Source organism: Abrus precatorius, unplaced genomic scaffold, assembly GCF_003935025.1.
Source record: "Abrus precatorius isolate BTA unplaced genomic scaffold, Abrus_2018 Scaffold6, whole genome shotgun sequence".
NCBI lineage: Eukaryota > Viridiplantae > Streptophyta > Magnoliopsida > Fabales > Fabaceae > Abrus > Abrus precatorius.
The window spans coordinates 22,019,091-22,091,179 of NW_020874406.1; the positions used below are offsets into that span (position 1 = coordinate 22,019,091).

The 72,089-nt window shown below is 30.2% G+C and overlaps 4 protein-coding genes and 1 pseudogene across 5 annotated transcripts; all 5 read left to right on the forward strand.

Moving 5' to 3' along the window:
* Positions 1–15,034: 15,034 nt before the first annotated feature.
* LOC113869775 (transcription factor PRE6) lies at positions 15,035–15,693 on the forward strand. The gene is made up of 2 exons (XM_027506245.1): positions 15,035–15,163; positions 15,541–15,693. Exons 1-2 carry the CDS (start codon positions 15,035–15,037, stop codon positions 15,691–15,693), a joined length of 282 nt encoding a protein of 93 aa, XP_027362046.1.
* A 5,467-nt stretch (positions 15,694–21,160) lies between these two features.
* LOC113869669 (binding partner of ACD11 1-like) lies at positions 21,161–23,771 on the forward strand. Of its 2 annotated transcripts, none has more exons than XM_027506114.1 (5): positions 21,161–21,249; positions 21,416–21,549; positions 22,629–22,704; positions 22,846–22,959; positions 23,060–23,743. In XM_027506114.1, exons 2-5 carry the CDS (start codon positions 21,434–21,436, stop codon positions 23,486–23,488), a joined length of 735 nt encoding a protein of 244 aa, XP_027361915.1. In that variant the 5' UTR covers positions 21,161–21,249; positions 21,416–21,433; the 3' UTR covers positions 23,489–23,743. The 2 variants fall into 2 exon arrangements, with proteins under 2 accessions (XP_027361915.1, XP_027361916.1); XM_027506115.1 differs by having other exon boundaries at positions 21,167–21,249; positions 21,408–21,549; positions 23,060–23,771.
* An 11,111-nt stretch (positions 23,772–34,882) lies between these two features.
* On the forward strand, positions 34,883–36,832 carry LOC113869158 (homeobox-leucine zipper protein ATHB-13-like). The gene is made up of 3 exons (XM_027505337.1): positions 34,883–35,282; positions 35,366–35,745; positions 36,295–36,832. The coding sequence occupies exons 1-3, from the start codon at positions 35,171–35,173 to the stop codon at positions 36,640–36,642; spliced, it is 840 nt and encodes a 279-aa protein (XP_027361138.1). The 5' UTR covers positions 34,883–35,170; the 3' UTR covers positions 36,643–36,832.
* Positions 36,833–46,732: 9,900 nt separating this feature from the next.
* Positions 46,733–54,160, forward strand: LOC113870393 (annotated as a pseudogene).
* A 6,075-nt stretch (positions 54,161–60,235) lies between these two features.
* Positions 60,236–67,152, forward strand: LOC113869660. Its single transcript, XM_027506104.1, has 3 exons — positions 60,236–61,000; positions 63,520–63,524; positions 67,139–67,152. Exon 1 carries the CDS (start codon positions 60,304–60,306, stop codon positions 60,892–60,894), a length of 591 nt encoding a protein of 196 aa, XP_027361905.1. The 5' UTR covers positions 60,236–60,303; the 3' UTR covers positions 60,895–61,000; positions 63,520–63,524; positions 67,139–67,152.
* Positions 67,153–72,089: the final 4,937 nt, after the last annotated feature.

Here is a 72,089-nt window from a genome sequence, read left to right on the forward strand (position 1 = left end):
TAGAATGAAGATTGAGGAGAGACAAAGGTGAACTTGACATGTCACGAGGCAGATCAAATCATGAGCAACGGGCACATGATCAATGAGCAATTGCCAGCATCTGCCGTCCCAATTTTTTGTTTTGGGGCCTCCATTCACTGCGAGTCTTGTCATCAGTGGAAATGCGCCATGTCTGAGACCAAGACTCAGCTGACTTTTTTATGCTTTCACTCATTAATACTCTAAATTGTCCTAAATTTCAGCACAAGGGAAACACACCCACATGGCCCAAAATGCCAACTACCCTTGTTGGCTGTAGCAAAATTTAGTAAAAATTGGTCAATTTTTAACCAGGGGTTCTTGTTTTCCACTACATGGGTTGTTGCCCTCAATTTTGGTCTAATTGATGGACTTGACTACGACCTTCGACCTTGTATCATACCCAACCATATCTTCACATGTCAAATGAAACAAAAGTCCTCCAACCTATCTGTGTTGTTTCAATGTCAAACCCAATTCACCCAAGCTTCAAACTTCAAATGAAAAAGAACTTGTTAAAGAAAACCCCAGATAGCAAAAACTACATATTCATTGAAAACTACAAATTCAACATAGCTGCAACTGTTCTTAGGGTCAAGTTTGAAAATTTGTCGCTACATAAAGCACCGATCAGCTATTGTGCAACACAATTCATATAATAGCAAATGGGTTTTCCTATTTTTGGTTACATTAGTTAGTATTACATATTAAAAATTACAGTTGAGTTTGTGAAGACCAAGCATGTGTCAGTATATTATGAAAATTTATGAAATGCAAGTTCAGAGAACCACATTGTGAGAGGTGGGCATTGACATTGGAAGGATAAGGACAGGAACATTTAGCGGCGAATTGTCGGGATTGTATGGCAAAAGAGCCATTGGTCCGTAGTTGCTGGGGTTATGATGCCATTGCTAGTCTACATCCTTGTGTTATGCAATTTGACGACATTGACTATGTCAATTGAATTGTCCCGTTACAAGATTTTTGGCATTTTTCTATCTTCTATGCATAATATATGGTATTTAGGTGGGTTGATGGATTTTCAGGATAAAGTAAGGTCACAAGGGTCATGAGATAGTGTTTGATATGTACTGTGAAAGAAACCTTGACCGGTTTTTTTGCCGGCGAAAGGTGACAATTTGGTGACAAAGACTAAGTTGGTGAATGAAACATTTTTGTTTCGGTGGCATTTGAGACAGTTATTTTAAGTTGGTGACGCCACAAGAGGCCGTTAGACACCACCCTTCTACCACGTTAAACTTTGCAAAACACACTGATGGAGTTTTGCAAAGCTCTCTTGGCTGTTTTTGAACAATTATCTTGCTGTTTTTAAAGTTTTAAAATGAAATTCATTGGAGTGAGTTTGCACTTATGATGGGTTAGGAAGAAGGTAAATAAGAGAGAAAAGGAAATGATGAAGAAAATTGAAAATAAATATTACATTTTTATTATTTATAGACGAAATATTAGGGGAATGAAAATCGCGAGTAGCCCACCACAAAATACAAGGTTGACTTTTATTTTTTTTATTTAATTGTATAAAAATAAATTTAATTTTTATAACATGAAAATATATAATTTAATATTATAATAAAGTTTTATATTCCTTCAGTTAAATTTGTTTTTTCTAATTAGTTTAAATATTTTTTTATATCATCTATTTTTTATTCATTGTTAATTAATATATGTTATTTCTTTCTTATTTATATCTATCCAAATAACATAATTTTTATTTTATTTTTATTTACATATCTTTTATTTTTAATTATTTTTTCTTCAAATAAGTAAATAGTATTTAAAAATATTTTTTTTATAATTAGTTCTTATACAAATTTTGGTTAATTTTAGTTTTGAATTTGTTTTTAAAAATAATAATCTTTATTATATTAACTAAAAATCGTTAAGTAACAACTAAATAAACATAATTAATTTTAAAAAATATATTTATTAATTTTTATTATTTAAGAGCTGTAAAATTTTAAATAAATTTATTATTATTATTATATTTAAACTAAAGTATTTTATTATTTAGAATCTATTAATATCTAAAGTTTCAGAGTTGTTTTTTTAATTCTTTTACTTTTATTATTATAGTGAAAAGAGTATATTTATAAGAGTAAATATTCTTACCTAATGTATAATAAAAAACTTCTAAATTATCTCAATTAATAAAAAATATAAATTTAAAGAAACATAATAGAGTAAGCTTTTTTATCTTATATAATATAACTTTTTTATTTTATTTTTTTAAATAATATTTTAACCTCAGAAGATACTACTTATTTAAATCATATTATGTCTAATACTAGTATTCTATATAGCAAGTGTTATATAGAACATTAATTTTTTTTAATTATTACTTAATAGCTCTTAGTTAATGGTAGAAAATATTTAAAATAAAATAAAATTTTATACCATTAAAATTGACCAAAAAAAATTATAGAAACTAATGTCAAAAAGAAGCATATTGTTAAGAACTAATTAGTTATTTAAACATTAAATATATTTTAAATAGTAATCACTTTTAAACTCAAATTTTACATAAAAGCGACGTTTTAAAAAAAATGTTACAAGAAAATAAAATAAATTTTTTTACCAAATAATTTTGATCAAACATAAGTCGGACAAATAAACTAACTTCTAACTTATTTGTCTTGTAAAACATACTGATAATTTATAACTTTTGATCTTTTAAGATAATTATTTTTAATAATATGTAAGTTGCATTACGTGAATCAATGGTTAATAACGTATTATCTTTTGAAGAGTATTTTATATTACTGTATCTAGATTAATAACTTTGTATCTTGAGTAATAAGAGGAATAAATTAGAAAACATTTGAAATCTATCAGAAAAACAAAATTCTAGGTAAACATATGAGCGTTTGTTGGTTATACTACAAGCTAAAAAAAAGAAGCAAGAAACAAAATTATGAATGACAGTGCTTATACAATATTTCCAACAAACTTATCCTTTTCTCTATCTAAAATTGTGTTCACCAAAAAAATGTGGATCTTCTTCTATTAGTTGTTGTTTAAAGTAACTTATACAATACACCACTAAAGAAATTAATGCAAGAAACATAATAATTTTGCCTCATACAATAACTTTGTGTGGTGATATCTGTTTTATGACTTGCATCTAGAAACAGTTTAGGAGAAAAAGATGCATTTGTCAGGAATATTCTCATTTGCATGGTAAGAGTTCAACACTAGTTGATAATTTATTAGAATAAATGGTCCCGTCAAATAACCCTTTATTAGTTTCAACTAGCAAATTATAGTACCTTTCAACTTCTTCATTTTGTTGATCTTCTATGTGCCATGTGTTGATAATTCTATTAGTTGTTAAACTGCTGGCTAGTAGTACAAATATTTAGTTAGTTAATATTGTTTGTGTGTTAATCAGCATGCTTAATAAAGTTCTTTCTCATTTTATAAATAACACGATGTACTTCTACATTAATAATCTTTTCATTCAACCAGTAATAATGACATTATTTTATGAAAGCTCACTTTTTTATTTAAAAAACTCTATAACATTTGGTCTCACTATGCCAGGGTCACATTTATCTCTTCTCACAGTTATTATAATATTTATCAACTCATTCGCACCAAATTGATCATGCATTCTAAAGCCATCATAAATCATCTATTAGTTAGCACAAATTGTTCTTGATCACCTGTTATTACATTGCCATTTGAAACACCAAGATACTTGTCACCAAAACAGAAGCCAATAGGTGGTTCCACTTCACCATACACATTCTAAACGTAGTAATTCAACATAAAAGTGAATCTTAACTTCATCATAAGCATGAAATATCATACATTCAATTATAATTTGAGGGATATAAACCTATTTTTCTATGCAAATAGCAATGTCACTACACATATATAGTTAAATAACATAGAAATTTGAAAAACTGGGCCACATATCTTAAATAACATCCTTTACAAAAATATTTATTAAATAAACAAACACAACATTCAATTTTATCAACAAACATAACAAGTTCTTTCTAATTAAATGTAATAATTCAACATATAACTTGTGTCGATATAAGTGAATTTTATCTTCCACGTGTGTGTGTGTATATATATATATATATATATAAATTCTTTTTTTTTCCAGTAAACAGCAATGTTACCTGCACATTGCTAATTAAAACACCTAGAAATTTCGAAAAATTGGGCAACATATCTTTAATAATACGCTTTACAAAAAATATTTATTAAACTAACAAATACAACATGTGATTTTATCAACAAACACAATAATGCACAAAAATTATTTAATCAAACATAACAAGAAGAGCATTTTGATGCATACAAATATTTCACATTCCTTCACACTATAACAGGCATAAACTTGCACCATTTCACACAAACAATGAAAAGGAACACTCATTCCTCACCTTCCTAAATCGTATTCTACATATTTGCTCTTCATATCCTAATATCTTTATTACCTAATTAAATATTTTATTTTATTTTTTCTGAACAATATTTCATTTAATTGCCATTATTTTTATTAATGAATTCATATTATAGTGTGAAAATATTTTTTTAATGTAACAAAAGTAATAAAAATGGTGAAAATAGGGAAAGTTGTGTGAATAAAGTAAGGGTAAGTATCACAACAAATAACATCGTAACATGTAAAACTACTAACCCATCTAAAACAACAATTAACACAATCTAATAATTAAAAGTGAAAAAATTTTCTTAAAAAATATATGTTTGAGTGCATTAAAAATCATAGAAATAGTTTATTAATTATTTTTAGACAATTTTTAAATTTTTTAACCAATACTTTAAAGCACCGTTTACCATTTGACCTTAATTCATACTTGAAAGAACAATAAAATGGACCTTACAAATGGAAATAATCAACACATCTAGAGGAACTACTAGCAACCAAGAAAAATGAGTTGAGAAAGCATGCACTAAAATTTGAATTGTAAAAAGTGGGAGAAAGAAGGCTAATGAAAAGATGCTGTCACCTTGAGACGGGATAAATTGGTAGAATTTTGGAACTCAGAAAATTTTGATCAAGCAAAAATTAAGAGTTAGAGAAGCTATTCTCACCACTTATTATTTTTCATATATGTTTTTCTAAAATAAAAAAGTAAGAAAGATTAGAAGTGACAAATTTATTGATTAAAATTTACTAAAGGTATAAAAAATATTTTAAGTATAAAAAAAGTAAAACTGACGTATTTTTTTTATAGTTTTTAATAGATTTTAATTAAAAACTAAAAATATATTAAATAATGTATTAGAAACATTTCTTTGACGAGGGAATTGATCATTTTAAATATAATCCTCTGAAACCGGTCAAGTTCATTTATTCATTAGAAGAAAATATGTAAACTGAACAAAAAGTTAGGTAGAAGCAATAGTCATAACTTTTACGAAGACATGTGACTAGGTTATAGTAGCCTTAAGGAGCTATTTCTTAGATTTTTCAAGATATTGTTGTGGATAAGAAAAAAAAGGTGATTTCATATTTGGAGAAATAGACAAAACGTTGGTCACAACTCACAATCTCTAAAATTGACGAGAAAATGATTTTAGATGAGAAAAAGGGTATGATTGAATTTGTAATTTTATTGTAGTGAGTTAATTTGGACAAGGAGGAGGAAGAGAATGATATTTAGTTTGGATTCTTGATAGGTTTGGTGTTTATTCCTCTGGATTAGCTTATATTTGGCTGCAAAATCAGTTTTAAACTTCACAAAGAAGAAGATTATATTCAAATTTTGAAATATCCTTGAACTTTCAGATGTCTAGCTCTTTTCAAAGTTTAAACTTATGGTAGGTTTTGTTGGATAAAATTCCTACACAGAGGAATTTAATTAAAAAAAGTGTATTAGTTGCTAAACTAGATTTGAGGTGTTCTCTTTGTGATAATCAGTTAGAAGACTCAAAATCTACTGTTAACTTAACTTGCGTGTTGATACACCAAGTTTAGACCAGCTAATATGCTTGGATTGGCATTTATATAATTCTTCCTGGTGATGTTAGGAACCATCCACTATCTGTCGCACCAAGTCCTGTTGAAGGACAGAAGGCTAAACAATCAACGCTTATCTCTTCTCACGTGGTAACTTGGTCTCTTTGGATGATTATTCGTAAGGGTATTGTCTTTTAATTCAGCACAGTTGCTAAATTTTATTAAAGTGACGTTTTGATTGTGGTTTTTAGCCAAAATCAATATTTATTCTCCTTTTTTAAAATTAATGTACAAGCCCAATAAATTGTGTCAGTAAATCATATAATCTTGCAAGAAGCAGAACAATGCAAACATATTTATTAACAGTTTACTTCTATTAATAGAGTTTTTTTAATAACGAATATTAATAAGATGTCATTTAACGTGAATTTATACTACTACTATAATATGTTATACTAAAAAACAGTTCCATCAATGCAGAACTTTATTATATGCTACGGATAGATGAAATATTACTATAATACTTTTATTTATAGTATATACCCTCAATATTTATAATAACTATTTAGTTTTTGTTATATAAAAATTACGCTAACGCATATAATTTTAATACTATTTGTTAATAAATAATTTTTTTATAGCAGTTAGAATACCTTTGTATTTTGTTTAATATATTCAATTGGCTTATAAAGAAGTAAAAAAGCAAGTCATGGCCATTAATCCCCCGTCTAACCGTTGAGTTGAAGAATTCTTCACTTTAGTCATCAATCGCATGCTCTTAAAGGAAAATCAAGTGTGTGTGTGTATATATATATATATCATCCCCAAATTAAATGGCTAAGCTGGGAATCTACAGCGAATCCACAAATTTGCTGAGCAATTTAATTTCATGGTGTTCCAATATATCATAACGTACCTAAGAAATTCTAAAATATTTATAACATGAGAACTAAAATATGAAAAGAATATCTTGAGAGCTTAATTAATTTCAGACGCTATATATGTAATAGTCTAACATTAAATTCTTTGCACAACCAGTTGAATATAATGTCCTTTCTTTTGTAAGATTCTATGAAATCACGTGGATGTACTATACTTGCAAGTGCATGTAGCTCATCTCCAGCTATCCATGTATAGCCTTACTGAATTTTGAAAGTGTGCAATTCTATATTTGCAAGTTGGCCAAACTTTTAGGTATTAAGATGACCCACTAGATGGAGGTTCTTAATTTTCTCTGACAATTAATTAATGACTGAACCCCTGATGTTTACCGTAGAATTTTTTTTCATATATATATTATTTTTATTTTTTATTTTTAAATCATATTTTTATATAGTATCGAATTTTTTTATGAAGAATTTTATATTACATTTATTAATCTCGCTTTGCACAAGGATGTGTATGCTCAACTATCATTTATTTTATAAGTGTGCACATCAGTTTTATTTTCAAGGTAGAAAAACAAATACTTGGGGGTGCATTGCTTAAACGGTAAATTGTGAATTCTCATTAACTACTATAATCTATATGGAATTTGGTTGCTGTAGAGCTAAAACTGTAATTATTCTGTTTAATTAATCCTGTTACGTTCTTAAAAGATTTTTTTAATGATCGAAAACTGTTTTCACGTTAATTTAGTAAATAAATAAATAATTACTACCAACACTCTTCGACAATATTTTTTTAGAACTCTTATTAAGTGGAATTTATATTGGTCCAATCAATAAAGAACTTGAATCTTTTTTTTTTTATTAAGCACAAAAAATTCTATTGATATTGAGTACAAAGAATACTTATCCCAAAATTACAATTGAAGCAACTATCAGGATTACAATTGAATCTACCCTTTCTATATATGAGATTAACAAAAGAATACACCTAAAAATATAAGAATTATAAGAAAAACAGAATATTGTTAGCCATTTTATTTTTAGGATAAATTAACTTTTTTGTCTTATTTTTTTTTTAGATTACACTTACTTCATTTTGCAATGATCATTTTTTTTGTTATTTTTTATTTTTTCAAATATCATTTAATTATTTTAGTTTTAAATTTATATTGATTTAAATTTTTTATATCAATACAAATATATCTTTATTTTGAAGATAAATTAAATTTTAAAATTATTATAATTTTAATAAATTTATATTTTAAATTTTAATACAACATATTAAAAAATATGAAAAAAAATTCTTAATGAATTTGTTCCTTCAAATTTTGCTCTTATTATGTAATTTTTTTGAAAGAACAACCTTATATATATTGTAATTAACTTTGAATTTGAGTTCCTACCGTAATTTGTATATGGATTGAAATGCTATTTTCACTTTAAATTATATATTTTTATTACAAAAATTAATCTTAATTTTATTTTTTCTATGTTTTCTTAATTTTAAAAATCTTATATTTTTTATTTAATATTATTTAATATAATAAATATTCATTATTAATAATACAAATATAGATATTTTTAATTAAAAAATAATCCTATAACGTACCTTTATTTTGTATTTAAAATATTTATTTTAATTTAACAATCCTCATATAGTCTAAGAAAAAGACACTAACTAGTAGGAATTAATTTACTATTACTAATAATAAGTAATTTATTTATTTATTTATTGTGCAATTCCTTGAATTGAATGTGGCAATTTCTGTAAACAAGCACACGCAAATATGAAATCGAGTGTTAACATTTTGGTTTTTGGGGTATCCTTATAAATATAATTCTTCACAGTCTCAAACTTGCTCAACATATGGTTAAAAAGGGCAGCATATATGTGGTGGGGTAGGTAACCGGGATGTACTCATATTTATACAGCAAGGCTTTAAGGGAAAAGGAAAAAGGGCAAAGGCTGCAGTATGATGAAAGTGCAAGAAAGTACAATCCCTTCTGCATCTGCTTGCCAAATTTGATAAGAACAAATATATCTTAAGTTCCAGCGGGTGGTAATCTTAATTAAGCAATAAAAGATTATATGAAAAGTTAATGGCGCCTATAAACTAGGTGCATGGCTTTGGTAAGATGACCTCTCATGATGAGGGACAATCATACGTGCACCGTGGTTTTCAGGTGATGTAAGTGTTTGAAAATCATGTTGAATAAACAATATGGTCTTGTTCCTCAAGGGTAGGGGTTTTTGTCCCTTTTGCTTTGAGGGTATGAACTGAACTCCTTAGGTCCCATACGTATTCGATAAAATGGGTACAATGCTTGTGACATGCATGTGATGAAGCATGACCGATATTTGGTTTCTTTCATTGTTCGTTTATTTAATGACCTAGATTTGGTCAAACCTTAAAGGAAGTGATTTCGATTTCAAGTGGAGAATAGTTAGGGATATCACACACCTTGCCCCCCAATTGAATCAACAATTAATTACATTCTTTATAATTTGGATATTTTGCAAATTTAATCATTTTTGTTTCTAGCTACCACTGGCCATGTTGATTGTTCAGGTATCATAGACTCAGCCAAATTGTAATTATATATATATATATATATATATATATATATATATATATATTAGGGCCACCAATTTCAAATATTATATTTAGAGCTTAATTGAGCGGAATGAAATTATAATGTCCAGTAAAATTCTCTCTTCAAATTTTTATATTATTTTTATTAATTAACTTTGTGTAATAACATTCTCTCTTTTATTTTTAAAAAAGTTTATTGTAATAAAATTTATTAGGTATAATCATTTATGAGATATTTTAAGGGACTGAGAAAATGATGATTTAAACATAGACATATAGGTAGAGATCAAGTTATTTTGCTTTATAAATATTAAATTTAGTTAATTTAATTTTTTAATTCAATAATTTTATTTAGTAGATTAAGTATACAAAAATTATATAAATTAAAAATTAATTAACACTTTATCAAGTTAATTTTATTTTTATAATTAGTACATTTAGTAATTATAAATAAATATTAAATTTAAAATTAGATATTTATGATAATTTAATTTATATAAAACTGATATGCATTAGCGCTAGCAAAAGGGACAACCAGTTCACTAGAACAAAGTCAAAAAATCTACATCCAATACTTATAAAATTGGTGTTCAAATCTAGTAAAGTCCATTTTTTTTTTAGTTTTTATAAGTTTGGTTTATGTTAGAATAAAAAATATATAAATTTAATTCAATCTAAAAAATTAAAATTCAAACTCTATATTTTATTGAAAAAAGATTCAAGCTAGACAGACTCATATATATATATATATATATATATATATATATATATAATTATCACGTTGATATCATATTATTTTATAATTAAATTTATAAAATTTAAATTTGAGTTATTAAAAAATTATTAATATTTTGATAACACACATGTGTGTTAACAAATTTATTATGTAAATTACACACATTGTTTTTAAAAAATCACAAGAATATGCATTAACATATACATATTAATATAATAATTTATAACAAAGAAGTACCTAAGTAAATTATAACTTTAGAGGTATTTTGTTATTTAAAACGGTAATTGATTAAATATTTAATTAAAAAAATGTATAAAATATAAATCGCATTAATATTTATATAGAACCCTTATCCACAGTTGGCAACATATCTATGATGTGAATGACTTTCAAATCCATTCAAAGATAAAGGTGTAAAAAGTAGCCCTCCATATGGCTAAAATTGTAGGCGTTTATATAGTTTAATCTGTATACCAAGAATCACGCCATGAAAATTCCAAACGCTCAACGTGTAAAATATCCGATCCTATTGTAATGTCACCAGTTTCAAGATATTCATGTATAGACAATATTCAGCAAGGTCTAAGATCGACAACACAACATGAAAATCACAAGAGTATTCTTAGCTGGCCACACTACAAGAAATCTAATTTTCAATTATAAAAATTTTCACTAATTAATAATTCATTATTTGTGAATAATATTTTTATATTGTCACTAATATTATTATTATTAATAATTTAATTAAAAATTATCATTATAATTTTATTAATTATAATAAAAATGCATTAGTCACAAATAATTTATTATTGATACATTTTTATTTTTTATTTTAAGTTAATCACTTATGTGTATAAGATTAATGGGTGATCTTTTAACAATGAATTTTTCACTTAATTACATTTTGAGTCTCTATATTTTGATGTGTGTTCAATTTTTATTTTTTAATATTAATTGTTAATATTTAGTCTCTTTAATTTTTTAAATAATTAAATTAAATCTTGCATCTTGAAATTTTATCTAATAATTAATAAAAATATGATAGATGTATGACATTTTATTAATTGATTTATATAAATAAGTAAAGAAAAAATATACAAAATATTTATATAAAAATATATAAAATATAATAAATCTAAGCTTGATTTTTCTATTTAATTACAGGAGTATTCCATATGGTAGGTATTTTATTTTTGAAGGATGTCAAACAATGTCTAAATCACACTCATCTCAATTAGATGTATCCAATATGTTTACAACTAAGTGGTCAAAGATGGACACCTCATATCCCGTTAGAATATTCTTGAACACCTTTTAAGAATTCTAATCCATTGGTTTTGTTGGCGTCTGATTTTAAGTATATAGTTGTGGTCAGCTTAAGTTACTTGATTCAGTTGAAGTACATGGAAATGTTTCTACTCAACCTCAGTGGATAGCTGTTGACAATGATCGATAATGTTTGCGATATAGATAGACTTTTTAATTTTAAGACAAACACTTATTTGGTTAAAGTTATCGGAAATACTTACCTTGTTTTATTTGGTTTTCATGTGAAATTTGCTTGTTACCTCCTCCCTTCTCCAAGAAAAAAACAGCTTTTATAAGAGTGTATCGTTTTCGTTTCCTTTCAAAAATGGTTATTTTCATATTTAGTAACTTTCCACTTTTATATAACAAATAGCAAAGATATACAGAACTGTATACCGTACTACGTGTACTATGTTTGACATATAATTTTTTTACGAAAAGATAAACACAAATTATGTGATTTTTTAGCACCTTCGGTATTCCATAAGTTATAGTACAAATTGTGCCACATAAATGATATTTTGTTTAAGGAATCAAATATAAATTGTGCCACAATGTTTTGAAGGTTTTAGCCTTTCATGGAGCTGGTACTTATTCATTGATTTTATTAAAGTTTGTTCTTTCTTCAGTCCTTTAGACGTGTATATATGTATAAATATGTACGAGCCAGATCAAGAGCATCATATATATATATATATGCATGCCACAGTATAGTAAATTTAGCTTTGAAATGATTTTTTCTTATTGAACATGTGAAACTCGAGAAAGAATTGTTGATTAACGCTTCATAAACTTTCAGAGAAATGGTTCACTTGGTTGAATGAATGTGTCCCATTCATGAACTGTAAGAATCAACTGCCAAATACACTGCAACTTATCCCCGCCCCCTCCCTAGCTACCACTTCCTAATATCTTATCACTGTAAATGTAGGTATTTCAGATAATCAAATATAGAGTTTGCGTTTCTTACATAACAGTTTAATTATGTGAATTGGTCAAATTTACAATTAAAAATTAATGAATTTAAAATATTATTTTTTTAAAATAAATTAACTATACACGCACAATGGTGATAATTATTAATTAGAGTCAATCTTTTAATTTGATTTTGACACAATACAAGTACATAAGATAAATTAGTTTGTTAAAATATATGATATATTTTATTATAAAGGATCAAAATATTAATTATCACTTGCACCAAACATTTTATTTTGTACTAAGAGCGCAACTTTACTAATTTATTTACCGTTTTTTTAATGCATGTTTAAAAATATATAATAAATTTTAAATATGAAAATTATAATAAATTAATCCCTATAATTTTTAATAAAAAGTATTATTTTGTAATATGTAACTCTCAGCACATTAAAAAAACCAATTTAATTAAACTTCATATTACATTATGGGGAAAGGAGATTTTTTTAATCCATATATTCCCTACTGTTATTTCATTACAGAATTACCAGTATTATTTATCTGGTGTAGCAAGAAATTCTCTCATATAAAGAATGAAAAGCAATTAAAAATATACTTATTATTAATTTAAATAAGTAAATGTAATTTTATTAAATATTTAGAAAAAAATTTCTCACTTAACATAAAAAATATAAAATTTTAGATAGATTGAAAATAGTTATGATTTTAACTATATATATTTAAAGTGATACAGTTTTTTTTTTTTAAGTTTATTTAAGATAAAGTTAATCTGTCGTTTACCTAAATAAACATGTATCAGCAACAAAAGACGTGCAAATGTCAAAGGGAAATCGATTTGGATGCATAGATAACGAGATGACACGTGACATTGTGAGTGGTGTGTGTTACGTAGCCACTAGGAGAATATAGTGGAACTGTGCATAATGAGTAACATAGATGGAAGAACCATAATTAGTAATCAAATTAACTACGTGAATTGTGGAGTACATGTAGAAAGACTGGTCAACAATTTCACCTCAAACTTGGAGGGGTGAAACTTTTGAGAATTCCAAATCAAGACAAAAGCCAAAACAACAAAATCACTGCTCACTGCTTGCTATAGAGGCAGCCAGAGCCGGTAGCATAGCCACTTGTTTGATGCTCCCAACTCCCAAGTGAAGTTTTCTGCAGCAGGCTCAAGGGGTACAGTAATATTGTTCTAGGCAGGTCTAATCCTAATCCTATACTTCTCCAATTTTTTGTCTTCGCTAAATATCATACATGAATCTCAAGACATTAATGGTTTTTAAATACCAAGACGCATGCAATTTCTGCATAAATTTATATATTCCAGTGTATTCAATGGAAAAACTATTTACGCAATTAAAAGGGACTAAGACAGCACATAACATAGCCTATAATGGTCGGTAGATTACTCCACTTTTTGACAGGGATGCATGCATATGTACTATTTAATTACAGTGTGAACACTTGTATTTTACTTTTTATTATGTTCAAACAATATTTCATATATTAACAGTTAGTTAAGTTTAAATAATATGTATTTAACTTTTAAAAAATATTATAGATTCAGATTTTGTGTATAAAAAAATTATTAAAAGAGTTATTATTATACTATCAATGTTCCAGCCTCGATATCTCTGATTAAAAAAAATGTGTCACTTATATTATATATATTAGAAATGTGATTAACGTGAAACTTTTAGGAAAAAAAAGTTAACAACTTAATTATCAGCAACGTTTCATCAAACTCTATTTGATTAAAAAAATAAAAAATAATGATGACGTAAATATTTAAAAGTTATAAAAGAATATATATGATGTAATGATGGTAATCCTGAATTTAAAAATGAAAAAGAAATTAGGAAATGAGTTAGAGGGGGATTGTATTAATGAAGAAGAAAAGGATGAATATTTATTGATGATTAAAATGACAAGGAAGTAGTAAGATAACATGGGCTTGCGTGCTGAGCTGACACAAAGAGGTCCCGCGTCGTTGGGTGATAAACAAGCACATTTGGCTTAAGCCACTTGAACTCTAACCCCAGTTAGGGGACATACTCAGAAAGGACAGTATGGCGTATCTCTCCCATCTCCCATTCTTCTTCTTATTAATCTCTCTTTCTCTCTCTCTCCCAAAACCCTATTAATAACAAGCATAGCCCACTGCTTTCTCCCATGCACTTGTCCTCTTCAACGCCCAACACCCACTCACTACATCTATCTCACTTCTTAATCTCATTCATTCATGCCTTCCCTTATCTCATTCATTCACATTATTTTATAAACACCCAAAACACTTTACTTATCTTCTTTCTCTCTTAAATATATTCAATTCCCTCTCTTTGCTACCTCTCCATACCCATCTCTCTTTTTCTTTGATTCTCCTCTGACAACCCCATTTCCCTCTTTGGCCCTCTTCTCAGATACCCGACACCTTATTCACTCTCTCAACACACACTCTTTCTTCTTTCATTCCTTTTTCTTCCTTTGAACAAAGTTAATTAAGAGTTAGCTACCTAGCAACATCAAATATTTCTGACACACATCATACACACTACGGTTTCTTTTCTTCCTTCATTAATTAACAATGTCTAGCAGAAGATCTCGTTCGAGACAATCCGGTGCTTCTACTGAGATCACAGATGCTCAAATCACCGATCTCGTTTCTAAGTTACAACAACTTGTCCCTGAGCTTCGCGCTAGGCGCTCCGACAAGGTATTTATTATCTTTGCTCCCTCTCATTTTCTCATTGTCCCTCTCATCCTATTTGGCTCTCTCTCTCTCACATGCACACACATATAACACGCACACACACATTCCACATTTTGGGTGGATACCCTTCATTTTGGTAGATAAGTCACGCTAGCTAGTGTGTCTCTTCCTTAATTTCTTTACCCCCAACTTGAGGCTTTAGTTATAGTGTGGGACTCAGATTCTTCTTCTTCCCTCTTGCCTTCATTGACTAAACAGCATTATTTTACCATAACAACTAGCTAGCTATACCTCCAAGTGTGTGCTAGAATAATAATAATAATAATAAAATAAGGCAAAACATTAATTAATATATATGTATTATTCTATGGTTGTTGTAGGTTTCAGCTGCGAAGGTGTTGCAGGAGACTTGCAACTACATTAAAAACTTGCACAGAGAGGTTGATGATCTAAGTGACCGATTATCAGAGCTTTTGGCTACCACAGACTCGAACAGTGCTCAAGCAGCCATTATTAGGAGCTTACTTATGTAATAGTCTGCTCTAGCTAGTGCATTTATTTATCTGTCGTGTGCATGTCCATGTCTCTCACTTTTATTATTATTCTCTCTTCTGGGTAGGGTTTGGTTTGTACTTTGTAGACCAATGCAAAAGGGCTACTACCATGGGCTACATGTGAATTAGTCCTTAATTAGTTTTAATTATGTGACACTTGTAGTAATTAATTATCCTCAGCTTGTATGGCTGTAAATAAAATGGGCTACATCTTTATATGAGTTCTAATTACTATGAAATGAAGAGTAAATATTTATATATAACTTTTGTGTTGCCGGCCGAAAGTTTTGAGATTCAGATGTAATGAATGTATGTGCTGCATTTTACATTGTGTCAAATAATTTTTTTTCAAATTTGGAGGCTGCAATGTTTAGGTTTGATCTTAGTAATCTATCTTATGAGAGAAACTCTGCAGTTTTTGTGTGGACCCATTAAAAGGGTCAAGCTTGAAGCTGACAGTGGCTATTACATGTGACATTACCCCACACTTTTTCCGTTATTTGTTCTTGCCAACCCGTGATATTAATGTTGGCATTAGGACCACAATATAAAATAACTAACTCATCATCCAAACCATGATCTTTGCTGGTGTACAGTTATATAAATCATCTATATATGTAGTTACATCATCTGTACCATATTTATAGGCAAGGATAATCACAAGATCTGTGTATTGTTCCCAAATACAAGAGAAAAGAAAATTAATGTTATATGGGCATATAGCTATATTAATTGAATTTGACTCCTTTTAAAGTGACAAAAGTGTAGAAAACGGGGGGGGGGGATTCAATTATTATTGACTTAAATTAAAATATATAAAAAATTTAATTCACTTAAAAAGAAAGATAAACGTGCCCTTAGTTTGTTTTTTTTCTTCACCTTATACAATTTTTATTAGGGAATTAAATATCTTCGTCCCAAAATCTTAATTTTCTTTATCTATGGTTGGCTAGCCTTGGTCTTTGCTTAGTTAATTTTAATTTAGCTGCTTCTGAACCAATGAATTTTATCTTGTGGGTAAAGTGAAAACAAATATCAGGACCCCACACACCTGCAGGTACCATTCGTATGCAATATGTGGTGGGGGAAGGTTGTTTCACAATGTCTCCCGGCCGGACCCAAAAACAAAAAAGCTAGTTCCACAGTGCAAATTAAATATAGGGCTATACATTTAGGCGATGAGAAATTTTGGGTCATTAATTCAAGCTTTAATTGCTCATAATTCAGGGTAGGGAGAATTCTGGAGCAATATTCTGCTGAAACTCTGTTCCTGCCGTGTATTGTGTCCCAAACTCATGAGTTCAAACTTCAATGCATTGTTGTTAAATTAAGGTGTGTATATATATATATATATATATACACATTCTACTAAATTATTCAAATACAAATAAATGCAGTTGTATTTAATACTTGGAAAAAATATTGCTACTTATAGTGTGGTCTATCTATTAATTCTCGAATATGATTATTTTCATTGTAGTGTTTGATACATCGATGGGTGCTTGATTAGTCAAATGATTAACATATATAAGCTGCATGTATGATATTTTGTTGGCTTCCACATTAAAAATTTTGCTTCAAATAATTGGATATTGTCTCACAAAACGATGGACTTTGTAGTTTGAGCTTCGAGGAATGCTGATGTCAAGTTTCCAATTTAAAGGTGACGGTTTTATTTAGCATCAGTTGGCAGTTGTGTACACCAAAAATATATAGTTTTTAAGTTCTTATAGATAATTCCTAAAATAAAGATCGTGTAGATAAGAAGATAAAAAAAAAAGGGAGAGAAATAACATCAGTTCCATTTTTATTTATCTATCTATAACATACATAAAATATGAAATGCAAGGAATGTCTTTATTGTTTTTTAAAACATTTTAAAGTTCTTATCTATTCTACACTTATTTATCTCTTGACAGTGAATGTAGTTTAATACTTGAGAAAAAAATCATCATAATGATAATAATATTTAAAAATAAAAAAAACTAATACTATCTCAAACATTTAGCAAAAATAAATTAAAATGAATAGAATAGGTAATTAGATTACAAAGTTGAAATAAGTAAACATTGAACTTAAATAGAAATTACGTGAACATCGAATGTATATCAATTTATTAGCGTTAAGTTATTTCAATTTAATTATAACTGAGTTCGAGTCTTAAATATACATTTGTGTTAAATACTATAAGTCTATAATTTTATACAAATTGTTTAATAGAATAAAAAACCGTTTCGTCACATTTTTCTAAAGTATATTAATGTGAACATGTTTTTATTGTTTTTTGTTTTTGGAAATATTCTTAATTTCTCAAAATTTTTCTTATTTAATATTTTAAAAGACCAGATGTGAGATTAAAATTTGTAAACTTCAATTATTTTTAATTTTATTAATTTAAAATTAATAAATTTTTATTACAACTATACTATTTAAAATTAACTTATTATTTTTTCTGATTTTTTATAATATGTATTTTTTTTTAAATAACTATATTTTTTATAAGACATTTTATAATTTTTATAAAAGTATTTATCATGTTTTTCAATTTGTTTTTAACAAATAGAGTTAATAGATACTTAAATTAAAACTAAAAAAAATAAAAGTTGACAATGAGATTATATTCAATTATATTAAATGAAAGTGAAATTGTCTATATTATATTATTTAAAAAATAATAATTCTAACTACTTTAATTGATCCATGTAATTTAGTAAAAGATGTTTTATAAAAGAATTTAATATAGAGTATTATTAATTGTTTATCTAACCAAAAATATAATAGAATTATACTTATTCATGAAATAGTGTTGAGATCAATTATATGGTCGTAAATAAAATAAAATATCTACAATTGATATTTTCTCATGAATTTGGCATGCTTTCTACACAGGGTTAAAACCTACAATTGATTTTATTGGTACTTCATGGGCATTTTATTTCGCTAAGAAGTTAAGTTGAAGAAATTATGATGTTTGTTGGCTCTATGATAAAGGGAATAGTAAGACAAATATGCTACAAATAAAATGTGGTTTGAATTGAAGTTCAAACTCAAGATCAAGCAGTCTTTAAGAAGACTTAATTACAGCCAATTACATAACTATGGCTCTTGAGACGAGATGACCAAGAATTTTCTTAGAAGGATGCCATTTTTCATTCTATAATTCTAATTTATAAACACAGTATCAACCCAAGTTTAATTTTTTAAAAATTGTCATTTATTAACAAATAAAAAATTCATTATTCGAACATCTTTTCTTAATATAGCGTTGTTTAACAAAAAATAAATTATTAGTAAACATTAAATACATATATTAATAAGTAATATATTATACTAACATTTAATGAATTATTAGTTATATATATTAAAATTTTTACCAACAAAATTATATATTAATATAATATATATTATATTATTAGTATAAATTCATAATATATTAAATAGTCTAAAATTAAACTGTTATTAAATAATTTCTCAAAATATACAAATACTATTTTTATCCCATCTATAAAAAAATAAATGATTAATCCATTACGACCATAAAAGAAATGGATTCAACTCAAGTTGGGGTTATTTATAGTAGGCCTTTCAAGTTTGATCACAAGCCCAAAGCAAAGTTTGATTTGACTCAGTCCAGTTTTTCTTTGTGACCAAAATGAAAAGGTCCCTTTTTTCAATAGTTGCTTTGGAATGTTATGGAATCTGGTTCTTGTGATTTATATTAGTATTTCATTTAATTTCAAAGATGTTAAAAGGGTGAAATTAGTCGAAAGTTATTGCAGTCAACATTATTACTTCCATGATATTATACCTCTCGTAACACTAATTATTATTAATGATGTGAACTTTGTATACAATCCTCTCATTGCAATTTCACTTTAGGATTACAATTTGTGAAACTAATTTTGAGTAAATTTGATTTTACAGTTTTAGCTTTAGAAAATTATTTTTGAGGGAATTGGTTCATGTTTGAAAACATTTTTGTAAAGAGTAATTTTAATACAATAAATTTTAATGTATATAATGTAGACAAATCATTTTTATATGTGTGACAATGAACACGGATACGTAAATATTTTTAAATTAATGTTACAATATTAAATTATGAAGATTTTTTTGTGAGTATGTATTGAATGAGATTTTTACTCTACATTAAAAGTAACCAAAGTATTATTACTATTATGGCTAAGAGATTAAATTATATTTATGATTAATGTGGAATAATCATTTAAAAAGAGAAAATAATAAGGAAATAAGAAAGAAAGAACACCTTTCTAGTCTTAGTAAAAAAAAAAATATTGAAGAAATGGTATTTGACTCGTAACGTTTTCAATTGAGTTTATCTTCTAAAGGATATGGGATAATAAACTCAAAACAAAATGATTAAGTAATAAAATAAAATATATTTTTTATAAATTGGGACTAACTTGTAATTTAAAAAAAATGTATTTAAATTCTTTAAAACTTAAAAAGCATAGATTACTCTAACTTATAAGAAGAATTTTATTCAATTTTGTATATTAAATTATTCTCTTATTAGTGCTTATCTAGAAATTTATCAAATTAGACCATATTTTAAGACATGATAGTCAATAATAAGAAAGTGATAATGTTAATCATTGTTCTAAGAGCTCGTATTAAAGTTAAAAGTAAAAACTTTTGTCAAAAAAATATAATTAATACATTTTTATATATTTTCAATGTAATTTAATATACATTTTGATAAATGCTTTTCCATTTTGATTTCTTAATTAATTTGTTAAGACACTGATTAGAAAAATTCAAAATAAAGAAATCCCTGTTTATAAGATGCAGCTTTCATCAATTTGGACCAAAACCCTTTATAGACAACATGACCTTAGGCCTTTTATTTCTAAGCCTCCTTTTACTGTCATTAAATTTTTGTTTCTCTTGTTTTTTACTCGAGAGAAAAAAAATCTTGACAATAAACATGTTCTAAGAAATATTCATATTACATGCTCTCACGATCGCCCTTCGAAAAATTCAGACATTGCATTAAACTTCTTAATTAGTGCACCCTCTTGATATTTGACAGCATGAAACTAATATTCTCTCTTATTAAAACCAATATTCAATATTCCAAACATGCAACTAAGCATATTAATTGGTTAATTATGTAACCAATCAAAGCAACATGTTACAAAAGATTTCATAATAAGTACACTTCCTCTTTAAACCCTTAGTCAACTAATTGAGGAAAATAATAAAAGAATTCAATAACTCAGCATCACTTATAAAAGGCACTTTCAAATCTAACCAGATTAGTCCCATAAACATTAAATCATGTTTAAATATATTTTTAAAAATAATAAAAAATATTAAAATAGTATGCCACCTGGACTTTCGGCCCAGACCCAGGCCCATTATTGAACTTGAACACCCCCCCCCCCCCAACATTGATACATTATAATTATAAGTTGTAACGTGTTCTGGTAACTCAGGTTCAGAAACAGTAACAACAGTGAAGGAGAATCCCTGTCGGTTCCAATTGCATCTCTTACTTCGATTAGATCACTGGTGCGTGTATGTACAATTCGATCACTTGTTTACTCATCTTTTTTTTCTTATGGGTATTGAATTTAGTATTTCAGCTCAACATAATAATAAACAATTGCAAATTTTTTTATTCTTTAGGAATGTTCTAGTTAATTATTTCGTGTATGTACACGTGTTAGTGTTTCAGCGTACACCTGAGAAAAACATGAATTCCGGTGGGTACACTGTAGAAGTTACGGGTCTCTCACCAAAAGCCACAGACAAGGATGTCCGTGACTTCTTTGCTTTCTCTGGTGCCATTGAGCATGTTGAAATTATCAGGTATAAGCTTTTAATTTGACCCTATTTTTGTAATTTTTAGAATCATTTTTTTTATGGGATAATTATTGATGATTTTGATTTTGTGAAGTTCACAGCTTAGCTTAGCTCAAACTCTTCAATTTTTGTTATTGATCGCTTCATGAGGGAGGAATTTGTATTCGCTATGCATGATTAGCCAACCGATTATGAGCTGAATATAATTGATTCAGTTAGAAACGTGGAATCTGCAAACTAAATGGCTATGGCAACATATAATAATTTTTTATAATGTGTGTGTAGAGTATCCTTGATGTCATCACATGAACAAGACTTGGTTCCATGTTTTGCATTTGTTTAATGTAACATGATAATCATTTTGGCTCATAATTCTCAATATATGTAAATCACCTTCAATTTGTGTTTAGGTTAAAATAAACAATTACTCATTATAACTTCACCTGATCTGGATTTTGGTCCTTCAAGCTTTTTTTTTTTCGGATTGGTTGGTCCCTTTGGTTTCACTCGTTTGGATCTTGAACTCTTACGAACCAATATCTTGATAATAGAGAAAACTATAAGAATGGCTCGTTAAAGGAAAATAAGGACCAAGACCTTAATGAATAGATACTAAATGGGCATCAAGTAAACCCCAAATGAATGGAAAACATTAGAGTTTTAATAGAGGGACAGGTATCTAGAAAAATAACTATAGGGACTAGAGAGAAACTATAATGATTAATTGTTTATCTGAACCTAATTTTTATCTTTGTAATTTCTTTCGCTTTTAGTTGCTTAGCTTACAGTGGTGTGGTGTATAATTTTTGGCCTGGTAACAAGTTGCATGCATGAGATGGTTTGGAGATGATTATAAATATTCAATTGGAATATTTTAATCAGTTATGAATTTTATTAATTAAGCTTTCCTAGAGGGATTGCTTTTATTCTCCTCCCGGTAAAAGAGAATTTATCATCGATACTTAACAATGTGTTTTAAATACTTGAACTGAAATTACTTGTAGTATTACCATTAAAAAAAATTTGAGATATTGTTAGGCATCATATTTAAAATTTGAATGATACTTGTTTTTTGCCAAGGACAGGTCTGGTGATTATGCTTGTACTGCTTATGTGACGTTCAAAGATGCATATTCTCAAGAAACTGCATGCTTGCTCAGTGTGAGTATTTATAGAACTAATGTCCCAAATACTTATAACATTGAAGCTTGAACAATCTGTTCTGTTTTTAATTTGCCTCAGTAGTAAGTTCCATAACATGTTTCATTTTTGTGTGCCTTTCTTCATAATTTGTTCTCTTAGGGAGCCACAATTTTAGACCAACCCATTTGCATAACACGCTGGGGGCAGTATGAAGATGAATTTGATTTTTGGAATCAGCCATCGAATAGGCACAGGGAGGAGACTGCTTCAAATGTATGTATCTGTATTTTTCTCAATTGTGCCAAATTGCCGATGATTATGGCTTTTCTTCATTGTCTGACATTCTATGTTCTTACATTACATATTCTTTCAGACGCCACAAAGCAGTCAATTCATTTCCTCTGCTGGAGAAGCTGTAACTATGTCTCAAGAAGTTGTTAAGACCATGATGGCTAAGGGATATGTTCTCAGTAAGGATGCATTAGCTAAGGCTAAAGACTTTGATGAGTCTCATCAGGTTTCTGCCACTGCAACGGCGAAGGTTTCTGAATTGAGCCAGAGAATTGGCCTGGCTGACAAGTTATCTGCAGGTGTTGAAGCTGTTAAATCCGTGGATCAGAGATATAACGTTTCCGAAACAACAAAGGCAGCTGCATCCACAGCAGGAAGATCAGTATCAACAGCTGCAAACTCTCTGGTAAATAACAGCTATTTCTCAAAGGGAGCCTTGTGGGTGTCAGGTGCTCTAAACCGTGCAGCTCAAGTTGCTTCTGATTTGGGAACCCGTGGCAATACACAGTAAGTCATTGTAATAACTCAAATCCATCTTGTATGTATTCTGCCTTCAGCTAAATAGCTTTTTGTAACTTTAGTTGATAATCTGTATTGTGATTATGAATAAATCTTTGGTATGCCAACACATGGTTGAACTATGCAACCTTAGCTGTTTCTGCCACTGAATTATGATCCTAGCTTTTCAGAACATGTTGGTGAGAGGTAGCATGGGACTGAAAAATTTGAGATTAATGTGTAACATGTGGACTCGAGTTGGGTTATTTTTATCTTTTTAACGAGCCTTTTTTCTTTCTTTTGGTCATTATCCAACTTGTATTCTTAATTGCTTTTATTTGATTGCGGGCCAATCTTTTCTTTTGGTCGTGGGCCAAACCTTGTTTAACTAATCAACCTTTTTTGCAAACGTTGAAATAAAATATAAGGCCCAATAGGCCAGAACCAATCCCAGTATACAACAGAGGGTAAAAGAGTGGGCTTAGTATATTGGATAACGGGCGTTGGAAAAAAAAGCCAGCGGGCAAAACTATGTTTTATCCAATATGGGGGTTTAATTTTAGTGAAATACACTCCTTTTTTATGAGACACAGATAATATATTATTTTTATTATTTAATTCATTTAACTTTATGCCGTCGTTTTAATTTTTATTCGTATACATTAATTCTTTTTAAAAAATTACATTTTACCTTCTTTTTTCAAATACATAAAAGTTGCAAGTCATTTATATGTGAAGTTTTTTTTTTTTTTTACAATTCTATTTAACGTTGAAATAAACTTTTAAAACTCTTATACAATGACAAGGTTTAAAACATAGAATTCGTTAAACAGTTGAAAATTTAACACAGACACACACACACAGAGAAAGATATAATAATATTTTAATGAATAATTTAAAATGGAATAAATTAAGATAGTATATTTAAAATAAAAAAATGATCGTATGATATATTATGAGTGGAATATATTTTAATTTTAATTTTAAATGAATGAAATTGAGAATTAAGAAGCGCGTAAAAAATAGTTTGAATTATATATTTATACAAGAACGTTAAAATCTTCATTAAAACGTACGAAAAATTATTTGTAAAATAAACAGATGTTCCCATTTCTTACAGTTTCACGTTATGTTACATCATTATTTTTTTTTCACTCTGCAGTCAATTTTATTATTTTTTATCTCTGTTACCTTTTAAAATAAGATCACCTTCCATTTTTACTTTATATAAAAAAATATTTTTATCAATTTAATTATTAAATTAAAATTATATTTTACTTTAATTATTTATGATAACTTTTCTCAAAATTAAACAATTATAAAAACAAAATTAAATATCTTGTTTTTGTATTATTTTACAAATATATATTACTTTAATTTTGTTATATAAATTAAAGTAATATATATTTGTAAAATAATTAAGGTTTATGTATAGAGAAAGTTTAGATGAAAACATACACTGAGACTCAAAAAATGTTTATAGAAATTTATGTACCAATTAAATTATTACATCGGCAAAATAGATTAATTTTACGGATCGTTCGCCAACTAGATACTTACATAAACCTTTTTGTTCATCTTTCTGTGTGTTTGGTTAAATTTAATTTAATTATTTTTAACTATAAATAATATTTTGATACTGAAATAAGCGATAAAAAGAAATTAGAAAATATGATGTTGTGATGAGATATATAAATATTAATGATAGGGAAGAAAATGTTAGCTAGCACTAATTAAATAGGGAGATTGCAATCTGGAAGTTTGTCTGGCGTTGATGCAGGCATGCCATATGTTATGCTTCTAAGTTGCAGGTTATTATGGTTGCCTCGTCAATTCCATCACTTTTGCTGCTAATCACCTTTTATCTATTCCACATTAATAGTACAAAAGCAAAAAGGACCTTGTTCCTTTTACACTCCCTCTAACCTGGCCCTTCTGTACGGACATGTTTTTTCAACATTGTTTGGGCTGTGGACCATTATTTACATTATTCTTTTATCATATGCTTTTTTACTTCGAAGAAAATTTGCTTTCCTTGTTCATCAATGTGAAGGTGTTTTAAATGTAGGAATCATATTCTGAAAAATATGATGACTTGAAATCGACAAAAAACAACCAACTATACTAATAAATCTACCTATATATGTACTCATTGTAATCAAATTGAACACGCTAGAAATTGTTGTTTTGAACCACTAGAATAACCAAAATAGAGGGATCACAATCGTGTTCCTCATAAGAATATTAAGAGGACGCCAACACTTACAATTGCTAAAGCAAATACCAACAACGATATAACCTCTACATGGTAGCAGCTATGGATGATTGTCGTAAGGTTTTTAATATGTTTATATCTTTTCTTTTCTTTTTTAAGCGTATGGATAATTGATTTTAGTGTTACAATATGATATCATTTTGTTTTTATTATTATACAACCAAGTCTCAATTATTAGTTAAATTAAGATCTTTTAAGTCTTACTAATATTTCAAATCTTGATTATGTTTAGCTGTCTTATATTATTTTAATATTTTGTTTCTCAAATAATCACAAATGTATCTTGTGCGGTAATTCTTTTGGCTTCCCTCTGTGTTTTAAAGGACATGAAAACAAAGTAAATATGATTGGAGAAGGTTTACAATCAACTTCTAGTTACTTTGCTTCTGTGAGAGGTAATCATGTCCTATGCACAAGAAAGGGAAAATGTTAGTGCATCAAGTGCACGAGATGAGTTTGAAGGGTTGACACTTGGAATTTCCGAAGGTTTTATAAGACTAAGGCTTCTTATGTATGATATTTCACACTTATATAATTTATATGTCTTGTAAAAAAATTGGTAACACACTTTTTTTATATACTATTATTTATTAAAAATTATAAAAATATGTAGATTTCATTCCTTTTAATTTTAAATTTAATGATTCATTTATATTTATATAATTTTTAATAAATGTTAGTTAAAAAATATAAAAATGTTTTTTTAACATCGCTCTTTATCTAAAATGTGATAGTAAAATTACATGAGACACTCTTTACATTTTAATTAACACGATCAAACAAAACATGTCAAAGTAGATAAATTAATTATAAAAAAAATCGTAAAAGAAAAATACTTTAATGAAAATTACTAAATTTCAATTCACTACTACTTTTATAAAAATGGTCTCAAATAAATGATATCCTAAATGTCTTATTAAATTAGGCTCTTAGAATATTTTAATCAATTTAAAGAAAAATGCTGATATTTTTATTTGGATTATCTCTATGTAATTTAAATATATATTGATATAAAATTTATGAAGTTGAAAAATATTTTTTTTTACATAGAACTAATTGATTGTCTAGTATCTTAATTACTAGTTCGTTTGTACCTTATAAACGTTTTACATTTGTTTGCATTTTTAATTAGACTAAACATTTAAATGTCTCTCTCGATAGCTTACTAATAAATTAGAGAGGCATAAAAAGTAATAGTGTATTAAATTTCATCCCTAACTTCTCTTTCTGTGGTCCCATCCCCTCCCTTGAAAAAAAAATTATTTAACTAGTTGAAATTAAATGTATAAAGTATGTACAAACAATTTAACTTATTTTATCACATTCCTATGCACAATTAATAAAATTTTCATAAGATGAATCTTTCCCAAAATATTAAAATGTACATTGTTCATAAGATTGATACTAAAATACTTTCTTCCACGTCAATTTATATCAAAATAACATATAATGCTTTTCAAATTTTCAAATAAATGATACTGTTCATACTACTTCTTGCACTTTCCTTTTTTTTTTTTTCCCTTTATTTAACTACTAATAATTCTGTTAAATAGTCATTGATTTAACCTAGTCACATCCACATTTCTTTTTCTTAATCAAACATGAAATTGTGAACAAAATCAAGATGCTTCATGACCATATTCACTTACTATTTATCAAAATATGTGGAGATGTAAGAAACATGCATGGATAGAAATAGAATCATAAATATAGTTGCCGGTTTGGGTTGTAAAAGAAATGCATTTTTTTTAAATTCAACCCTATATTTTATAGTAGTATTAATTTCGTTCCTAAAATCATGTTATTTATATATTATATTTTTGGGAAAGAAAATAGTTTAGTCATTATATTTAAAATGCTTTGCTACTTCTCTTTCAATTTTGTTCTCTCTTTAGTCTTTGTCCCAATATTTGTCTTTAGTTTTATTGTATTCTTCTCTTACTTATAAACGTCTAAACAATAATATCATCCAATTAATATTTGTTATTTTTTATTACATCAGATCAAATACCACTATTCAATATGATGTAATAAAAAAACTATTTGGCAAGACAATTTATGTAATTAAAGCTTCTTTTGTCAAGTAAAAATTTATTTTAAGTGTGTTTGGCAAAACATTTCAACTAGCTAAAACTTATTATACTAAGAAAAAGCTTGATTAAGAAAAACAATATTTTTTTTAGCTCCTAACTGGAAGTGGTATTGTTATTTTATCTCCATTATTTTTAAATATTTTTTCACATATTTAATTTTTAAAATCTTACTTTCTTTACTTTAATTACATTGAAAATGAAAGAAATATATCACAAATAATAATAAATAAATATCAAAACACTCATCATTTTAGAAAAGAATAAATTATTAATTAATGTCTTCAAAAAGATTTAACAATATCATAAAATCATATTATTTATAATAAAATATTTATAAATAAGAGTAAGATTAAAAGTTTATTATCTTAATTTAAATATAATGAATAATTTTAAATAAATTAAATATAAAACTTATAATTTATACAATTACTAAATGTTAAATTTGAATTTACTTATTTTCATTTTACATTTACTAGTCTAACAACTAATTTTGGTCTTTCAAATTTTATTTAATATTTGAAGTTTCATCTACTCTTGATATTCTTTTGTGAAATCCTATAACTGGTTTATGTATAAAATAAATGGGATTTTCAAAATGTAACGAGTCCAGGAAGTGTCCTCCGCAATGGACGGTTTTGATGCATGGTCCATCTGTTTCCCAGAGAAAGTAAATGAACACATGGCCACCACCAATTTTTTTCTCTGAAATAAAAAAGGAACATAACTGAACCAGTAGTTGATGAATCACTGTCAACACAAATTGAAATTTTGAGTAAGCTCAAGATATATTCATTAGCCATTGTTTTCCCAGTTCGAATTTCGTTTTATTATTGACATATCCTGTTTTTAGTTGTTTAACTGAATTGGAAAATAATATGAGAGGAAGAAAAAAAGTCCAAGGAATGCCCAATGGGGCACCCTTTCAGCTTCCAACTAATAAAGACATATGTTAAAGCAGTATTTCTGTGGGGCCTTTTAATGTCCCATCATCACCAATACTTGGATCAGTGCCTCCTTTTGTTCCTTTTCTCAATACCACATTCATTACACCTTTATATTTATATCAAACTTACACTTTTATATTATATAATATTTTTTATAAAATATAAAATATATCAAATTAACACAATTGTTTTTGTGAGGGAAATAAAGATGCTCCTGAATTTCCTAAACTAAAACTGAAAGCCAAATCTTGAAGAAATCCTAAATAGTCATTCCCATGCACAATTTATCATCTCAAGTGAATACCAATGGCTACATGATAAATGCATTGGAGAGAAAGAAACGACTGAGGAATACGTGAAACTCATGGACAGTCCATTTTTGAACAGAGAAGATTGCATGTGTAAATATGAATAATGTAACAAAAAGGGTAGGAGCTGTGTATACTAGTTATGCCCAACTCCATCTCCATATATGGTTGTGATGATAAGGAACGCGCAGTAGAGAGCAAAGGAACCCTTGTCTGATAGAAGAACGAGTTAAGTAGGGAAAGAAGCCATAAAACTCTAAACAAAATGTTAAGGTGATGATGAACATGAGCACCAATATGTCTGGGGTTCCACCTTGTGCCAATGTTGATCTTCGCCGTACTTGCATGAGGGCTGCTTAACCCAACCTCCTCACAAGAATTGGAAGATAGTCCATTACCCAGGACTCAGTGTTCCAACTCCACCCCACAACACAAGAACACCATACCATGAGGGATGTTTACAAGATATTATAATAATTCAATTATATTTGTAGTTTATTTCAATCATTTTTCTCATATAATTATTTTTTATTTATTTAAATATATTTTTAAATTAAATTTATAATATATGCTTTAACAAAATAAAATTTTAAATACATATTTAATTAAGTTATTTATCCAAATGCTGGCTCCATTTTATAAACATACAAGATTTATATGCATTACTTAAAGAAATTTTGGTATTATTTTTTAAATTAAAATAAAAAATTATTTCAATAACCAACGTCAATCTTTAATGAAATTTTTATTGTGTGATTACTAAGGTAAAATTTTAATTATCTGAAAAACAACACTAAATTAAAAAAGCATAAACTGCATTTTTTTTAATAGAGGAAAGTAAATAATTAAAAAAACAACTTATTTTACAATTTTTTTGAAACGCTACTTGAATTAGCATCTCTAGTTTTCAGCAATTGGAAGAATTTTTATTTCATACATTTTTTAATAATCTTTCTGTTACTCGTTCAATTTTGAAAACATAAGATACCGTTCAATGTTCAAACCAATAAAAAAAAAATTATTTCAAGTTATAAAGAAAATTTGATTACTTTTTCATAGATATTTTTATCAAACAATCATCAAATTTCAATTTTTATAATATAAGATTATTAAAATAAAACTAAAATATACAGCTATATATATATATATATATATATATATAATTACTAAATTTTAAGTTTTAATCTAGTAATTAAACACAGTCTTATTTGTTCTTTTACATTTATTAACTAGTTTAACATGCTAATTTTACCAAATTAGTTTAATACAATAAGTTAACTTATTAGCTTTTAAGCTAACTTATTTTGTTAATTAAAAGTTTGTTTAAAAAAAATTTATTCAATAAGGTAGTTAATTGAAATTAGTAATTATTAATTTATTTATTTTAAACATTACTCTAACTAGTATTTTTTTTTAAAATGTTACTTTTCAATTACTAATTGAATGTGTTTTCTTTTACTTTGGTCACTATTATTTTTTAATATTTTTATTTTGTTCTTTTAATTTTTAAAATCCTATTATCTTTACCTCTTTTATGCTCAATTTTTATAAATGGCTTTGGTCATTAAATTATTAAAATATAACAAAACTATTAATTTTTTATATTATAAAATTATCAAAATAATAATATAAATTGATTCATATTATCTTATTTTATTTAATAAAATATTTTTAAATGAAAGTGAAATCAAATTTATAATTTATTAAAATATGTATAATTATCCACTTTTAAATCATAAATAAAAAATTGATGCTGTTTTTATTTGTCGTCTTATATTTATCTACTAGTTCAACAACTAATTTTATTAAACACTTTTAATTCGGTCAATTAAATTTTTAGCTTTTAATTAATTTTTTAACTTTCAACTTTTAATTAATTTTTCAACTCTCAGTTAATTTATAGGCTAATTTTACCAAATATACCAGAAAACTTTATATTTTTGAGTTGATACACCCAAACTATTCCTTTTTATGTTTAGTTGACGGACCAATTTACCTGAATTATAAAAATTAAAAATAATAAATAAAATTTGAATTAAAAATGACTAGAGAAGAGTTAAAAACGTGAATGAGCTAGAGTGTAGATCAGAAAATACAGAAGAGCACTGATAAACAGTACGATAAAAAATAAACAGTTTTTATTTTTTTAATTTTAAACAGTTGTTTACCCTTTTTAAATACAGTTTTTAGTTTTTAAAATTTTAAAAGTTGTTTGATCAATCGATTTTATGCAAGTGTTTTAAAAAAATCTATTTTCTTGTTTTTAGACCAAAAAACTAAAACATCATTAGGATGCTATGTTTATTATTTCTCAATTTTTAAAACAAAGAAGTCTTTGGTATTTTAGTTTTCTAAACATGATCTAAAAACAAAAATATGAAGCATTTTTTTTTTATTTTCTCTTATCTAAAACAATTTTTAAAAACATAACTATCAGGCACTTTTTTTTTTTAATTTAGCTTCTTAAAACAGTTTCTAAAATTAATTCATAAAATATTTTTCAAAAACTAAAAACAAAATAAAACACGCCTTTAATATTAATGACCAATGTATGAGAAACTATTTAGGACAAAGATGAATGGAATTATTTTTCTTCAATTTAATTGCGACACGTAACATTTGTTTAACTTTCGTTAAGTCATTTTCGTGCTGTTTATCACTTTCAATATGATAATTGAGTTTGTGCATCAGAATTTAGTAAGCAGAAAAATAAAATAAAATCGTTGACCAACCTGACCTGATCGATTATAACTCGTGAATTATGAGAGGGTTGTTGAGTTACATATGTAATTTAACCCATTGAAATTGACTAATTAAATAGTTAACCTGACCTTTGTCAAATCTGTTTTCTCTAGACAAATCTCAATGCATAGATAATATCTTTTCGTTAAATTGTAAGGACAAAATGGAACTTTATATCCAATTTTCCTGTATAAAGGAAGTTTAGGGTTTACTCTTATTTTTTAATATCGAAAACTTGTTCATTTATACAAACTTTCCCTTTATATATAGTGAAACGTTTATTGTTATGTTAATCTTTATTCCAATGTTACATGTCTTTTATTTAAATATAAATTTCTCTTTTAGAGTTTTAACGCTAGTGGCTATCTTAAATATTTCTCATCTTATCTATATTTTTTTTTATTACTATAAATCTCATTTATAATACAATATTATATAACTAAAATTTGTTTAAATATTTATACATTCACAACTTATATACGTAACAAGAGTAAAATATTAATAATAAATCAAACATAATCAAATAGAAATGCATTAAAATACTGGCGTATGGCTCAGCTAACTGAATCGTTTTATCGAAGTCCAAATCAAACCGTCGATTTTGAATGTTAAATCAATTGATGGATTTGGCAGAAAGTCTCAAAGGCGTTAACTCAAGTAAGAACCAATGGTGCGGCATGTTTATGGCTGATTAAGCTAATTTGGGACCATGTGTTGCAAATTTAATTCCCATTTGAAATATGAGAAAGAGATTGACGAGAACACACCAACGGAAAAATAATAGTAAAATTTAATGTACTTTTTTTACTTAATACAAAAATATAAAAATATCAATGTGTAGATGAAGGTACATTTCTCTGATTGTGGTTCAAGTTAACTTTGTTTTGGCAAAATCCAAGATGTAAATAAGCAAATTTAACATTGTAAAACAAAATGAATAAATATTTATTTTATTCTTTTAAATCATAACCTCGATCACTTTTTAATTAATTTTTATTATTTAAATTACAAATAAATATTTATTTTTAACAAAATTATACACGTGCTTTTTTACTGTTGATGTGTAACTCTCCACCTGGAAATTAAAGTCACACTGTACCAAACACCTCACTGCTGGTCCTCTCTGGCAACTTATAGTGGAAGATAGTGCAGTTTGAAAGCGGGAAGTAATTTCGTGCTGCCTCTATTTCTCTGTCTCCTTCTCAGATAGCCAAGTCTTGCACTTATCATGAATTGCCTTGTAACATAAGCCAAACCAACCATACACTACGTTAAAGGGCACCCGAATTTTGTACACTTTTTCCTTTACCTTTACCATCTTCCATTTCGCAGTACCAAATATAATCACCGTTGACTTATCTTGTACAGTGAAAAGTCAAGCACATTTCACACACATAGCTAAACCATACTCTTCATGAGTTGCAAGATGCATAACATTTTTTTAAAAAAATAAGATGTTGCAATAGTTTATTCGTGCTCCTAATTGTTTATTCTAATAAGTGTACTAATTATATTGAATTGAAACTTGAGCAGGGGAAGGAACAAAGAGATAGAGAGTGATGAAAGAGAGAGACAGGGAGTGTGTATATATATATATATATATATATATATACAGGGCATGTACTGCAGGCCAATTTGGAAGGGAGTTGGCAGTAGCTAAGGGGAGAGGAGTAGTGGCAATGTGTGACTTAGGTGGACATTATATATGGCTGGGAAAAGGACAAAGAAGACCAGCTCTAGTGGGGTAACAATAACAGGAAAAATCTTCACTATTTATCAAAATTAGAAAGTTAATAAATATGTTTAGTTTATTAAAAATTACAATGAATACATTAATAATATGTTTTAATACAAAAATACTTTTAATATTTAATGCATACTTATAAAATATGTTAGCATTTATCTTCTTGAATTGTATCATTAATGTTCCGTTTGATTTGGAAGGAAAGAGATAGAATGGAAGAAAAATATGACGTTAAAAGAAAATGGTAGATGAATAAAGAAAAAATGGTTTAGCTTGTGCTTTCAACCCTGCTCACAATGCAAAGGATAATGGTTGATGCGAAAGAGCTTCGTCCTAATACACGATACCTGTTGGTGGGTTAGGTAGCAAACCCTGCCCCTCCTCATTGGACCCATCCCCTAGATTCCTGCCCCTTCTCCCTTTCCTTTTCCCTCTCTTTCTCTCTCTCTCTTTCTCTCACAAAAAACACAATCCATTTTGGACTTAAAGTTATAGCCAACTCACTTCTCTTTTTTCCTAAGTAACCTCTTCCCTTCACAAAATTAACACAACATACAAATATCACCCTCACCATGTAAAGTTCCTTTTCCTAAGAAAAACTCTTCCATCTTTCCCTCTCAATCACAACACTTGCCCCCATCTAATGTCTTTTGTTTATGACTTTATTAATAAAATCATCATCATGGGCATTGTGCATTTCTTCCCAATTCACCCACTTTATATTAAACAATCATAATAATATATGAATCTCCATTTAGCTCTACCCTTTAACAATGGAATCATAAGCATGAAAAGCATCCTAGCTGCAATGCCAATTTGCCAATTCCATCATTATATTTAAAGACAACGGTCTTTGTAAAGAAGAACCCCCTTCTGCTTGTCTCCAAAGTGAGAAACTAGTTTATCATTAGGAAAATAATTACATATTAAGACCTCACACATGTGCGCGCGCACACACACTCACCCCATTGCAATATTAGACAAGTTGAGGCAGAGAAGCAAGCTTTCCTTTTCTCCTTTCTAAACAACACAATATCTTTTTATTATTTTCTCATACACTAAATGTCATTTTAGCATCTAACTACCTGCATTCTTTTCTACAAAAGCTTAACGAATTGTTTTTTCCTTTTTTCATGTACATAAAATAAATTGGAGTCCTTTATTTTACTTGACACTATTAGTTTACATACAATTTAAAAAAAAAGTGATATATATGGAAGTTGATGTGTAGAAACTATAGGTTATAGATTCAAACATCCCTTCCCATCTCTCTCTCTCTCTCTCTCCTCTTCCCTCTCCCTCCCATCTTCTCTTTCCTTTGAAATATTAACATTAGAGAACAAAAACTCTAGCTAAAACTGATCATGTATATATAAGCCATCATTCAGAACTCTTCAATTGAAAACTAAACTAATTTACTTATTCCTAGACCATTTGTCAGAGAATGTTATGCACAAAGCCTAAGTCTTTGTCATTCCTTCTTTAACCTTGGAGCATCTGCAATCTTCTGTTATTGGTTCAACGTGGCAATTACAATATCATTCAGCTGATCTTGAAGAGTTTGTAACAGGCCAAAAACCTGCAATGAGATGGCTTTTTTCCCAGCAAATTTCATGCTACAAACCCCTCACCATGATGATCATCATCCTCCACCTTCTCTCAACTCAATTCTACCCTCATGCGCACCTCAAGATTATCATGGTAAGTTCTATCATTAGACCCTCAGAATCAAACAAACATTAAAGTATTCTATGCTTGATATGTGGTTTCAAATGTCGATGCAGGTGGAGTATCCTTTCTAGGGAAGAGATCTATGTCATTTTCTTCAGGAATTGAACATGGAGAAGAGGTGAATGCTGAGGAAGATTTGTCTGATGATGGATCACAAGCAGGGGAGAAGAAGAGGAGGCTTAATATGGAACAAGTGAAGACACTTGAGAAGAGCTTTGAGTTGGGAAATAAGCTTGAACCAGAGAGGAAAATGCAGCTAGCAAGAGCTCTTGGATTGCAGCCAAGACAAATTGCTATATGGTTCCAAAACAGAAGGGCTAGGTGGAAGACCAAGCAGTTGGAGAAAGACTATGATCTCCTTAAAAGACAATATGAAGCTATTAAGTCAGATAATGATGCACTTCAAACTCAGAACCAAAAACTTCAGGCTGAGGTTAGTGTTCTTCTTCTCTTCTTACTCATAATCAAATTTCAATCATGGGGTGCTTTATTTAGTCTCCTGTTTACTTTCACATCATTTCTTGCTTTTGAATTTTTCTTTTTCTTGTTGAAAAGGAAAAAAAATGATGAAGATCATTTTGACATGTTCAAGTTCTGCTGTATGAGATTGTCTTGATGAGATTGTTTTGATTCTGTAGAATAAAGCTTAGTAATCATGATCCTTTTTTATTTCCCTAGTATTTATGCTTTTTTTGACTTGTGCATAGTTTTCGGAACGGTTCCTTTCACCCATTCTATAAAGCTGCTTTTTCCTTTCATCTACAGTGACTTCATCAAGATTCAGTGATCCATTTTCAATCCAATGACATCCATCTTTCAGTCTCCTTCTTACATAGTTTACTAACTTTGCACATAAGCATTTTCATCAATCGTCATATAATATTATAGTTTCCATAGATTTAATAAAATTCTCGTATTAGGACCTTTTTTTAATATTGTTTTGTTGTACCCTTATTGGATATAGCTAATTTTTGTGGTGTAGATATTGGCACTGAAAAGTAGAGAGCCAACTGAATCTATAAACCTTAACAAAGAAACAGAAGGATCCTGCAGCAATAGAAGTGAGAACAGCTCAGAAATCAAGTTGGATATCTCAAGGACACCAGCTATTGACAGTCCTTTATCTACACATCAGCCAAGTAGAACCCTCTTTCCATCTTCTGCTAGGCCTACAGCAGTTGCTCAGCTTTTCCAAACTTCTTCAAGGCCAGAGCTCCAATGCCAGAAGATTGATCAAATGGTCAAAGAAGAAAGCTTAAGCAACATGTTCTGTGCCATGGATGATCAATCCGGGTTTTGGCCATGGTTGGAGCAGCAACATTTCAATTGAATCAGAGGAAGAGTTAATTTAAAATTTGAATGTAGTTTTTTCCGTGAAATCAAGAGGGTGTCTATCAATTACGATACTTTATTATGAGTTCTTAAATTTAAAACCATGTTTTGAAAACTTGATGTATAAAATAGGATATATCAAGTAGAAATTTTCTTCCGGGGCTTGAAAATTTTTATATGAATGAATAATCGGCTAGTCACTGTTTTCTTTTTTTTGCCTAAGTTGATTAATATAACTGTTTTTCTTGAAATTGAGTAATGTTATTTGGTTGAATTAATGGGGAATAAAAAAATGACATTTTTGCTGGTGTCTCTGAGTGCAGGCAATATGGTATGGACCATTAAAATAAGGGGAGATTCTCTCTCTACATTTCTTAAATTAAACCAATTATTTTAACTTGCTTTGGAATCATGCCTGTGTATTGTAGAGCAAAAATGTTTGCCATTGCTTTGAAGAAAGACCCTGTAATGATTTGGGCTGATCTCATCAATCAGTACCAACAATGAACAAAATCCACCCTAACTTAACAAAGTATACATAAAAAAAGAAAGAGAATCAAACACACATTCCAAGAGAGCAAAAGGACAAGCAGATGGAAGACGGAAGAAAACAAAGATAGTTGGAAATAGTCATTCTCGTGAATGAGATGTTGTCGATTTTTTGTTCATGACAATCTTTTTAAAAGTATCGTATGTAAAAAATTTTAGGTACTTACTATTATTAAAAATAAACTCCATTTCATTATATGCGTGTGTGTTTTAATTATGTTTATATTTATATAATATGCTTTTTAAAAAAAATTTTATGTTATATAAGGTGTGTTAAAAAAAACGTGTGTGACAAAGAGTAAATAAAGAAGTTTTAGGATGTGTGAAGCACCACCGTACCCACTTTTTGGCTTTGATAAAAATAAATTATTCAGTCACCACTGCATATTTTTAAGGTTTAAGATGAGATATTGGTAGAAAAAAAATTGAAGGGTGAAAAATAAGATGAAAGAAAGAGTTATTTAAGTGGATAAAAATTTAAAAAATTATTATTTTTAATTATTTAGATTAGAGTTTGTGTAAGTTATTTTATAAAATAAATAATCATAAATTTTAAACATTATATGAAAAATTATATCAATTATTTATTTATTTATTATTAGCAATATTTTATTAATAGATATATATTAATTTTGACAGATGAGTGAAAAAAATTTAAGGTTTAATGTGATATCACTGTCACCTACTCTAGCATCCACCTAAGAGGAGCGTTTTCACCTCCCCTACTTCCTATTCATCTCTCTACTAGTACACTTTCTTTTCCCTAATATGGATAACATGGAAATGATGAGAACGGTCAAAATTGTTTAAACCAAAATATAAATTGTCACAATCTATTTAGTCAAAAATTGCATTACGTCATGGCATGCATAGTAATAGTAGAAACTTGAGCTCAGGTGAATATGTTCATGCAGATGCAATGAATTTCACTGATTCTCTGAAGTTCATTTACACTTTTGCGTGGCTTTTCTTTTTCATTTTATAATCATGTAATATGATCTGTTATGTTCAGAGTTTTGCTTGGACAGTATGGAGACCATCAACATCATCATGCTAATGGCTATCAGAAATGAATCTTGTCACTGTCATCGATCTATTTCTTTCCCTTCCAACACGCTTCTTGCATCGGTTTTCTAATCACTCCTTGTCTAATTGATAAACTCTATTCCACCTACCTGAGTCATTCTTTTCTTTTCTAGTATCAATGAGTTGTTCCCTAACTTGCTAAATTTCATCCCAATGATGCTTCACTTTCTGTCTGTCGACTCATCTGAATAAATTCTGGCTGTTCCATTTAGCCACAAAAAAAAATAACACAAAAAAAAAGTTAATTGGTAACTTAGAAACTTCAAGAAAGAGATAATAATGATAAACTTTAATAGCTATTTTTTAGTTTAATTTAATTTTTGTGCTATCAATTAATTAAAAATCATAGATATAATTTTTAAAATAATTATTAAAAATTTAACAATTTTTAATCATATGATATTTTATAATCAAATAATAGTGTAATTATATTATCAATGTGTTCTAATTATTATTTTTTAATTACTAAAGAAATTAGTATTAAACAATTTTACGTTTTAAAGACATTAAATACATTTTTGGTGTAATATCTTTTGTTAAGTATGAAAAATATTTTAAGAGAATTTAGTAAAACTCTCTCTATATGCATGCATGATTTATTTACTTGATTATTTTATTTTGTTATAAATATTTATTTAAAAATTTATACAAACTGAACTTTTTTATGTATGTGTGGTCATAGTAAAACTATTTGAAGTATCTGATCTTCTCATTAAACTTTGGTAGCTACATGAAACTTTGAAGTTATCTTTTGTTTGATATGAAAATGGCCAGGCATTAAATGAAGGACTGCGGGATTAGCTTAGTTTTACTTTTATCACTTCTATAAACTGTTTTTAGTAATAATATATAGATTCTGTTTTATCTTGGATCTTTAAAATTAAGTTTAAACATCTAAAATTAATAATAATATTGTTTAAGAGTATATATTTAATATATTAAAAATATAAATACTTTTTTTTCAATATAATCTTGTTATTACATGATATACAACATAGAGAAAAGATGTTAGGTTCAAGTTCAACTATTTGCTTATAGGAGTGAAACAGTATTGGTTGATAATGAATACTGATAAATGGTATCATAGAACAACTTTTTAATTGAAAAGTTATTGCTTACAAGCAATTGCTTCACCTGAAAGGCAACTCTTCGTAATTTCGGAAAGTTATATACAAACTTCTTCCCATTATGATATTGGCATACGAAACCTGAATAAGACCCTAATCTTTTGCACGGCTCCATTGTAATTTGCAAATACTATGATATACGTGCGAATCCATTTCTGCATTAAACAATACATGTGATACAATCGGCATTGCCTCAAAAATCTACTTAAATATTAAAGTATTGCGCTGTTATACTTATGGGATCATGTGAACTTGGCTTAAAAAAAATAGCCAATGGCGGAAAAATTTGGCATTTTGATGACACTTTCAGAAGCCAACTATGAATATCAAGCAAAATTTATTTTTTTCAGTGGACATAATTAACAAATGGTGGAATCGTATAGTGGCCACGTGCTTGGTTTTCCCCATTGGACACGTATAATTAGGTGGTTAGGGTTTTTGTAAGAGTTGCAGAATGTGAGTATTCCCAGCATGTTTGGGATTATAATGCCCATGAAAAGTGTGGTGAACATGTGATGCTTTACAATTTCAATATGCAATAATTTTGTAGCTATTGGTTTTGTTCTTTATATTAGAAAGTATTTTACTATTTTAAATAATGTGTCATTGCATGTATATGTAGAAAAAAAAAGAGACTATTATAATGTGTGGATTCTGTCAACGACTACTTAAACATAATTTTAAGTAGCCTTTTAGTTGGCTACGGCAACTATACTAGGTTCTGATGGAAAGTGTATATATATTTAAGACTAAATTATCCACATTTATAAGTGCAAAGTTAATTTCATCTAACTTCGAGGTTGATGCTATGAGTTAGTTGTTGATACATGTGCTGCCACTATAAAATAAGCTGTATGGTATCTATTCGGATGAGCAAAGTCGACCATATTGTATAAATTTTAAAGGAGACCCTAATATTCTATGTAACACGATCACTTTGTTTGTTCAAAATGGAAAACAGTTGGAAAAATACCAAGACAATGCCATGCACATATTTCATATTTGGTAGGTATTTGGAAAACATTGGATTCTTTTGGGTTCTAAAGATGGAAGTAAGTATTTAAGCCACCTAGTTCTAGTCCTAGTCCTAGTGCCTGCCCATGTGATTTATGTGGGTTCCAGTCAGCTCTTGTTGATCCTGTATATTCTATTCCCTAGTTTTCGTTCTCACACACCCAACTTTTATTATTATTATTATTATTATTATTATTATTATTATTATTATGACATAATTAAACCTTTATCCTTGTTTTTTTTTTTTCGTGTCTGTGAATACCAATTTTTGGTATTTCCGGAATGGCTTCCAAATTTTTTTTAATTTATAAAAATAAAATAAAATTATTTTACAGAAAAATAGAAAATTTTGAAAAAAGAGATTTGGTCCCAGAAACGGAAATCCTGCATCAAGCAGGCTTACACCCAGCTCCCAGACTAAAGTCCATACGTAAGAAAGGGAAAGCTTCAGAATTTTGTCTCCATGTTAAACCCTAAAAATGACCAATATAAATACATAAGCAAGAAATCTGGGAGGAGGACGAAAATTTTAAGAGCGGCTGATTATTTTTTAAAAAAAAAAATCGTAAGAGAGATCTGAGAGAAAGGAGGAAGAAGAGATCAGAAATAAAAGAAGAAGAAAATTCATTATCGGCTCCAGGTATTTCTTTCTCGCTTTATTACTTTGTTCGTCGTTGAATATCTTTGAAGAACAACGAGTGATAAAAATAAAATGTTTTCGAAAGAGCTGCTCGGTAAATGAGAGATGGAAGAGAAATATTGAAATCAAATTGTGAAACCACTGTTATTACTTTTGCTATACATTTTAATAATATAATATGATACTATTTGAAAACATTGATTTGAAAAGGGCCTGAAGTCTAGAACACGAAACTGTTACCTACTCCTAAGGTACCAGACTTCCATCAACTTTTCATTTTTTTTTTGTTTTTGTTTTTGTTTTGTTTTTTTATATATATATTCTTTTAAAATTTTCTAACGTGAAAGTTTTGTTCCAATCTGATTTCAATTATCTCTGCAACATATGTCTCGGCTTTTACTTTCGTTTCATTTACGTCTTTTATCTTAAATGTTTTATTTTATTTTCTTTTTCCTTTTTTTCTTCTTTCTTTTTTTTTACTTTCGGATTTTTAAGTTTTGTTTCACAGTTTTTTTTTTTAATCCTTTTGTTAAAAGAGTGAACATTATTATTTTTATTATTCCTATCCCAGATTATATTCTAGTGATACATTTTATCATAAATAATATATTTTATTTGTTGATTTTATTTTATTTTATTATTACCTTTTTATTAATTTTCTTAGTTTTATTTTATTCTAATATTAACAATAAAATTTTCTTTTATATTATCTCATTATTTTTTGTTTTAGTTATTATGTTAGTCACTTATCATTTAAAATTGTTATTATTATTATTATTGTTGTTGTTGTTGTTGTTATTATGGTTGTTGTTGTATATTTATAAAATATAGATAATGATTTAATTTATATTTATGGTTTATCTTTTTACATTATATTTTTTTAATTAATAAATAATAATATAATTGCATCATTTTATAATACTAACGTATAACTTCTCTATCGTCGTGTATTATAAATTGATAAAGTCTATGTGTGCCTACGTTACCAAGACTTTATACAATATTAATTTATCATGTATTGTCTTAAATTAATTAGTTAATCACTCTAATAATAAATCAAAGTATATTTTTCCTTCTAATTACTAACTTACTTACGAATCAATCAACTAATTTAAATCTAAATTATTTTATTAATAAAACAATTTATAATGCTAATGTGTAGCGACTCTACCCTCATGCATTGTAAATTGTTAGAACCTATGTGTACCTACGTTTCTTTAGGTTCTATACAATATAAATTTATCAAACAAAGTTTTATTTATTTCTTATTAAATATTTTTTAATCAATTCAAATATATATTTACTCCTTTCATCAAATAAGATTGATTTCATATTTTAAAATTTCTTAAGTCATATTTCTAATTCCGATCAATTAAATAACTAAACATCTCTTTACTTATTTATAAAAATTTTTTTACATCATCCATGTGTAATTTACATTGCCTTCGATTATTCAATAAATTATAAGAGATTTATGTATAGCTTACGATATCTTAAATTCTCTTTCAACGTTAATTATAATCAAAATTTAAATTTAAATACTTGATTTACGAATAAAATATTTTTAACGATTTGCAATATAGTTGTGTGATCTTCCTTCACTTTCTGTATTGTTTCTCGTAGGATACATGTATAACTGCGTTATCTTGTATTCTAAATATTATAATTTTACAAAATAATTTTAATTTCAAAATAAATTTTCTTTTACTAAACCTAATTTTAATCTACTAATTTCATAATTTTTAGATAGAACTACGTGACTTTGAGTTCCCCATTGCACCCGGGGATACGTAGGAGCGGGAACCGAACCCGTCAAGTTAAAATAATTTTTAAAAATAACCCAAATAATATTTCAATAAATAATATTTCTTCTTCTAAAATAAAATAATTAATGTTTAGGGGTTAAATAAATTTTTTTTTTTAAAATTAGAATGAATTTGCACAATTAATTTTAGGTAACCGTTTTTAAACGGACGTTGTAGGGTGCTAATACCTTCCCTACACGTAAATGACTCCCGAACTCATTCTTGGTTTCAAAGATCGTATTATATTTAAGTTTTTCCAAGGTTTTTCTTAAAATAAACTTTGGTGGCGACTCCTCTGATACGTTTTTTTTTAAAAAAAACGTTTTTCGCCGTACCGTTGCGACCGCCCGGTTGCGACAGATGGCGACTCCACTAGGGACATCTTTTAAAGAGTCAAGCCTTTGATAATTGATTGTGCGAATTTGTTTTATTTTGTTTCTATTTGTTTAATCCTTTTTATTTATTTATTTATTTGAGTTAATTGTAATGTTTCTTTTATTCGTGCAAATATTTCGTGTATGAATTGCGTAATCTCATTGTATGCTCATATTGATATTGTTATTAATCCTAGGGTAGATGACTATTGATAATTTATATATTCTCGTGTTGTTTAATTTTTGCAGCTTTTTATTTTTGTTGAGTTGATAAGGTTTGTATGCTCCCTTACACACTACCACTTACACATTTATCACACACTTTGAGTGGGGTCTTATACTCAGGTCTGAGTATACCTAGGATTAGAGGGGTTATGTAGCGGTGTCATTTTGGATGCACGTCCTATTTGGCTATCGTGAAAACCCTAGCTAGAGTTTGACCTTTTCTTGATGTCCCGCATCTAGTAGACTCCCTACTGTTGTGGTCAACATCAAGGATTGGATCTTAGCTCTAGTGACCTTTTAGGATTACAAGCCACCTTTTGTGAGTTTTTACACGTAAAAGAAAGTTGTAGATCTTTAAGTTAGACCCTTTAGGCGACCTGAAATAGGACACAAAAGGGGGTATTCTTTCCTTATTTACTCTTTTAGAAATTATGTGAATTATTAGTGTCTTAAAGTTTTAAATAAAAAAGAAGAGAAGAATTTTTTTATTTTTTTATTTTAATTTTAATTTTTTTTCTTTCTTTTTTACTATATTTTGGAATGATATAAGGACTAGTGATTCACATGATTCTTTCAATTAATTTTTCTTACATCATCATCATTTCATATATCATTGCATATCATTTGTTTGAATATCATGCTTATTGCCATCCTTCTGACACTTGTAATAAATTTAAAATCAGTTTTGAAATAAGGTTAAGGATGACAATTTGCATAATTTCTTACACCATTGCATTGTCAGATGAAACATTACCCTTTTAAGTATCAATTTAGATTTATCAAAAATAAAATTCAAAAGATCTTAAAAAGGTTGATGATTCATATTGTCCTCGCATTATCATGGTCATCACATATTTGTCTCATTAATGTAAAAGCCGAGTGGATTATCGATTCCTTTAGAATTAATGTTGATTCTTATATGGATGTTTATCTGTTTAGAATCAATATTAATCCTTATGGCTACTAGGATTCTATGTTAATGAAACAAATACAAGATTTGAAATAATTTCTCATTATTTTCTTTTTATTTATAGGTTGAGAATCACAAAGTTGTTTGAGTATTCGAGGAAATGGAAATTAATGTGGGATCAAGTAGCAGTGAGATGAGATCAGTAGAGTTGAGAAGAAAATTGCATCTAAAAGTTAAAAAGGTTGACACTACTAGTTTGAGAGAATTAGGGAAGAAGCTGAAGACGGTCCAACAACTCACTTTAGTGAGGAGGTATGGAAATATTTTGAGATTGATGGAAGTGAATGTGCAAGAAGATGCCATAACAGCTCTAGCCCAGTATTATGATTCCCCGTTGAGGTGCTTCACTTTTCAAGATTTTCAGTTGGCTCCGACCTTAGAGGAATTTGAGCAAATTCTAGACTTGCCTTTGGAGGGTCAACAGCCATATAGCCCTATGAAACATCATGCATCTCTGCCGACTATCGCCAATGTCTTAAGGATTCATCCAGCCGAGTTACAGCAAGCTTACCAAGAAAAACATCAGAATAGAGGATTCACAAGAGAATTTCTTGAGCGACAAATGCATAATTTGGCAGAAAAAGAAGATTGAGAGACTTTCATAGATGTCCTAGCACTCACCGTTTATGGCATTGTCCTTTTCCCTAAGCATGACAACTTTGTGGATTTAGCAGCAATAGATGTGTTTCTTGCATGCAAAAATCGATCTGAAAATTCTGTCCCTGCACTACTAGCTGATGTTTATTTTACACTGAGTTTCTGCCATGAAAGGAAAGGAAAGAGGATTATATGTTGTCTACCTATGCTTTATATATGGCTCACAGCTCATGTCTTTAAAAGGCCAAGTGAGATCAAGTGTCCGATCACTGATTTGCTGAGGTTTCAGATTGGGCAGAAAAATGGTCAAGAGTGGGCTAATCACTTAGCCAGTTTGAATGAAGGACACGTCAGGTGGCACACTCCATGGCAACAATCAATGACTATTGTTTATCATTGTGGCAATTACCCAAATGTTCCTCTTATGGGTACTCGGGGTTGTATTAATTACAATCCAATTATGGGACAACGTCAGCTCGCTTATCCCATGATGGGACCACCTGCTGAGGAATTGTTGATTCCTTTTGTTGTCTATTTTCGAAAAGGAAAAGAGTTAGGCGTGAGAAGTTGTGCAGCGAAAGCAAGTTACCGTCAATGGGTTAAAGAAAGAGTCCAAGAGATTAAGTTACCATTCAAAGATCCAGGTACCTCCCAAGAAAGTGAGCCATCTAATCCAGAACCCTTTGAGAATGAAGAAGTAAAAGAATTAAAGGTAAGACTGGCTAAGATGATTGAAAAGAATGTGAGGGTAGAAAGGGAGCTTCGAGAGAACCGTCAAACTTGCGCCATTTTGAAGAGAGAAAACAGTGAAAAACAACAAGCCTATGAAGAGGTTTGTAAGAAGCAGAAGTCTATGCAAAGCCATACAACTAAAGTTCAACGTTGCCTTGAAGCTGCAAACAAGGAATTAGGATTGAGGGTGAAGGAGCGAAATGCGGCTTTATATGAGAAACGACAATTGAAAGGTGCATTGTACAAGGCAAAAAGAGATCGAGAAGAAGCTTTGACTCAAGCCAGTGAACTCCAAACACGAGTGAAAAATATGGAAGAGCAGATAAAGGAAATTGTCATGGCATGCGAAGCTGAAATTAATGCTGAAAAGTGGGAAGTGGTCAGAATCATGAAAGAGTATGAAGCTATTGTGAAAGTGAAAGATGGTCAGATAGAAGAAGGAGATAACCTTATTGAGTATTGGCTCAAGCGCTTCATACAACTTGCATCATTAGCTAATGCCGCGATTGATGACGTCCCGTATATGTTGTCAAAGGCTGAGACAGCTACTTTTTTCTATAGGATACCTCAAGAAATTAAAGATTTCCTTAGCCATTGCAACTAGTTGGTCTCAGAGATGAAAGGAATGATAGCTAGGGCTAGGAAGGGTTGATGTAATGATTTGGGGTATGGGTAAAAAAAAAAATGTATTTTGAATCAAGTTCTGATGTACTTTGATGTTTTAATTTGATTATGGATTATATTTTGGTGTGTTTCATTTAACGAGGATCCTACATTAATTTCCATTAAAGACTTGAAGACGCTCAACAACTGTGATGATTCTTTAGTCTTTAGTTGTTATTTTTTTAAGTGCAATTTTCATTTTGATTAATTCTTTTTTGACTACAAACTATTTCAGAAAATTAAACAAATATAACGGGGAAACGTTTTCTAAAGCATCCTTATAGAACTCGCGCTCAAGCAAGGATCATGGATAAGTTAGAGGAGCACAATGAAGAGCTAAGAAACGATGTTAATCAGTTGAAAGAACAAATGGCACAAATTCTAGAGGCACTGAAGTCTTTAGAGCGAAGAACCACAGAGGGGACCCCTATTCAAGCACCTCCAGCACAACCCACTCCTACCTATCCACCAGGTTTTACCCCTACACAAGGACCGTCCCAAAATTTTCCTCCTCATGAAACAATGGTGCCTTTGACCTTGCATGTAGAAAGGCCTCCACAACAAGCTTTCAATCAACAGGATGTCCAATTTCCCCCATATGGCCTTCCTCAAGGTTATACACCACCGATAGCTGAGAACCCACCAAACACTGGCCAACCATCAAATCAACCCAATCCTGCACAACCTTCAGGTCCACAAATCCAACCAACCCAAACATCCATCCCATCATATGCTTACCCTCAAAATACTCATCCTCAAGAAACTCATATACCCCACACTATACCTACCCCAAATCAACCGATCCATCACCAACCACAAATCACTAATCCTAGCCTTGACGGAAACCCAGCCATATCACCATTCCATTCCCATAAGACCTTAGAAGAACCCCAACCCAATTACTCAGAGGAGCACTTCCAATCTAGAGAAAAATTGCAAATATTGGAAGAAAGATTGAGAGCTATTGAGGGGAGTAGCTATGGCATTGGAGAAGCCGCGGATCTTTGCTTGGTCCCAAATGTAATAGTTCCTCCAAAATTCAAAGTGCCTGATTTTGATAAGTACAAAGGAACGACATGCCCAAAGAGTCATCTGATCATGTACTGTAGGAAGATGGCATCACATGCCCATGATGATAAGCTACTAATTCATTTTTTTCAAGACAGTTTGATTGGAGGAGCTTTGAGTTGATATATGCATCTTGAGCGTACTCGTATTCGTGGTTGGAAAGACTTGGCTGATGCTTTCCTAAAGCAATATAAGTACAACATTGATATGGCTCCTGATAGATTACAACTGCAGAATATGTTAAAGAAGGAGGATGAGACTTTTAAAGAATACGCCCAGAGATGGAGAGAAGTTGCAGCTCAAGTGGAGCCCCCTTTGTCTGAAAAAGAAATGGTAGCTATGTTTATTGATACTCTCCAATCACCTTTCTATGATAGGATGATTGGAAGTATTTCGTCAAACTTCTCTGATGTTGTGATTATTGGAGAAAGAGTGGAAGGAGGAATGAGGAATGGTAAGATATTTCACAATTCGGGCGGACCCTCCAATTTGAAGAAATTTACAAATGGTCTAGGAAGAAAGAAGGAGGGAGAGAGTAATGCTATAGCCTTTCACCCAAGAGAAGTTCCTTTCATCAGACCTAACCCTGCACCTTTTCAATTCCAACCCACATTTCCTGCTCCTCAAATGTCTTACCCATATGTCAATGCTGTTTCACAGAATCCAAGTCCCCAATCTTATCAGTCGCGACCCTACCAACCTGCTCTGCCTACTTTTCCTATAACACCACCCATGAGACCACCCCAGCATTGGAACCAAAACCCAAATCCCAACCAAATAAGACCCCAAAATAATCAAGAAAGGAAACAAGTTCAATTCGACCCAATCCCCATGTCCTACACTGAGTTACTACCTCGCCTATTCCAAAGTTCATTAGTTGTACCCTGTCCAATGAAACCTATAGAACCACCCTATCCAAGAGGATATGACCCAAATGCTAAGTGCGAGTATCATGCTGGTGGCATTGGTCATTCGACAGAGAATTGTAGGGCATTAAAGTTCAAAGTGCAAGACTTAATTAATGCTAAATGGCTGAATTTTAAGGAGGATAATCCTAACATTAGGAGTAACCCCCTACCTGGGCATGGAGGATCGTCAGTAAATGCCATCGAGAAAGAACCAGCAAATGTTTTAAAGAGGAAAGTTGAAGAGGTTACCACTCCTCTTAAGGTTATTTTTGATGAGCTATGCAAGGTTGACTTGATCAGGGGTTTTGTACATGAAGAAAATATGTGTGACTTGCACCCTAATGCATACCACTCCATTGAAGATTGTGAAGAATTCAAGCATGTTCTGCAAACCCTGATGGACAAGCATTTGGTCCAAATCGGGCACCCTAAGGAGAAAAATGAAGTTTCGACTGTTGATGGACAATCCTCCACTTTCCCGAAACCCTTGGTCATTCATTACACCAAATGTATAAATACCCCAACTACCAATGGACCTAGACCCATCACTATACAAGTATCGGCTCCATTCCTTTACAAGGACAATAAAGCAGTACCATGGAAGTATGATGCAGGGGTTTATGTCGACAATTTTAAGGAAAATCAAACACAAGGTGTCAATTCTGATACTCTCGCCGTCTCACACATTGCTGGCGTTGGTGGAATGACCCGCAGCGATCGTATTTACACACCTGAGGAGCTGAGAAAAGAGCGAACAAAAGAGATAGAGATATCCTCAAAGGGGAAAGCCAAAGTGGGCGAGTTTGAAAACGCTGACAAAGAGAAAATGCCTGAAATAAAGAAAGCAGTGTCAGATGAAGAAGCTTGTGAGTTTTTGAAATTTATTCGACAAAGTGAATATCAAGTTGTGGAACAATTAAACAGAACTCCAGCACGAATATCTCTTTTATCATTGTTGTTGAACTCTGCGCCACATAGGAGGACTCTTTTAAAAGTGTTGAATGAGGCTCATGTCAACCATGATATCACTACCGACAAGTTTAGAGGTATTGTTGGTAATATTGTTTCAAACAATTATCTGACCTTCGCTGATGATGAAGTACCTGCCGAAGGAATGGGGCACAATAAAGCACTGCATATTTCTGTGAAATGTCGAGATCACATTATTGCTAGAGTGCTTATTGACAATGGGTCTTCTCTGAATGTGATGCCAAAAGCAACATTATCAAAATTACCTTATGATGGGTCGCATATGAAACCTAGTGCCATGATAGTAAAAGCTTTTGATGGAACAAGGAGAGAGGTCATTGGAGAAATTGAAATTCCAATTCAAATTGGCCCTTGCACCTTTCATATTTTGTTTCAAGTAATGGACATCGCACCAGGTTACAGCTGTCTTTTGGGGAGGCCTTGGATTCATTCTGTTGGGGTTGTACCATCCACATTGCATCAGAAACTGAAGTTTATCATTGATAATAAGTTGGTGATTATCTCTGGTGAAGAAGATATGTTAGTGAGCAAACCTTCATCCACGCCTTATATTGAAGCCGCTGAAGAAGCTCTAGAGACCTCTTTTCAGGCTTTAGAGATTGCAAATGCTACTTATGTTGGAGAGGGAGCTCCAATCTTAAAGTCTCGATTGTCTAATACATCCATAATGACTGCTAAAGTCATGCTTGACGGAGGTTGTCAGTATGGATACGTGTTAGGACAAACCATCACGAAAGCAGCAAATTGGTTGCAGCTCCATGAGAATAAGGATAGATTTGGGTTGGGATACACACCCACTAAAGCTGATAAGAGGAGAGTCATGGAAGAAAAGAAAGAAAGAAGATTAGCCAGGTTGGAAGGTAGGGAGCCTAAGACTGAAGGGGTCCCCATTTGTGATCTTCTGAAGAGCTTCTATAGTGCTGGATTTGAGTTTCAAGACTCAGTGGCTGCTGCTGATGTGGATACACCTGAAGAAGAGGTTGTGGACCTAGTTCATACTTGTCCGCCAAACACAGAAGTTGGCAATTGGGAGATCATCGAATTACCTGTGATTTTTAATAGCTATTCAAAGTAATTCTTGAAGTTAATCCTATTGTTTTGTTCTAAAGCTTTAGGATATCATTACTTTTTGAAAACGCTGATATATGATTTCTTTTTGTAATTTGAAATATCAGTTTGTTTTGTAAATTGGGACACATGTTTCCTTTTAAGTATATTTAAATGAAATGCAATTTGAATTCTCAGTAATCTTTCGTGTCTTTTTCTTTATCAGTTGAATCTTGTCATTTATTTTCTTTTTGTCTCAACTCTCGCACAATGCAGATTCGAAAGTGACATGTCTGAAAGTAACAATGCTAATATCTCATCCACTAATTTTGATTGTCCCATTAATCAAGCTGTCGAAGATGATAGTGATGTTGATTTACCCTCAGAATTTTTAAGATTGGTCGATCAAGAGGTGAAAGAGATTCAACCTCATGATGAACCCACTGAGACAATTAATTTAGGGACTGAAGATGATAAGAGAGAAATCAAAATAGACACCCTCATGAAAAAACAAGAGCGTGACAAGTTGATTAAACTCTTGCATGATTATAATGATGTCTTTGCATGGTCTTATCAAGATATGCCAGGTCTAGATGTTGACATAGTCGAGCATAAATTGCCACTAAAACTAGAGTGTTTCCCAGTTAAGCAGAAATTAAGGAGAATGAAGCCTGAGATGTCATTGAAGATTAGAGAGGAGGTCAAGAAGCAATTTGATGCAGGTTTTCTTGCTGTTGCTAAATACCCTCAATGGGTTGCTAACATTGTGCCAGTTCCCAAGAAAGATGGAAAGGTTCGGATGTGTGTTGACTATCGGGATCTAAATAGAGCCAGCCCTAAAGATGATTTTCCATTGCCTCATATTGATATGCTAGTAGATAATACAGCTCAACATTCATTTTTCTCTTTTATGGATGGTTACTCAGGTTATAATCAGATCAAAATGGCTGAAGAGGATATGGAGAAAACCACATTCATTACACCTTGGGGCACCTTTTGCTACAAGGTCATGCCTTTCGGCTTGAAAAATGCCGGGGCAACATATCAAAGGGCGATGGTGACATTATTTCATGATATGATACATAAGGAGGTTGAAGTCTATGTGGATGATATGATTGCCAAATCAATGACTGAAGAAGACCATGTTGTAAATTTACACAAATTGTTTGAGCGGTTGAGAAAATTCAAATTGCGGTTGAACCCTGCCAAATGTACCTTTGGGGTAAAATCAGGCAAGTTGTTGGGATTCATTGTCAGTCAAAAGGGAATAGAGGTTGATCCTGACAAGGCAAAAGCAATCATGGAAATGCCGCCTCCTCGCACTGAAAAGGAAGTTCGTGGATTTTTGGGGAGATTGAATTATATTGCCCGATTCATATGCCAACTAACTGCCACTTGTGAACCAATTTTTAAGTTGTTACGAAAAAATCAGCCGATGAATTGGAATGATGATTGTCAAGAAGCTTTTGAGAAGATAAAGCAATATTTGCAAAATCCCCCGATACTAGTGCCGCCAGTGTCAGGGAGGCCACTTATTATGTATTTGACAGTGTTAGAAGGATCCATGGGATGTGTTTTAGGTCAGCATGATGAATTGGGTCGGAAAGAGCATGCCATTTATTATTTGAGTAAGAAGTTCACTGATTATGAAGTTAGATACTCTTTGTTAGAGCGAACCTGTTGTGCCTTGGCTTGGGCAGCTCGTAGGTTAAGGCAATATATGTTGAGTCACACGACTTGGTTGGTGTCAAAAATGGACCCAATCAAATACATCTTTGAGAAACCAGCCCTTACTGGAAGGATTGCTCGTTGGCAGGTCTTACTGTCAGAATATGATATTGTGTATGTTACTCAAAAAGCAATCAAAGGCAGTGTTCTTGCAGATTTTTTAGCTCATCAACCGGTGAATGATTATCAGTCAATACAGTACGAATTTCCTGATGAAAATATAATGACGTTGCTCAATGAGAAAGAATCGTCAGCAAGGGATGAATGGGTCATGATGTTTGATGGTGCTTCTAATGCACTCGGACACGGGATTGGTGCTATACTAATTTCCCTAGAGAAGCAATATATTCCGATCACAGCTAGATTATCATTCGATTGTACAAATAATGTAGCTGAATATGAAGCATGTGCTATGGGAATTCAAGCAGCTATAGAGTCAAAGATCAAAATTCTTGAGGTGTATGGTGACTCAGCCTTGGTCATCCACCAGCTAAAAGGTGAATGGGAGACTCGAGATGCCAAATTGATCCCTTATCAAGCCTATATCAGAGAGCTAGTGGAGTATTTCGATGAAATTACTTTCCAACATATTCCTCGTGAGGAGAATCAATTGGCTTATGCTTTAGCTACTTTATCATCAATGTTTGTAGTGAGTAAAAAAGAAGACATGCCGTTCATAAAGATGCAACAGCTTGATCATTCTGCCTATTGTCAAATGGTTGAAGAAGAATCTGATGGTAAACCTTGGTATCATGACATTAAAAATTTCCTAAAACACCATGAATACCCATTAAATGCTGTTGAAAATGACAAAAGGACATTGAAGAGGTTAGCAATGAGTTTCTTTCTGAATGGAGACGTGCTCTACAAAAGGAATCATGATATGGTTCTGCTTAGATGTGTGGATGCTTCAGAAGCACGAAAGATCATGGAAGAGATTCATGAAGGTTCATTTGGGACCCATGCCAATGGACATGCCATGGCAAAGATGATTTTAAGGGCTGGATATTATTGGTTGACAATGGAGGCTGATTGCTTTCATTATGTGAAGACATGTCATAAATGTCAGACATATGCTGACAATATTAACGTTCCCCCAACAAGTTTGAATGTCTTATCATCGCCTTGGCCCTTTTCAATGTGGGGAATTGATGTTATTGGACCCATTGAACCTAAAGCCTCTAATGGTCATCGCTTCATTCTAGTTGCTATTGACTATTTCACAAAATGGGTTGAGGCTGCTTCATATGCTAGTGTGACCCGAAATGTGGTGGTGAGATTCATTAAAAAGGATTTGATCTGTCGGTATGGCCTCCCAAGCAAGTTAACAACAGACAATGGCACTAATTTGAACAACAAAATGATGAAAGAATTGTGTGACAATTTCAAGATTCGACATCATAATTCCTCTCCCTATCGCCCAAAAATGAATGGAGCAGTTGAAGCAGCCAATAAAAATATTAAGAAGATCATCCAAAAGATGGTAGTGACGTACAGGGATTGGCATGAAATGCTGCCATTTGCCTTGCATGGATACCGAACTTCAGTTCGTACTTCAACCGGGGCAACTCCATACTCTTTGGTATACGGAATGGAAGCAGTACTTCCTATTGAAGTCAAAATTCCCTCTTTAAGGGTAATAATGGAGACCAAATTGGAGTAAGCAGAATGGGTGCAATCTCATTTTGATCAATTGAATCTCATTGAAGGAAAACGGTTGAATGCGTTATGTCACGGTCAGCTATACTAGAGAAGGATGAAGAAGGCTTTTGATAAAAAGGTTCGCCCAAGAGAATTCAGTGAGGGAGATATGGTGCTTAAAAAGATTTTGCCAACGCATAAAGATTATCATGGCAAGTGGTCCCCGAATTATGAAGGACCATATGTGGTGAAAAAGGCTTTCTCAGGAGGGGCTCTAATCCTCACAAACATGGATGGACAAGATCTTTCAAACCCCATCAATTCTGATGCTGTAAAAAAATACTATGCTTAAAAAAAAAAGAAGAAAAATAATAATTAAAAAAAAAGAAAAAAAGAAGAAAACAGCTCGCTAGGTTGAAAACCTGAAAAGGCAACTTAGGCAAAAGTTAGAGCGACCTGGTGAGCTGAAAACTCGAAAGAGCGGCTCAGGCAAAAATTAAGGTCAAATAAATACTACACTGAACTGAAAACCTGAAAGGGCGGTTCAGAGGGGCACTAACTTCAGTCGCAAGAAAGAGCTTCAAATTGAGAAATATGATCGACTACAATACTAAATTGGGGCAATTTTGAGAGGTTAAAGTTGAATCAAACGGAAGATGGATTCAAAATACCATACTGGGGCAATTTTATTTTGGCAGTTTTGTTAATGGATGATCAATTTACGGGAGAGATTAGCACTGTTCATCTGGAAGACGTCACTTAATCGGCATAATACTTCACTATTTTCATAGTTATTTTGATCCTTTGATGTATTATTATTTTTTTATTTATTTTTCTTCGTTACTCATGTCGTAAGTCTTCTTTGTAAATTCACCATTTCTTTATTACAGTCATTCCTATGTTCCAAAAATATTTATCTTTGACTTTAGTCACCTTCTATCCAGCTTATATACACCATTTTGTTTACTCAACTTCTTCAATAGCATTTTTATTGTCATTTCATTAATTATATACTAAAAGGAAACATGCAAACTGTTAAAAGGGTAATAAGAAAATACGATTACAATAATAAGCTATACAGTAAGTTCGACGAATCTCCTGATAATTTTAGCATGACAGAAGAAGTTGACTCCTCTTGACGATTCAAAAATAGATGGCAGTCTAATTTGATTGATGTCTTACCTAGCTCCAATTTCATGAAAGAATTGATCCTGACCAAAGAAGTTACTCATTCATGAATCTTGACGCACATGTTCCAATAAGGTTGAAAGATTACTATCCCCCCCCCAAAAAAAAAAGAGGACAGAGAGTTTGTTTTGATTTAATAAGTCTCATAATAGCATTTGACTTCATCACTCCAAGTGATAACATTCATTCAGTTTATGCAAGCGCATCATTACATTTGTATGCATTTGTTTTTATCTATTATCACCTTTTGAAGTTTAATTTAAATTCATTATCTGCCTTATAACTTTTATGTTCAGTCCAAGTCTATGATCTGACTGAGTTCTTTACTTTTCATCAAAATTCAGAAGTTGACTGATGTTTTTATTTTTCTGTCTTACTTTACTGTTAAAGATCAGAGTCTGACTGTCCTTTTGTTTTCTTTTGCAATCCAGAACATGATCAGCCTTTTATTTTTCTGTCTTTCTTTTTACCTTTCTTGTCCAAGTCCCTTTATGTTTTTGTCGAAGCCTAAAACTTGACAACATCTTTCGCATTTTCTCAAAGCCCAGCACCTAACTGGAACATTTTGTTTTCTGTCAAAGCCCAGAATCTGACTGGCACTTTTCCCTTCTCTGTCAAAGTCCAGAACCTGGCTGGCACATTTTATTTTTTCAGTCAAAGCCCAGCACCAAACTGGCACCTTTCTCTTCTCTGTCAAAGTTCAAAATTGAATTGACACATTTTATTTTTCTGTCAAAGCTTAGAACCTACCTGCCACATTTTACCTTTCTATTAAAGTTCAGAATCGAACTGACACTTCCCACCTTTTATCCTGTTGTTTAAGCCCAGTATCTACCTGGCAACCTTTGTTTTTTAGTTAAAACACAATGTCGCTTCACAATTTCGTTCAACATAAATTGTCGTAATTTATGACTTTTTCTAACAGGTGAGTGTTCACTATATTTGTCTATATATTTCTTATGCACCTTGTTTATTTTAGACAAAAATTGATTCACTTCTTTACTCAGTTCTCATCAACTCTAACTTCAAAATATCTCTAATTGATATGAACTGAGTAAAGAGGGGCAACTGTGAATACCAATTTTTGGTATTTCCGGAATGGCTTCCAAATTTTTTTAATTTATAAAAATAAAATAAAATTATTTTACAGAAAAATAGAAAATTTTGAAAAAAGAGATTTGGTCCCAGAAACGGAAATCCTGCATCAAGCAGGCTTACACCCAGCTCCCAGACTAAAGTCCATACGTAAGAAAGGGAAAGCTTCAGAATTTTGTCTCCATGTTAAACCCTAAAAATGACCAATATAAATACATAAGCAAGAAATCTGGGAGGAGGACGAAAATTTTAAGAGCGGCTGATTATTTAAAAAAAAAAAATCGTAAGAGAGATCTGAGAGAAAGGAGGAAGAAGAGATCAGAAATAAAAGAAGAAGAAAATTCATTACCGGCTCCAGGTATTTCTTTCTCGCTTTATTACTTTGTTCGTCGTTGAATATCTTTGAAGAACAACGAGTGATAAAAATAAAATGTTTTCGAAAGAGCTGCTCGGTAAATGAGAGATGGAAGAGAAATATTGAAATCAAATTGTGAAACCACTGTTATTACTTTTGCTATACATTTTAATAATATAATATGATACTATTTGAAAACATTGATTTGAAAAGGGCCTGAAATCTAGAACACGAAACTGCTACCTACTCCTGAGGTACCAGACTTCCATCAACTTTTCATTTTTATTTTTTTTTGTTTTTTTGTTTTTGTTTTGTTTTTTTATATATATATTCTTTTAAAATTTTCTAACGTGAAAGTTTTGTTCCAATCTGATTTCAATTATCTCTGCAACATATGTCTCGGCTTTTACTTTCGTTTCATTTACGTCTTTTATCTTAAATGTTTTATTTTATTTTCTTTTTCCTTTTTTTCTTCTTTCTTTTTTTTTTACTTTCGGATTTTTAAGTTTTGTTTCACAGTTTTTTTTTTTTTAATCCTTTTGTTAAAAGAGTGAACATTATTATTTTTATTATTCCTATCCCAGATTATATTCTAGTGATACATTTTATCATAAATAATATATTTTATTTGTTGATTTTATTTTATTTTATTATTACCTTTTTATTAATTTTCTTAGTTTTATTTTATTCTAATATTAACAATAAAATTTTCTTTTATATTATCTCATTATTTTTTGTTTTAGTTATTATGTTAGTCACTTATCATTTAAAATTGTTATTATTATTATTGTTGTTGTTGTTGTTGTTATTATGGTTGTTGTTGTATATTTATAAAATATAGATAATGATTTAATTTATATTTATGGTTTATCTTTTTACATTATATTTTTTTTTAATTAATAAATAATAATATAATTGCATCATTTTATAATACTAACGTATAACTTCTCTATCATCGTGTATTATAAATTGATAAAGTCTATGTGTGCCTACGTTACCAAGACTTTATACAATATTAATTTATCATGTATTGTCTTAAATTAATTAGTTAATCACTCTAATAATAAATTAAAGTATATTTTTCCTTCTAATTACTAACTTACTTACGAATCAATCAACTAATTTAAATCTAAATTATTTTATTAATAAAACAATTTATAATGCTAATGTGTAGCGACTCTACCCTCATGCATTGTAAATTGTTAGAACCTATGTGTACTTACGTTTCCTTAGGTTCTATACAATATAAATTTATCAAACAAAGTTTTATTTATTTCTTATTAAATATTTTTTAATCAATTCAAATATATATTTACTCCTTTCATCAAATAAGATTGATTTCATATTTTAAAATTTCTTAAGTCATATTTCTAATTCGGATCAATTAAATAACTAAACATCTCTTTACTTATTTATAAATTTTTTTTTACATCATCCATGTGTAATTTACATTGCCTTCGATTATTCAATAAATTATAAGAGATTTATGTATAGCTTACGATATCTTAAATTCTCTTTCAACGTTAATTATAATCAAAATTTAAATTTAAATACTTGATTTACGAATAAAATATTTTTAACGATTTGCAATATAGTTGTGTGATCTTCCTTCACTTTCTGTATTGTTTCTCGTAGGATACATGTATAACTGCGTTATCTTGTATTCTAAATATTTTAATTTTACAAAATAATTTTAATTTCAAAATAAATTTTCTTTTACTAAACCTAATTTTAATCTACTAATTTCATAATTTTTAGATAGAACTACGTGACTTTGAGTTCCCCATTGCACCCGGAGATACGTAGGAGCGGGAACCGAACCCGTCAAGTCAAAATAATTTTTAAAAATAACCCAAATAATATTTCAATAAATAATATTTCTTCTTCTAAAATAAAATAATTAATGTTTAGGGGTTAAATAAATATTTTTTTTTAAAATTAGAATGAATTTGCACAATTAATTTTAGGTAACCGTTTTTAAACGGACGTTGTAGGGTGCTAATACCTTCCCTACACGTAAATGACTCCCGAACTCATTCTTGGTTTCAAATATCGTATTATATTTAAGTTTTTCCAAGGTTTTTCTTAAAATAAACTTTGCTGGCGACTCCTCTGATACGTTTTTTTTAAAAAAAACGTTTTTCGCCGTACCGTTGCGACCACCCGGTTGCGACAGTGTCCATTTATTCATTTTAATGTTTAAATTTACCAACTTCTGTATCATCGATCATCACCTTAGCAGCATATTTTGAATAAAAGTTCAGTACGACAACTCGAGATGTACTTGATAAGTTACATACGGGACTAAAATGAATACATATTAAAAAGATAGGATTGCAGAATATAGAGTAAAAGAAGCTGGGACATGATCATGCCTTTTGCTAAGATTATTTATACTAATTCAATCTTGTACTTTGGTATAAATTCAATTCAAGACGGGGTGATGATTGATTATGTAAAAGATCCCCTTTTTTGGTACAACATCGCCTCTGCATTGTTGTTTTCAGTTCAAGGGTGCGGGTTGGAAGATGGGAGTGGGAACCCAACTCCTTTCATTACACATGTCCCCTAACTCTACCATATGAGCTGCCAACGAAACATACTCTTTCAATACATAAGAGACTAACTATTATATTAATGTTCTTTCACTTTTACTGTTATTTTATGGGTCTAGGTTACAATTTCTTGGGAACTGAGTTATCATTCTCTTTTGTCAAACTAGGCTTAAACAAGAAGCCTTGGAAATATGGACTTGCATGCATGCTCCAACCCAATGCTATTCGGGGACTTGTATTTTGTGGGCCTCTGGCCTTTGCGATCATATTACCACATCACTTTTGAACAAAACCTCTCTTTTCGACCAAAAAAACTAAATTTCTTTTGACTACTGCAGCCATGCTCTGTTCTTAACGCATGGTCCACTTCAGCAAATTTTTAATTTTGTCCTCGAGGTTGCATTGGTCATGTATTTTAGTTTCTAGAATCTTAAAAACTTCTGTCAATTTCTAAATTTAAAAGAAAAACATTCATTTTTTTACTTTGTTTTTAACTGTCATTTTACACTGAATAAATTAAACTAAATGTTGTTTTATAAAGTTAGAGACTAAAAAATGAATTTTCTAATGTCAATGAGCAAAATGCATGACCCATATAATATTTAGGACTAACTTAAAGTTTGCACAATAGGAAATTAATTCAGTTTTGTGAGGTTTAGCTCGGTTCAGTTGTTCTCATAAGTTTGTTTTGACATGATATATGTAACTTCAAGTTTTTGCTGAAACTCATGACATTTAGAACTTTAACACGTAATAACCATTGTTTATAACAAAAGCACTAATGACACACTCTTTTAAATATATTTTTTAATGTACTTTTTATTATTGATCTATTTTTAAAAAAATTAAAATACTTATTTTATAAATTAATTGCTTTTTAAATTTTATTTTATTTTTTAAAAATTAAATAATAACAAAAGATATTTAAAAGCATGTTAAAATTTGCTCCTCTTAACAGTAAATAGCAATCCTCAGTAGCAAATTTTTTTTTTTTAACTCTCAAGGTCGAAGTCGAACCCCTCAATAGCATTAGAAGAATGACTAGAATGTATTGGAATATTGGGCTTGACAATTGAGTTTCTAGGCTTCTATGATTTTAACTCATGAAAAGTATTGGGCCTGTAATGATGATTAATCAAGGACCAGCCACGTGGGTAGATCGCAGCCAATTATAAAGAAGTGGTCCCCACTCCCTCTTTCAACCAATACAATCACAGAATGGCTCTTTGAAGATTTGATTACCTGCCACCCTAAATCCTCCGATCCAAACGGATAACATAGTCATATTCATTACTAACCCACATGGCTGCCATACCCCTCCTTTCACCACCCACCACCGCCACAAAGACCACCGTCAGCCACCACTCCCCCCACCCCTCCTCTGCATCCTTCTTCCCCACCACCAAGTCCAACCCCCACCGTCGAATCAGCAGGCTCCGTGTGTCCTCTCCCCCCAACCAACCCGTCTCCACCACCCCGCCCTCGACCGCCGCAAAATCCGCCGGAGAAACCGTCTTCTTCGACGGCGGGGCCCACTACGGCGACCTCCTGGCGAACCTCCTCCTGGGTTTCACCCTGTTCTGGCTTCCCCTGACCCTTGCGGCAGTATCAAGGGCCTTGTTCCTGCGCTACAGGTTCACCGACCTGAGGGTGACCGTGATATCGGGGCTGACGGGTGAAGACCGAAGCGATTTCTCTTACAAAGTGATAAAAGACGTGCAGGTTGTTCCGCGCTTCATTGGGGAGTGGGGTGACATTATCATCACCCTTAAAGATGGCACCAAAGTGGACCTAAGGAGTGTACCCAAATTCAGAGACATCGCAAAGTATTGCCTCTCCAAGGCCCAGAAACCCACCGTTTTGCAAGACACCAGACCTAATAAAGCCTTTTAAGTTCATCACCCTTTCACATTCTTTTTTGCTGCACAATCTTCTTCTGTCTTACAGGTATTTATTTATTTTTGTTTTATAATTGTATACCCATGTAAATTGATCGTTAGTAATGTAACCCAATGTCCTAATTTTGATGTGTGTTAATTATATATTGCTCAATTTGGTTATTCTTAGACAATAGTTACTTAAGAAGTTTCCTCTGTAAGCGATTTTGTTGTTGTTGAAATTGGTTTGAGACACCTCAAAGCAAGCAATTCAGCAACTTAGGACTAAGCATGGATTACTCATATCATTATTTCATTTGAACACAACATTCCGTTTCAACCCAGTCCAGGGACATAACTCGGTCAATTCAAGTCTTATTTGTCAGCAGCTACTGCTATTTGTGCTGGGATCATTGATTCAAAGAAATTCCCCTATAAAAAACTAAGATCACCAAACCTAATGGAGAGAGAGAGAAACTATACAAATTTAGTTTTAGGACACTTAAAAGACTAAGGTTGTTAGTTGGGTTTTAGAAGGAAAGTTAGGGAGGGTAAATATTTTTTTATAATTAAGAAGTCATTAAATGTTTTAAAAAATATATAAATAATTAATACATTAAGTTTATTTTTAAGAATTTATAAAATTGCAGAATATTTATTTTAAAAAATTGTCCTCCTCTTCTTTCTCTTGCAAAATCTATCTCAAAGAGGCACATTAAGCTCGACAAGGCTTCATTAGATTGGGTTTGTCTTGAGTGGTCTCGTCACCTTCATTGCGACATAAACTGAGTTGACTTGGTTATTATTGGATTAGTTTAGGTTGAATAATTAGGTTTATGTTAAAAATTATAAAAATATATGATATCTATAAATTTAATGATTATTAAATTAAATTAAGAATACCTATAATTATTGGTCAGAGTGTATTAATCGTTATTTTTCTTGGCGAGATGTTAGACCGATGAAGTTCTCAATAAATAGTTAAAATACAGGAAGTCCCAACCCTATTTTTTCCCAAACTATTAAACTGTGAATGAAACTCCAAACTCAAAAATGATTTAAAATTTTTTCTCAATTTTTTTAATTTCTAAAATTAAGATTTTTTTTGTAAGATTTACTTTTAATCATTAAAAATTATTAAATATCATGTTTGTAGCACCTAATAAAAGATAAAAAAGAAATGCATGATTTGTTTTTAGTAAGGGCGGAAATTGAAAATAAATAACATTTAAGTAGAAAAAAAAATCATGTTTTTAGAAATAAAAATCATGTTTTTAGAAATAAAAATACTTCTTCCAGTCCTTTTTATAAAAAATAAAAGACTAAATCATCAGATTAAAGAAAACAATTAAGTCTGTTATATTTTCTATAATATAAATTTTATTTTAAAAATACCTATAATATTAAATAATGTAGTTAATAATTTATATATTTAATGATATTAATAAAAGAAGAGTATAAAAAAAATTTAACAATTAATGTATTTTGAATTTATCATTTATTTTTTATAATAAAAACTAAAAAAATATTTTTTTTGGTATAAAAAAGACCAAAAATAGTATATTTCAGTGATAAAGATATTAAACTCAAATTTTCTTCAAAAATTAACCTCTTCTGCAGTAATCGAAATTTTAATCAAAGAACTCTCAAATCTACACCCAACCTATGGAGGTGGCCTCGCTTATGAAATGAAAAGGTTAAACATTTTTTTTTATTATGGTCAACAGAAAAAATTAAAGATTTAAGTGAAAAAGATTATCCTATGGAGGGGGCTCGAATTTTGTTTGTTTTCCAAAAGAGGGTTAAGTTGTTTAGGATTGGCTGTGAAATGAAAATAGTTTCTTCATAAAGTTTGATCCAAACTCAATGGGTCGATTGATCTACGATCCCATTCTTGCAGGCTGAAGCTTACTTTTGAACAGCCCAAAAAGACTACAAAGTTGAGGACTGAGGAAAGTCCCCATTTGTAACAAAAGTGGTGAAAAAACTAAATTTATCATTGAATTTTACTGAATCAATGTTATTATAAAATTTAATATATGAAATTTAAAACAATTAACTTGCGGCTGATCCATTAACTTGCAATTCAACTTGTTTAACTCAGGTTAAGAAGACTACGTAAAACTAAACGAAGGAAAAAAAAAAAGACTATCATGCTATAAATGTTTTTTTTTAAAACTTAAACGAGATTAAAAAAATAATTTTAATAATTTTGAAGGTTTTCCACTCAACCAACAACACGCGGATAAACATGGGTTTGATGTTGTTAAAATTTGAACAGTGAAACGCTATTGTTTTATTGTCGGTGGCATTTGTTAGGGTTGTAGGACAGGATTGCGATTGCGATTGCGTTTGAAAGTGGTCTTCTAATGGTTTGATTTTCGAATTAGAATTTGTCATTTTGTCACATCCTTCTTCCCCACTTCACACTCATTCTTTGTTTTTTCTTTTTAATTTCTTCGTTATAAAATATTTAGTAAGAATGATTTTCTCTGATATAAAGGCTCTGCCACAAGGACAGCATAATGACATGTGACACCCAATTGGACCCTTTACTCCATCCAACTTATTATAATTAGAACCCAACAAACCTTTCATCTCAAATCTTTTCCAAGATTTTCCTGTAAACATTATTCACAAGTACACGTTATTTTATCTTTTAATTGTTATGTTAAATTCGTGTTGGATTTTAACTTATTTTATGAATTATTTATTTATTTGTCAATTTTTTTATATAAATTATAAACAAGTAATTATTTTTTTAAAAAAAATACTTTTGGTTAAACATGTATTGAGTCTACGTGTGTTTAACATTATTTTTATTAAAAAATATTTTCTTAAATTTTAACTTTTCTAAATAAGAGTTAAGGATATTTTATTTAAAAAAATTAGCACAAGAAGCTAATTTTATTAATAAAATGTCTAAAAAAAATCATGTTTGTATGTTTATGTAACATTTTAAAAATAAAATTTAAAAATATGTTAATATTTTTTAAAACTATTTTATACTATTTTAAAATTATAATAAATGACATTGCAAAAATATTTAAAATAAAATTACTTGACAATGATAAAAACAATTTTTTTAAAATTAAACAAACAGTCTCTAAAATTGCCTATTCCTTTAAGTTTGGTTTGTCCCCATGCACCTATTGTAATTTGGCTTAATAAAAAAATTATCTTTTAAGTGCAATGAAAACCCTAGCAACTTAAGTAAGTCACCAACAATATTTATTTGCTTTTATCTCTTGTGTAAAAAGGAACTCATTCAATGGATGAGTGTTGGTAAAACTTGTCTTTTATAGACATATTTTGGTGTTTCATAAAGAAACATAACTTCATTAAACAACCTTTTAAGTATAGAAGGTTTTATCAACAAACACAACTATTCATCAATAGTTGTTAAAATTAACATTTCATGAAAAGTTACAACCTTCTAATTATGTAAAATTTCCATGAATCAACATAACCTCTCACCAATAGTACTTCATAAAGCAGATGTTAGTTAGAGCACCATCAGATTTTGTATTCTCTTTTTATTTGAATAACGAAACTAGCTTACCTTAGTAGTTTAGTGGTGTCTTTTCAAAAGGTGTAGATAACGTCCTATATTACTCTTTATACCTTAATTTATAAGACTATATTTTATTATTATAGAAATGTCTAACAACCATTCCCACCATTTTTAAAATGAACATACGTTCTTATAATTTTGCAAATCTCATGTTTTGGATCGAGGTATCTTTGAGTTTTGAATAATCTGAAATAGTGTTAAACAATACTTGAATCAGTTTATTTAATTTGAATAAGTATGTGTGCTTTACACATAAGATCTTAAAATGTTCTATGTTAATTTTTAGTTGAAACACTTTACACTACTTACGCGTCTATTATCCTTGTTCATGTGAACATTGAGAAATAAGCTATTTTACTTTGTTTGTTTCCCATAAAAATGGTGACTGAGAAAGAAATTAAAGAGAACACACTTCTTTAAGAAAGAATTTTTGGCATTTATGCCAAAAAAAATGAGGAAGAGAATTATCTTTTCTCGTTTTTCCATTGATATCCTCTCACATACTGCATCTTCGCTGCTGGTCAATTTGTATTTTTTTTTTTCTTCTTTTTCATTGAGTTAAAAATAATGATGGTTTATTTTGGGTATTTACTCGTGCTAATTAAAAATATATGATATATATTTTGTATTTTCTTATGAAATAAACAAATGTTATAATAATAAATTTAAATTTTTTTTAATTAAATAATATTATATTTTATAATTTTAAAATAATATTTATATTTTTAACTAACTATTTAGGTACTTATAAGATTATGGTTCAATCTGGATAAATTTTTTTAATAAATATTTATAAGAGTTAAAAATTGAGTAATAACATGAATAATTTTTTTATAAGTTAAAATCAATTTATATTTCTCTATTTTGTTATAAGTTTTCTTATTTATTTTTTATAAGATTTGTTTAAAAAATAAGTTATTTCTAACTTATTGAAAAAAGTTATTTATTTTTATATTAATTTCTTCTCTCATAAAAAGTACAGTAAGTCACAAATCATCTATATCAGTCTTTTTCAGCTGTTACTTCTTATCTGTATCTTGTTAAATTACTCTTAATTATAAGGTCGTGTTAAATTTATAATCTATTATCATAGTCATATCCTAAATCTTTAATGAATAATAATTATACTAACTGGAATCCCCATTCAATGATAAAAAAAGGAAAATGACAAAATGATCAATTGAAGTAATGAAAAGTTAGATCCAATTACCTGCGCGTAATTAAAAAGCTATCAAGACAAACCAATTCACATGGTGAAACTTTCAAAACAGGGAATTTAATATGAAAATTTAATAAATGATTATAACCCATGATTTTAAATACATTCTCCCTTGTTTTTTCCCCTTATATTCCATTTTATTTTCATCAAATCTATTACAACCTCTACATAAGTTGTAATGAAAAAGAGGGCGGTTCTTTAATTTGGGGTCCCATGAGGATGTGTAAGGGAATGATTAATTTGGCAGACATGGACTTCAGCTAAAATAGGCTTTTAAAAAAATATTGAATCAAGACCACCTACCTATTTCAATCATATACTTGTATGATCTCTCTATTCAGCTAAGTTCTGACAAATTTTATGAAAGGCTCCTGTAAAAGGGAGCAATCATCAAATCCAGCTAATACTATTGCCCCTACAATGGGACATTGATTCTTTGTTTGAGATTGCATGAAGTGTAGCTATTGCACCGGCAACTTGAAGTGTACTTGCATCCTCTGCTTCACCATAATTAAAAACAACTAAAAGTGCTACATATATAGGTGTGTGCCACAACTAGGTGGGGTTGGGATGAGAAGGTGCACCCTTTGAACAAAGGCTTGGAATTACTTGTGCCATCCTGTTTGGAGACACCTTCCTGGAAATTTCTGAATCCATTTGAGAGTTGCTTGCTACTGTTTGTGGCACATTACCACTAGTTCATTTCAACTTCATTTAGAATGAGTATATCACACCAATCATCTTTTAAAACAGGAAAATAAAGATAGAATTGAATGGACATGCTTGGTAAGGTCTAAAGGGCTAGATTTCTATATGCATTCAATTAGTGGCTTGTTTGAAACCAACTCGATATCTTAAATGTTATGTTTTCCTTTGGCTCTTAAAAAACCTCTATCCCAAGAGAATAATAATAATAAATGCCAATAATTAAAATTTTGTCTATAATTTTTTCGGTCACCATTTATCTCTAGTAATTATATTACCTTCATGTTATTGACTATTCTAAGTGGAACTTCTTGATGTTTTCTTCCAATAATTTCAAACCACTTAATGCGAAATTCTACCATGTTTTGTATTACATGTATTGTCATAAAATTTTCTCTTATGTATTCATTCTTAATTCTATTTTGCCTAACATGAAAATTTTGATATAAGATGATTCGTTTTCATTATTAATATCCCTTGTAAAAAAAGATCTAAATGTGCTTGGTAGGGATGAGGATGACAACGTTTAAAAAGAATTAAATCATGATATGATTACTTAGCAAAAGAATACAAACGATAGAAAGACAAATGCATCTGGCAACATAGGAATGAAAATGAAATGAAAGTGCAACATCTCGAGTCCAAACAAAACAATTTTTCAATCATTTAATTTTCCGCTTTCTTTAGCAAGCACTAACAAGTAAAATCAAAACATTTGCACCCTTTTCTTCATTTCCACTCTCTAGCTAGATATAAGCCTAGTTTCCACCTTTTCCTTTTGCATCTACTACGAAACACACTCTTTAAGTCATTTTTAACTTTTATCCCTATAATCTCCTACAGTTAGAATTAAGGTTTTAAATTGCAATTGCTGTTAATAGTTGCATTGCGACATCCACCACAACCAAAGTATTGAAACCTCTTACATGATGATGCAATCCATAATTTGAAACCTTGGACAAAATATTTGACTATTGGAGTGATCATACGATGATCTTATAGTTGAGTTCAAAACTCTCCTACATCGATCTACCAATCAAGAGGGGGCACATTATGTAGGCAAAACATCCTCTAATCACTTTCACCAAAGCAATTAAAATTTATACTTGTTGCTTATAGGTCCCTCATCTCCAAAGCAGTGATGATTAATTGGCCAGTGCTAAGAGAGTATTTTTGTCCATGTGGTTGGGATAATTATCCATCTCCTTCAAATAGAGTCAAGTCCCACACTTGGTCATTCCCATACTTTCCTCATCAATGGTTATCATCTGATACACTCTGTCAGTGCAAAAGAAAAGGAACAAAATGGACCAACCTCAAGCCAAAAAAAGGAACTGAAACTGGTTCATTGGGACTTTTGACCATGCTCTAGCACTCTTCATTTATAGGCTTTCCTATATATATTAAAAAAATAAAAAATAATTTATTTATTTATATAATTTTATTCCTCAGACAAAAGCAAAACTATGTAGCAGTGTGCCTTTGAGGGTGTAATGAGAAAGAAAGAAGAGGTGATGTCAAGTCATGGGTGAAGCAGAGAATTTTCTGCTCAGCCATATGAGCTGTTCTATTAAGTGCCTTCTTTATTGAAAGATGCTAAAGAGATAGACCCATTTGGAATATGACAGAATGTTTTTTCATCCTCAGTTCCTCTTTGCCACTTTGCAGGTTCTGCTATTAGGCCCCAACTCTCCCAATCCAAAGCAATACTCACCCTTTAAAGCTCATGTCAAAATCAAATCCCATTCAACAAATGTAATAGTAGCAACAAACTTGTTATCACACTTCATTATCAACACATTGTTTATGCTAGACCATTTCCTTATCTTATGCACCACCCTATTGACAACATTAGCTAGAACCCCTTATGGATATATTAATCAAATAGTAATAATTCATCTACTTAGGTGCCTATATCGTGGCCATTATGAAACATCAGTATAGGTTTATACCAAATTCTTATGGTGGCGGGAATTTGAGGAAGTGAAGAAATGTCGCTTTCTATTACATGACCAAAACAAACTTTCTCCATTATTATTGGATTCCCTTAACTCATTTATAGCCGTGTCTATAGGTTTGCAACTCCAATGAAATCAAATTTGGTAATATTAATCTTTATTTTTGAATTCAAACACATCAATAGGTAGCTTGAGTTAGCATCACCATCATCACAAATTGTTGAACAAGTCAATTGGAAAGATTGTTGAAAAAAATTGTTGGTTTGTATAGAATATATCATAAAGTATGTGGCTATGTGCAATGAGTGAACCGTTATTTTATTTTTTTTCAAAAGAAAATATGGGTTTTGATTATTATATACTATATATTGGACCATACATCACAATAAGTAGAAAGGCACAGTGACAAGATAACTGTATCATTGCAATACTAATAATCTGAACAGAAGGTTCTGCATCTCAGTTACGTAAAAACAGTAACATAATCTGAAGCATTGTGTTTTTGAAAGGAAATACATGAGAGTGATAATAACATGAGATGTGAATATTATTATTATCTCAAAAGGGGTACAGCAAAAAGAACCAAACTATGGGAATATAAGGAGGGGCATAGGATTCCTAAACCTTTTTCTTTTGCAAGAGCGTGCTAAGTAGAAAAGATAGGGAGAAAAAGTGAGTGAAGTGAAAATCCACAGCCAATTGAAAAGGTGGCTCTAATATCAAAAGGATGGTTCCCACAAGGATGTAGGAATCCCAAGTAGACGAACCCCAACATCAACATAAAGCTAAAAATAGATAAAATATAATAGCATGAACTTCAAATTCTGTTCCACACGTGGGGCCTTTGTTCCCTGTTTCTTTTTCATATGGGATCAATCAAAGAATATTTTCTTTTTTACTTTTGCTCATTGCATTAGAAATGGAATTAAAGAAAAGGAGAGTTTTAGTAGGGACATTGTTTCAGGCTGTGCCAAGTTTCATTTTGGTTCATTCCTCTAGTAATGTTGATAATAGTGAAGTTCACATTCATTATGCAAACTTTTTCAGCCGAATCTCCTTTCTTTTTTCTTTTTTTTTTGCAAATTTGACCATGTGTTCTACCTTATTTTAACATTAACTCCCATAATTTAGTTTACATTTTTATGTGAAAATTTTGGAAAAATAATAGAAAGGACCATTAATAATATAGAATTAAATTACCATTTCAGAATAGGTAATTGGTATTTTCTATTAATTCTACCAAAAACCTATCCTCACCAACAAAATTACAAAATAGGCCAAAGTGGTTCTGATTTTGATTTGGCCAGTTAGATTAGACACCTTTGAACTATGCATTTGGCCTTGCATTAGTTATCCTTATTCTTGTTCATCAAGAAGATGACTGTTAACTGAAAAGTAACCATATGACATAATAAGGTAGTTTATAGTACTTGGGGAGAGAGAGAGGGAGGAGGGATAACAAACAATTAAATCACTGAGGAGCATATTTAAAAAGTTTAGCTGCTTGTACTTTTTTTTTATTTTGTTGTGTTTGGTGAACAATTGTCTTAAAATGAAACTTTATATGTAGGGTAAAACACTCTCTCTTTTCCAGTCTTCCTTTTGGACCTTCTTGTCCTCTTTTTTGGTAAGTCCAAATTGGTTTAGCTAAAAGGGCATGATGAAGGAGCCTAAACAAATCTTAACAGCGTCTTTTAGAAAGAAAAGGTTAAGGGATTAAGTTGCATTGAATAGCTTATCACTTGAATGTCAAAAAGAAAGCACAAACAACAAGACAAATTAATCTGTACTTAGCCAAAAATTAAACACAGTTCACATAGTATCCCAATTGAAAAGGCAGTTCACCAGACAAAGTTGTCCCCAGACGCATTGCTTTTCTCTATGCAAGAATAAGAAAGGATAATAAAACATGCTTAAACAACCAAGTGCTTAAGATTATATATTTTGTTCTTCATGCATACTTGGACCATGTATCCTGAAAATTAAAGCTGTTTTTGAAACTCTATTGTTTATTTTTATAGACATATCCCCTTTGCTAGCTTTATTTTTTGTTTTTATCCCTTTTCCACATGCTTTTTAGTTTTGTTGCATTCTCATTTCTCAAAGAATTGAAGAAAGGGAATGATTACTTACCCATTTGCGTGAAGAATATAGAGATAATATATTATCAAAATATTTAACTTTTCTCATTGTGAAACGGCTAAAGAACAATAGGGGACCTGTATTTGGACATAGTAAAAACAAATAACGCCAAGTAAAAGCAAACTTTATACTCCCATAATCTCTATTGTAACACAAGAAGTTCAAAGATGGTATTCACTTTAGATTTTTGGTAGTTTCACTGTTTCAGATTGATGACTATACATATAGGCCATTTGTATAAGTAATGAAAGCAAGTCATAGTGAAAACAAAAGGTACAATTTAGATTAACCAAATCTATTCCAAAAAAAAGTGACCCCCTTTGCTATGACCTATGTGCTCACATGTAAGCGTAAAGTGATGAGTTAATGAATAAAACCAAAGGAAGAATAGAGTAAGTTCTGGTAAAAGTAAACTAGTGCCAAATGTCTAGGGGATTCTCCATTAGAGCAAGTTATCATATGCTCATTGAATATTTAGTAGTTAATGATTCCCATTTATTTCTTTTTGTTAAGAATATAGTTTGGAGAGCCAATGAAGAAAAGTCCCTACGTTTTTTACTTCATGTCTTATTCTTTAAATTTTGTTTTTCTTCCCTAATTTTGGGCAAAAGAGTGGGCCCAAAGAGTAGGGACACTTGGCGCTTAGCAATTGATTGGGTGGCCGCTCAGTTTGACATGATGAAGGGCTTATAAAAAGAAGATGCATAAGACCCTCCCTATCCAATCAAATATCAATCTCTTTGGGAACTTGGGCCTCTCCACTAAGCTCCTAATAGTCATTGCCATCATAATATTGATTTAATTTTGGATTCATTAGGCTCAATGGCACGAGTTGTTAATCTGTCTGCTGTGATGACAATAGAAACTAGACCAATTTTTTTGGCTTCAATATTGCCCATTTCTACGTCATTTGGCTTTGAAATAAACACATTTTATGTTCAAATTGTATCACTATTAATTAGACAGATCACAAGAATGATTTCCAACTAACAATAGATTTACCAACTAAATATGTTGTGACAGGCATCTCAAACATTCAAGAAATTTTTTGAAATGTTACAGATAAGCATTTGGTCGATGCAAGAACCTAAAACATCAAACATCATTAATGGGTCCTTAATAATCCTTCAATTAGCGAAAAAAAGCCAGTAGAATAATATCAATTTCCCCACTTGGTCTATCATTATCTTGATTTTATATTTCATTGTGGAGGGGTAGGAAATGTCCATATAAGTAGACTAGTGGGAAATTTCCTCTATAAAGTCTACAAAACTGGCCATAGTATTGAAAGGTTATAATCAGTCCAATTTTTCAAGGGACCCCTTTAATACTTAGGATATGCAATTTTGCCAAACTTTGCTGTACATGTCATGGCCATGACTATTATGATTCTCACAAAACAATATAAGGTGGGAGTTCAGACATTCAGAAAATGCCATTCCGCTCCCAAGTGCTCATTACAAGTCCACAACAATGACCCAAATCCTCACCTCATCACTTCCTTTCTCTCTGGCTTGTGCATGTCTCATGAACGATCTATAACTGTAGATGGTACAAAATCAAGAATTGCTAGGACCATATGTAAGATTACTGTATAACCATTTTGGCCCGGT

Coding starts and splice junctions, on each gene's coding strand:
- LOC113869775 (XM_027506245.1), top strand. CDS start 15,035: ATGTCTAGCAGAAGATCTCGTTCGAGACAATCCGGTGCTTCTACTGAG. Junction 15,164..15,540: donor GCGCTAGGCGCTCCGACAAG/GTATTTATTATC, acceptor TGGTTGTTGTAG/GTTTCAGCTGCGAAGGTGTT.
- LOC113869669 (XM_027506114.1), top strand. CDS start 21,434: ATGAATTCCGGTGGGTACACTGTAGAAGTTACGGGTCTCTCACCAAAA. Junction 22,705..22,845: donor AAACTGCATGCTTGCTCAGT/GTGAGTATTTAT, acceptor TTGTTCTCTTAG/GGAGCCACAATTTTAGACCA. Junction 22,960..23,059: donor GGGAGGAGACTGCTTCAAAT/GTATGTATCTGT, acceptor ATATTCTTTCAG/ACGCCACAAAGCAGTCAATT.
- LOC113869158 (XM_027505337.1), top strand. CDS start 35,171: ATGGCTTTTTTCCCAGCAAATTTCATGCTACAAACCCCTCACCATGAT. Junction 35,283..35,365: donor CGCACCTCAAGATTATCATG/GTAAGTTCTATC, acceptor ATGTCGATGCAG/GTGGAGTATCCTTTCTAGGG. Junction 35,746..36,294: donor ACCAAAAACTTCAGGCTGAG/GTTAGTGTTCTT, acceptor TTTGTGGTGTAG/ATATTGGCACTGAAAAGTAG.
- LOC113869660 (XM_027506104.1), top strand. CDS start 60,304: ATGGCTGCCATACCCCTCCTTTCACCACCCACCACCGCCACAAAGACC.